The 72,089-nt window shown below is 38.2% G+C and overlaps 1 pseudogene; it reads right to left on the reverse strand.

Moving 5' to 3' along the window:
• Window positions 1-20,416: 20,416 nt before the first annotated feature.
• Window positions 20,417-20,669, reverse strand: LOC122739237 (annotated as a pseudogene).
• Between the last annotated feature and the right edge of the window lie 51,420 nt (window positions 20,670-72,089).

The following is a 72,089-nucleotide window of genomic DNA, read 5'->3' on the forward strand; positions in this document are numbered from 1 at the left end:
CAAAATCTTATAAAAAAGGAATGTTCAAAACTATCTTTACAGATATTGGGGAAAATAAAATACTATTTACAAAAAAAGAAAAGAGAGAGGGGCAGCTAGATGGTGCAGTGGATAGAGTACCAGCCCTGGAGTCAAGAGGACCTGAGTTCAAATCCTGCCTCAAACACTTAACACTTACTAGCTGTGTGACCCTGGGCAAGTCAACTTAACCCCAATTGCCTCACCAAAAAAAAAAGAAAGAAAGAAAATTTTTAAAAAGAAAAGAAAGACAAAATCAAAAAAGATAAAAAAGAATCTAGCATGTAACCTTATGGCATTGCTTACCATCTATAGCACAAGGCCAAAATTAGGGTCACTGAAAATCTATAGCAAGGTCTTGAAGAAATCTCTTGAAAAGCTCAAACAGAAACAGAATCTATCCGATTTGCATACTTGCTACTGGGTTTAAGGAATGAGTGAAAAGTTCTGGGGCCATCATCTTTCTCCTCCACCCTTTTCAGTCACTTCCCTCTCTTTGTTTTCTTTTCTCTTTCCCACCCCATGAATTCGAGTGCCCACTAAGGCCCAAAACAAGTGGTGTTGCAGAGTTATTCTCAAATTATGATAGTAAAATATGACCACATGTAAGCAAGAAAGGTCTGTTTCTGTTAAGTCATGTACCTATGCTGAAAATACTCAGCAACAGGATGGGACTGCTAAAGCCCATGTTGACCCAATACAAAAGATTTCTTGAATCCTGTTTTAGAAAGATATTTGATAAAAATTATTCAAGAAAAAAGGCTTTCTCTTTAGCCCTGACTTAATCAGAAAATTAAATTCACCATTCCCTAAGCATTCCTGTTGATCAAGATTTTACTGTAGTATAATTTACTGCCCATTCCAAAAATGAAGAAATAAATGAGATTTAAAATTACCAAAAAAAATCAATTAACAAAAACAAAGGCTTTGACTCTTTGTGGAGTCAGTAAGACCCAATGGGTCCCATTATAATTTGGGAGGTTTAAACCAGGAAAAGAGCAGGCTGTGAATTTAAGATACACTATGTGTGGCCATGAGCCCCTTCAGATGCACCAAGGGGGATAATGTCAATATCGTATCTGATTGGTCTTAACAGTCACACTAATAAATGCTTGACTTTTGCAAAAGTGGCAATGTTGGAAATAAGTGGAAGCTGCCAACAATGTTATTTTGCTTGATTGCACCATAATTGCTTTTATGTCATTGATATCAAGCTGTGTGTGATTAGAGGCTATTTCAATTCTAATGACAAATACTGTGTTTTGTTTTTATACGACTAAAATAACGTTGCACAGAAGTAGCTTACTCATGTCTCACAATAATGCCCTAATCTGTCAGTTCACAGTAATGGAGATTTTGTTTCTCATTGTTATAGTATTTGTAAGCACAGCTAACAATAATAATAATAATAATAATAACAATAACTGACAGTTCTAGAGCACTTTAAAGTTTTCAAAGTGCTTTACACATTTTATCTCATTTGAACCTAGCGACAGTCCTGTGAGACAAGTATTAGATTTTTTTGTTGTTTAAATATCCCCATTTTAGAAAAGAAAAAATAGACTCAAAGGCTAAGTGATCATATAGCTAGTAAATACTGGATGCAAGATTTGAACTTGTCTTCCTAATTCCAAATACAGCACTCTGACAACTATATCATGCTGTCTTTATATGGGATATGGATATTTTAAGTTCTCAGCAATCATCATATCTCTAAATTTGAGGGGGTGACTGGGAAGGGAGTTGCACTTGTTGACAGTACTGCATATATGTATATATAGAATTTGAGTCAAAGTAATAGAACTGAATAAACAAATGCTTGGTTCTAGGGTTAGCTAGGTGGTCCATTAGATAGACAGAGAGGCCTAGAGTCAGGAAGACCTGAGTTCGAATTTGTCCTCAGACACTTCCTAATTGTGTGACTCTGGGCAAGTCACTTAATCTCTCTTTGCATCAGTTTCCTCATCTGTAAAATGGAGATAATAATAGCACCTGCTTCTCAAGCTTGCTGTCAGGTTCAAATGAAATAATAATTTTAAAGCACTTAGTCCCAGTGTCTGACACATAGTAAGTGCTATATAAATGTTAGCTATCATCATTATTATTAGATAGTTTTAGGTCTATCAAGTTTTTAGGTCTACAAAGTTTTAGGTCTACCAAACAAATAGTTTTAGGTCCGCCAAGAAACATCAGTGGGCCAGCTAGGTGGTGCAGTGGATAGAGCACTGGGACTAAAGTCAGGAAAACTCATCTTTCTGAATTAAAATGTGGCCTCAGATACTGACTAGCTATGTGACCCTAGACAAGTCACTTAACCTCTGTTTGCCTTAATCTACTAGAGAAGGACAATCAGAATTAACTACCAAACATCTAAAATGAAATATTAAGGAACTCAGATTTTTAAATCATCTTGACCAGGTCCCAAGGCCTCAGAGAGCATCTAGAGTTAGATGGGTCGGTTACTTTTTTGGTAATTTGCCCTCTGTCACTTAATCCCACCTGGTACAGTAGCTTTTCTCTAGGTGCAACCTAAGCTCTCCTTCTGTCCTCGTTATTTTTGCTATCAATCAAACAATAAACATTTATTAAGTGTCTACCGAGCACCAGGCTCTTTGCTAAGTTCTAGGGTTAAAAAAAAGGCAAAAAAACAGTCCCTGTCCTCAAAGAGCCCACTACCTAATGGGGAAGACAACATGCAAACAAACTTAACAAACAAGCTATATACATCATATATAGGAAATAATTAATAAAGGGAAGGCACTAGACTTAAGAAGGGTTGGGAAAGGCTTCTTTTAAATGATTGATTGTAGTTGCGACTTAAAGGAAGTCAGGAAAGGCAATAGACAGAGTTAAAAGTGTAGAGCATTCCAGACATCAGGAGCCAGCCAGAGAGAATGCCCAGAGTTGAGAGATAGAATGTCTTGTTCATAGAATACCCAGAAGGCCAATGTCACAGGATTGAAGAGTACATGACTAGGAGTAATGTGTAAGAAGATTGGAAATGTAGAAGGTTCCTAGGTTATGAAGGGCTTTGAAGACCAAATAGAGGATTTTGTATTTGACCCTGGAGACAATAGGAAATGACTGAACTTTATTCAGTGTAAGAGTGACAGGACAGACCTAAGCTTCAGGAAAATCACTTTGGTGGCTGAATAGAGGATGAATTGGAGTGGGGAAGAGATTTGGGGTAAGCAGACCTACCAGCAGACTATGATAATAGTCTAGGCATGAGGTGATGAGGGCCTACACTAGAATGGTGGCAGTGTCAGAGGAGATAATGCAAAGGTGAACTCGATAAGCTTTGGCAACAGATTGAGAGATGGTGAGGAATCAAGGATGACTCATAAGTTTTGTGTTTTTTAAATTAAGTACTATTGCTATATCAGTTTGGGGAAGCATATTTTAATTTATTAATATTATATACCAGTAGGGGCAGCTAGGTGGAGCAGGGGATAAAGTACTGGCCCTGGATTCAGGAGGACCTGAGTTCAAATCCAGCATCAAACACTTGACACTTACTAGCTGCGTGACCCTGGGAAAGTCACTTATCCCTCATTGCCCCACAAAATACACACACACACAATATAACACTAAAGGATTGACCATGAGTCTTCCTAACTCCTCATGGTCTCAGTCCCTGTGGTAGAGAAAACAGGAAGAGAGCTTCAACATGACAATTAGAGAGAGCAGGAGAAAAGCCCCAAAAGGCCCATACTGTCTCCCAGAGAGACAGCACATGTGGTCTCAAGGAAACACAAGAGAGTTCAGAAGACCTACCAGCCAGAGAGCCAAGCCCATGCCAAGAGAGGCGATAGAGGTAGGTCATTATACATTGATCAAAGCTTATTGGTTAGCACAATTCCATTCCATTGGTTGACATGATTTGAAGGTGGTCCAAATTAAAATGAACTCTACAGATGACACCAGGGAAAAGACCTTTGCTTAAGGCAAAGTCCATTATCTAGGTGTGATTTGTTCCCATCAGTCCTTCACAGAGCTAGACAAAAGAGTCTATCTCCATTTCTTTTGTTGCCTTGGGTTTGTCCCAAATAAGATTTGATGAAGTTTCTCAAGAACTGAACTTTCTGCAGGGGGTAGGGAGAGAGAGAGAGAGAAAGTACTGAGAAACTGATCTCTAGGTCCCCCTAAGAAATCCATTATTAATAATTATTTTCTCATAGTTTCTAGCCTGAGGAACTGGGAGGATGCTGTTGCCCTTTCTAGTAATAAGGAAAGTAGAAAGGATAAAAGTTTAGGGGCAAAGATATTGAGTTCTGTTTGGGACATGTTTAAAATGTCTATTGGACATCCTTTTTGAGATGTCTGAAAAGCAGTTGGAGATAATGGACTGCAGGTCAACAGAGAGGTGTGAGGCAGGATGGGTAGAGCTGAGAAACATTAGCACAGAGATGATAATTAAATCCATGGGAACTGATGAGATCACTAAATGATATGATATATAGAGAGAAGAAATGGGAGCCTAAGACAGCCCTGAGGGACCCCTCTGGTTATAGGGCATGATCTGGATGAAGATCCACCAAAGGAGACAAAGAAAACAGTCAGATAGTTAGGATGAGAACCAGGAGAGAGTAGTATTCCAAAAACCTAAAGAGAAGAGAGGATCAAGGAGGATAGAGTGATCAAGAGTGTCAAAGACTACAGAAAAGTCAAGAAGAATGAGGATTGAGAAAAGACCATTGGATTTGGCAACTAAGAGATCAGTGGTAACTTTGGAGAGAACAGTTGTGGTGGAATGAGCCAGATTATAAGGGGTTAAGGAGACAGCGAAGGGAGAGAAAGCAGAGGCGCCTATCGTAGATGGCCTTTTCAAGGCGTTAAGCTACAAAGCACAGAGGAGATGTAGGAAGACAGTCAGCAGGGATGAAAGAATCAAATGGGTTGGGGGTTTTTTCCAGATAAGTGAGGCATGGGCATGTTTGTAGGGAAGGAGCCAGGAGAGGGGGAGAGATTGAAAATAAGTGACAGAATAGGGATGACAGAGGGGCAGTCTGCTAGGAGAGGCAGATGGCATGGGATTGCTAGAGCAGGTAGAAGGATTAGCCTTGGTAAGGAGTAAGGCTCGCATCACGTGAGACAAGTGTGAAGGAGGCGGCAATGGCAGAAGGCACCTGAGCTATGAGAGATGAGGAAGAAGGGAGAAGAGAGAGCTCATGGTGAATGGGCTCAGTTTTTTCTGTTTTTTCCATTTCTTGTTGTTGTTGGGGTTTTTTGTTTGGTTTTTTTGCGGGGCAATGGGGGTTAAGTGACTTGCCCAGGGTCACACAGCTAGTAAGTGTCAAGTGTCTGAGGCCAGATTTGAACTCAGGTATTCCTGAATCCAGGGTCGGTGCTTTATCCACTGCGCCACCTAGCCGCCCCCTCCATTTCTTTTCTAATCAATAGATCAGAGATTTAAAGCTGGAAGGCACCTTGCAACACCCTCATTTAACAGATGAAATAGAATGGAACTACATCTAGGAAGGGCTTACCATGTACCACTATGTGAAAAATAAACAAGGTCAAGCAACAATAAATGACTTGCCCACGGTCACACAACTAGTAAATCTCAAAGGCAAGGTTTTAAACCAGGCATGGGTCTCCAGGGAGATTCTGTCCCCTTTAAATAGGACTGAATGTCTTAGGACGATTATCAAAGACAGAGGATCTTCTGTTGCCAAAAACACGATACCAGAATCCCATACCTTCAGGCCTATTTCCAATCACTTTGCCATAAAGAAGGGAAGACCTATATAGGCAGTGAGTTGGGTCTCACAGCTAGGGAGCCACACTACATAACACAAGAGTGGCTAAGGCAGGAGCCCCAGAACACACAAATGTGAGATTTTTTTTTTAAATAATTGAGCTTCATGAATCCTTAATACTTGTTTTGGTGCAGTGAGTTTTCCTCTATTCTCTACATCCTTGATTCTCGATCTCTAAACCAATGGAGAGACTGAGGCAAATAATAATCACTGATCAAAGGCACAAAATGCCATTGACAATGCTGTCCTATAATTCAGTTCCATCCAGAAAGCATTTAAGTGCCTATCAAGGCCCTGGAAATGCAAAGGAACATGAAGACAGTGCCTGCCCTCAAGGAGCTTCTCCTGACAGCCCATCCCTGCAGTCTGCAATCCCTCTTTGAGGTGCTATGGTATGTGGGACTTTCATTTTATCCCATGTGTCTGGCTACTTCTTGATCTTCCTGAATGGTTAAGTGTGATGTCTGGTCATAAACTAGAGCATATGGCATTCTGTAGTAGCATGTTACACAAACTGTTAGCCCTTTAATGGCTTTTTTCTGCTACTGGGGCATATTGGGTGTTAAGGGAAGACTAGCACCTCCAGGGTGAGGGCTTGCCAACTCCTTTTTAGGGCCGCTTATCCACCTTTGGTGTCTGAATGATTGCTGGTCTTTCTTTTACTCCTTTAGAGAGTTGATGTTGCTTTTGGTTTACAATTTTAAAAAAATTACTTTTTTTAAAAAAGAATTATAATTTTAGAAGGTATTGGAAGTTCTACTAGTTTCCACTTCAACTGGACAATCAAAATGGATCCAAGACATTGGTAGGGGAGCTGATTGCAATTGTCCCAATGACTCACTGAATATATTCCTTTAATATACTTGGTAGTTTATGTGTCCACTACAGGAGGGAAGCTGGGGCCCAGTAGCCCTGTGGTGAAGTGGACTCTCACAATTATTCCCTTTTGTATGACCCTACTATAAACTCCCAGCCTAACAATGGAATACAGGGTCTCCCTTCATTTGGGGTCTCCCCAGAATCAGTGTTATTTCTAATCCAGTGTCTAGAAGACCCTTAAATGCCTGCTTTTTTTCCTTTCTTTCCTTTTTTTTTTTCAGGGTAATGAGGGTTAAGTGACTTGCCCGGGGTCATACAGCTAGAAAGTGTCAAGTGTCTGAATCCAGATTTGAACTCAGGTCCTCCTGAATCCAGGACCAGTGCTTTATCCACTGCACCACCTAGCTGCCCCGCCCCCCTGATTTTTTTTTTCTTGCTCTAGCATATGGTAATGTGGGATCCTGACTCAGGGTCTCTGCAATGATAAGGCAAAAAAAGTACTCCTCTTACTAGGCCCCAGCTTTATTCTGAATATGCTGTCTTAAACTGGCAAAGATCAGTTTAACTAAAGAGTTGACAATATCAAACCAGTTGAATGGAGGTCTTCTGCCTTGACCCCCTCCCCCATAATCCCTCCCCCCATGAGCTTTGGGCTGGGAATATTCTAGAGAACTTTGGGGAAACTCAATTTTTCTAGATATATGCATCACTTTATGCCTCTTAAAAATAACATTTTAGGAAACAAAAGCATTTTCCCCTAATGTTAGAACAATATATATTTAATAACTGGGGTTGGCCCTGGTCTGCCTGTTTGGGTATAAGTACAACTGGCATGCCTAGGATGGTTGTATATTTTACATCCAGTCCAGGAAGGACAATCCAAGAAAAGTACATCACAGGTAAGCTTTCACAGTTGGAGATGGAAATTGAAATGACATGTCTTATATGAAAGAGACAAAGAATGAATGGAGAAGCAGAGGTTGAAAGAAGCTTGGAAGCAACCTGAGATTTTGAGTCAGTCTTTGTTTATTTTCCCTTTGTATTTGACAAATCAGAACAGTCAATTATTTATCATAACTTCTCCCTAGTTCTTTGTTATTGTCTATCCTTCTGCTAATAGAAACAGCAACAAAAAACATCAACCAGGAAGTTGTAAATAGAACACAAAGAATGCATTATTAAAATTATGTTACTCATCTGGTAGATACAATGGAGTTTGTAGTTTATGACAGCATGAACTACTGCTTTATCTTTTCTGACCACACATTAACCAAGAAGTTAACTATGTAGCTGACTGAATTGTTTTTTCCCTTCTTGGAAATTAAAAGCTTGATGTATTTTAAACATATGAAACAGAACAAAATAAATCCACAGGATCATTGGGAATATAACAGGAAAAGGGGACTTCTGTTACTGTGAGCAAGTTATGCCAGTTTCCTCATCTGTAAAATTAAAGTTTTGGGAAAGATGGCCTCTGATGTACTTTCCTGTCCCAAATTTATAAACCTGTGATGTTATATGTTCAACAGGATCTCTGGACACAAAACTTTGCTATATAAATTGATTATAATTATACTGTTAGGGGCAGCTAGGTGGCGCAGTGGATAAAGCACCGGCCCTGGATTCAGGAGGACCTGAGTTCAAATCCAGCCTCAGACACTTGACACTTACTAGCTGTGTGACCCTGGGCAAGTCACTTAATCCCCACTACCCTGCAAAAAAACAAAAAACAAAGAAAAAAAATTATTATACTGTTAAAATATTGTGGTTATTTAATCACATCCAATTCTTCCTGACCCTCTTTGGGGTTTTCTTGGCAAAGATACTGGAGTAGCTTGCAATTTCCTTCTCCAGCTCATTTTACAAATGAGGAAACTGAAACAAACAGGGTTAAGTGACTTGCCCAGGTTCACCTAGCTAGTTGGCTGAGGCTGAATTTGAACTCAGGGAGCAGAGTCTTCCTGAGTCCAGGCCCAGCACTCTCTACTGCTCCACCTAGATGCCCATATGTTACCACATAAGCCACAATTATTTCCGTGACAAATTATATTTTGGTTAAAAAATGGCATCATTATTTTTAGAAAATATTTATCAAAAGCATTGCAGTATAAGATGACCAGATTCACCTAGACATATATAATTGTAATAGGGATAGAGGTGGAGAATGAAGCAATAATTTCATCGGCATAAGTAAAACCAAGATGAGGAAACTCCCTTTATCAATTTAGGTGGACAACTCTGAAACTTACAAAGATGCTCAAAACACTCAGGGTTTAAGTGATTTATCCAATCATATACTAATAATAACAATAAAAATAAATTATATAATGTTTTAAGGTTTGCAAAGTGCTTCACAAATATCTCATTTTATCTTTGCAAAAAAACCCATGAGGTAACTGTTGTTATTATCCTCATGTAAGGGAAACTGAAGCAGAGGTTAAATGACTCACCCAGGATCACTCAGCTAGGAAGGATCTGAGGCCATATTTAAATTCAGGTCTTTCTGGTACCAAGTCCAACACTCTATCTACCATGCCACCTAACAGCATCCAGCATGTGTCAGTTATAATAATATATATCAATAAAAATACAAAAAATAAGGAATAAAATATTATATAAATCTTTATCATCTAACAAGTCAGAAGGAAATAAGTTAGTGAATGAGCAATCTTTCTCTTCTATATCCCTTTCCAAGTCTATCTAAAGCTCTTCCTCCTGGAGCTTTGTTATCTTTCTTTTTTCTATATAATTATCCCTTCCACATCACAGCGGTTGAGTGCGTGATGCCCCCATGATCTGCAAAATCTGTGGAAAAATTTTTGGCTCTCCCTTCATACCAGAGAAAAAGTCTGAATTTTTTTCTTTTGTTGGGTATTTACAGTACCTTATTGTAAAATTTGGGTATATTATGGGTATTAAAAGATAAAATATGTTGATGTTATATAATACTATGCATTTTTATGTTTCTAAACTGTTTCTTATGTTTTTATATGGCTTTTTTTAAGCTGGCTTTTATATGTCATCTGTGGTTTCTACACAACTCCCCAAAAAATCCCATTTAAAGAAAAATTTGGAACAAAAAATCTTATAAAAATGTTGAAAACTATCTTTACATGTAACTGGAAAATAATAAAATACTTTTATGATTAAAAAAATAAAATCTCATCATCCAAAAAAAACTTTGCAACATTAAAAAAAAACATTTAATTTCTTATGCCAACCTGCAATATATTAAAACTATGATGGGAAAAGTCACAATGTGGAAGGGATAACTGTACATAATTGTAATTAATCAGTGTGTGCAATTCTCATTCTGTTGATCTCTCTTTGCACAACTTCATAGGGGTTTCTCCATATAGCTTTATATTATTCATATTTATTCCTTTGGCATACCTGAAATATTCTGTTACCTTAATCTACCACAATTTAATTAGCCATCCTCCAATCATTAGAAATATAAGTTGCAGGGCAGCTAGGTGGCACAGTGGATAGAGCACCGGCCCTGGAGTCAGGAGTACCTGAGTTCAAATCCGGCCTCAGACACTTAACACACACTTACTAGTTGTGTGACCCTGGGCAAGTCACTTAACCCCAATTGCCTCACTAAAAAAAAAAAATAAAGAAATATAAGTTGTATCCAAATGTAGTAGTATGTAATAGAAACAACTCCCTGTGCAAGTTACTGTGCTTTCTTCTTTTCATAATTTTAGGAAGGCCTAGCAATAGAAATCAATGGATCAAAAGCATTACCAGCTTAGTGATTTTTAGTGTATATTATCATATCACCCTCTAAATATTTGTACCAGTTCCAATAATAATATATCAAAGTGCCTGTTTCAAGGGAGTTCTGCCAACATTGAATCCATATTAGATTTGTTGTATTTCATTGATTTATTGATCAGTTCCCAGAAAACCCAAAGTGAGAAATCTCCTGCAACTGTTCAATGCCCAGAACTGTGTGGAATATATCACAATGCAGTTCCTGTCCTTGAAGAGTTGAGTCATTTCATTGGAGAGAGAAGAATAAAACCTCAGGAAACAACCACAGATTAATACTAGACAGATCTTTGTTGTTCAGTCATTTTAGTTGTGTCTGACATGACTCCATTTTGGGTTTTCTTTGCAAAGATACTGGAGCAGTTTGCCATTTCCTTTTCCAACTCATTTTACAGATGAGGAAACTGGAGCAAACCTGGTTAAGTGACTTGCTCAGGGTCACCTAACTAGTAAGAGTCCGAAGCCAGATTTAAACTCAGCAAGATGTCTTCTTAACTTAAGCCCCACAACTCTATCCACTGAGCTACTATAAAAGAAGCCCTAAAAAAGAGAGATCACAGTGGTCTGCAGTGAACTGGAAAAACTTCATCAAGACCATATGACTTCTGATGGACTTTGGAAAATAAGAAAGAATTCTCACTGACTGGGACATTTTTCTTCCTTCTCTCAAGGCATCAAAAGCCCTTGTTTCTGGTAATATCCCTAGTACTCCCATGGAGAGGCTTTATAATTCGTGTGTGTGTGTGTGTGTGTGTGTATGTGGATATGGAAATGATATGTATATGTATATTGTATATATTACATGTATGTATGTGTATATGTATAAGTGTGTATATATGGATATGGATGTGGATATGGATATAGATATATATGAGTTATATGGATTGAATGTTTTAAAAGCACTTTCTCTAAAAGATGAGAGGGAGTGTTGGATAGGGGACAGAAGGCCAGCAGGAAGACCTGAGTCCAAGTCCCACCTTTGACACATGACTGGAAAAGTTATTTTATTTTTCAGTGTACCCAGGCAACACCCTAGGACTATAAATTGAAAAATAGTTGTAGATCTGTATTAGGGGAGGGAGCTTCCTCACTGGGAGTTCCCTACAGTAACATAATGACAGGTTTTGACATCTCCACAACAGCCCTGTGAGTCATGTAGCATAAACCATATCACCCTTTTTAAATGAGGAAATTGAGGTTCAGAGAGGCTTAGGAACTAGAGTCCAGATTCAAACCCAGATATCCTGGCTCTAGCCCAGGACCCTTCTTGGGTGGTCTTGCAGACACTCAGGACCACCCAGATGCCCAGCAGGAGGACCTAGTTCAGGTAACTATGATTGCTAAGCTAAGTGGTGCTGCAACAACTCATCTTAAGCACAATCCTATTCTTCTCCCTATTTATTTGGGAATGACAGGAGAGGGGTTAGAGGGAGATGTGAAAGGACAAAGACCCTGGTGTTCCTGGGGAGGTGGTACTCAACCTCACATTTTTTTTCCTACCTACCAAGAGCGGTGTCAGTTATGGGTAAATTGAGAGAGGACACCCTAGCTTGGACTTACTTTGAACAGATGGAGAAATTCGGCACTTCTAAGAATCTTAATCATTGAGAAACGTGCAGAGTAGCCTGGAGGTAGTTACTCCTGTGGGTTAACTCCCTAATGAACTGCATTCATTAGATCTGGTGCTTATGGCCATCTTGGTTGGAAAAAAAGCAAATATTATCTGGTATTCAAATAGGACCTTATTAAGGAATTAAGTCATGATGTCCCTTTCTGTATTTCCAGCAAGCCTTCATAGAGAGAGGCATAAAGACACTGTGAGATAGTAGAAAGGAGGAAGAGAATAAACATTTATATTGTACCTGCTACATGTCAGGCACTGTACTTTATAAAAATCTCATTTGATCTCCACCACAACCCTCTGAGGTAAGTGCTGTTATGATTCCCATTTTTCAGTTGAGGAAACTGAAGCAAACAGAGGTTAAAGTGACTTACCCAGGATCACACGGCAAATGTGAGTCCAGATTTGAACTCCAATCTTTCCTGACTCCAAACCCCCCACTCTATACACTACACTACCCATCTACCTAAAGAATACTGTCTCTAGAGTCAGAGGACCTGGGTTCAAATCCCAGATCTGTCACTTCCTACCTGTAGAACCTCAGAGAAATCATTTAATCTCTCTCATCCTCAGTTTCTTCATCTGTAAAATGAGGAGACTGGAATAGATAACCTTTCCAGCACCTTTCAGATCTACCTTAGTTTTATCTCCTGTGTCTTCCATCATCAACTCTGTCTGGCTGTTTCCTTAAGGATATAATCTATGCTCTCAATGTCAGATGTGCTACATTGGAACTATTGCCTGTAATGGGCCAGAAATTACCTAGGCTTTTCATTTGAGCTCCACAATGCTATCCTCTGGTTTTTTTCTGAGCAGGAGAAATTACATGGAAATAGATCAAGACTTGTTGGCCACCAAAACTATGTAAAAGAGCATCAAAATTACAATCAGAATGCACATAGGGTAATGAGGAAGAATCAGTCCTTTTTTGAACAATAATAATAACTCACATTTTTATGACATTTTAAAGTTCACAAAGCACTTTCCTCATAAGAACACTATGAAATAAGTACTTTAATACCCAGTGCATTTGTGGCCTCACTAATGTGGCCACTCCCTCTAATGCAGCAGATTGTGACACCATCATAGCTTCTTGTTACATACAACTCTTGTCCATATCTTCCTTTAATGCATCCAGAGGCATGCTGGAGGCTTTCATTGAGATCTCTTGATATTATATAGGTTCTAATATAGCATTCAGGCTGCCTATCTGTTATACTTGCTCTGGTTATATTACTGGCTCACTTCCTTTTCTGGTCATAAATATCTTTGATGACATCTTTACTTCTGCTTAAATCTTACATTTATCAGTAATAACATGAAGCACTTGGTTCTTTCTATGGGAATTTTAAGGTAGATCTTATCTAGGAGAATCTACACTGGTCTTTGGTTTGTTACAAAGGTGCGATGCCTTCTGTAAAGGTTCAGTTACAGGGCAGATGAAAAATATCAGTAGTTACTAGCAGCCAACTCCAGGACAGATGGGTTACCCCAGTATTACAGCAAGCCACCCAATTAACTATCCCCATATTAAATTTGGCCCCTACACTATTTATAACCACCTTGCGCTTTGCCTTGCCCTTTGGGTAACCCATAACTTTTATTTCTTGGAGATTACAGTATGCCATGATTTGCATCATAAAAAAAAATTTTTAAATATCATTTTCAAAGATTCACCTGGCCTGTAAGGGTTGTCTAAAACTGCAGTTCTCCTACTAATCAGTGAAAATCAAAGAATACTTGCCTCAAGGAATTTAATTGATTCTGGGGGTTGTGTATAAACACAAAGAGAGTTACATCTGACATCTTTAAACCACCAAGCTATCCTTCAAGGATGTCTGGTTTGCTGTTCAAAAGTCGGGGCCACTATCTCAATCTGCCTTCAAATAATGAGCACTTCTTAGTCTCATAAGAGAAGAAAGGGGGTCATCAAGCCCCCACTACCAAACTTCTATCGAATCATGATGTTCCCTGTGCCTCAATTCTGTAACCAATCATGCTGCCTTCAATTCCATGATGTCATTTACCCTGCTCTATTCATTGTTCTGTACTCACCAAAACCTAGATGAGGGGAACTGTTCTTTTGCTTGGGGTCTTTGGTATAGATGATCACAATCCACTGACCCACTTATTGACAGGCAGCATGTCCCTGCTAATAAATGTTATCTAACTTGAGGAATTTTCTCAGTTTACCCTTCTGTTAAATTTCAATCGGGACAATATATAAGACTCTAAGATATTTGGTTTAGCTAAACAAAGTCAGCTAGAAAGTTAAGCATTATCTTTTCTTCCTATTTTTTCCTGGATTGTTTTTTCTTTTGCTTCCCTGGCAATCATGTAATGATGATGATACCTAGCCCCGTTGTCATTTCCTCCCACACCATAGCTCCATCAGTCAGCTCCAAGAGTGGGAGATTATCTACACTCAGAGGCTGAGCATGTTCCATTTCTAGCATATTGTCATTTTATGCATTTGACTAACATGTTTCATGATGTGTGACTTGTGTCAAAAAGAAAAGACTTTGAAACATCTGCCAAAGGCATATACCTTTGTAAAATACGAAAAGCCCAGATACTTGATGATTGATTCATCCTGAGTTTATAACTATTCTTAGACATATTAATTTCATCAAGTTTTTTCCATGTTATTTTCAAATGCCAATAATATTTTTATGTTACCTGGTTTCCCATTCCACAAAATATTTTGCATCCAATAAATTTTTAAAATACTGACTGCCCCATTTTTCCAAAATTCTCTGACAACATCCTTTGTAGCATGTCTCCTACATAACTTCTCATTTATAATATGTTGTAGCCTGTTCATGCCCACTATGTGTCTCTAAATTGCCCTTTGAGTTATCATCATCTTAAATTCTTTAGAGACTAAAGTATTCCATGACCTGAAGCCATATACTGGCATTAGAAAGGCATTGTTGTTGTTTAAAAAGCTGGGGTTTTGTTTCAAGGTCAAGCTTGGCACCATTAAATCACTGTGTGGGTTCTCAAAAGCAGTCCTAGCCTGCTTTCCTCCTCCTGTTTAATTCTAGGCCCAACTCACTGTCCATTTGCATCATCTGTCTCAGATATAAGGATGATGGATGAGTTCTATAGATTATCCATTTAAATGCATATCATAGTCTGAGCAATAGGAAATTTTCATCCAGTTCTTTTTTTTTCCTACATGCATAGCTAAACCAACCTCTTTTGAGTGATTACAGATCTCATTTAAAAGGCTCCCCAGTGTCCTGGGCATTGATGTAACCAGCACAATGTCATACATAAATAAGAGCCTCTGGAAGATCTCATCCTCTTTAGAAAATTGCTCTTTGATTTGGACTCTGTGTTGGAAATCCTCCACAACATGAAGCAAACACTTTTTGATGAGTATGCATTTCCCTGTCTTTGTCTCATTTGATAATAGGCAGAGGGTCACAAAACAAAGTTATTTCTGTTTTTAAATCTTCCAAGGAATCATGCATGATTTGGACTTATACATAGAAAAAAGTTTAAAAAGGTGGCATTTTGTTTCACAAAATCGAGGGTTTTTTATAGATCTCACTAGCACAGTGTTCTCTGTACCTTTTGGTCAATTATGTGCCTATAACAATGTGGTCACCTAGGAAATATTGCTTGTGGAAGTCTGCCTGATCTATTTCGATACTCTCTTCAAGGAGACCCTTAATCATTGTATAGATTATTCTAATAAAAGTTTTATATCAGTAAAGCATCATATCTACACGATCTCATTCAAGTTAACCAATAACTCCTGGACTTTCTAAATCTGTGACCTCATTCATGTTTGGTGTCCCATCTTCTCATCATCTAAGACCCTTTTTCATGTCATCTGGCAAATCATCACTGAAAGGTCCAGGGGGTGGGGAAGGGGTTCCTTCTTAGTCTTTGATATTATCTGAATAAAAACAGAATACATAAGTGATCCATCTATTGTTCCCTGCTCTCGCTCCTTGATCAATGTACCGCATGTTACAACTGTACATTTTTTTTATATCTATGCTACACCTCTTATTCAGTTGTATGCTGCAAACAGGGTGCAGCCTATTTATACCCAGTATGTATCTTTCTCCCCTACCCTTTGGGTAACCTGTAATTTTGGTTCTTCGGAAGTTATAGTATTCCATGATGTCTAGCCACATAATACCACAGAAAGAATATTGGTATCAGAAGGGGGTGTGGTTCATTTGTTTTAAAGAGCTGCATAGGGTCATTACAAACAGTGCACAGTCGCAAATGTGCTCAATAAAAGATAGCTTATCTTCTCATTCAATTCTGGACCCATTTCACTGTTCACCTGCAATTTCTGACCAAATCATATGTACTAATGAACAGGCTCCATGGGTTATCTTTCCAACTGTATATTAGAATCAGGATAATAGGAATTCTTCATCTACTTATGTTTTTTTTTCTTTTGTGGATAGTTGGGTCATTCATTTGCATGATTTTAGATGTCATTTAGGAGGCTCTATGGTGTTCTAGGGTTTAATATAATGTTCAATGCCATCTGTAAACATGAGCATTCAGAGGACCTCACCATTTATAGGAAATTCCATTTTCATTTGTAAACTGAGTTCCATATCTTTCATGACAGTAGCAAAAATGGGGAGGGGGAGGAAAGAGGGGGTCGAAGAAAATGATTACAAATACGAATATGCATTTTTCCAGACCTCTAATTTCATTAGCATAGGGGATTCCTGGTGAGGAAGCTTCATCTATCAAAGCAGAATAGCAGCTTTTAGTGTAATATATAGAGTTGCCTCAGAGTATCCAGGAGTTAAATGACTTGCTCAGAATCATACAGCAAATATGTCAAAGGCAAGATTTAGATCCATGTCTTCCTAACTCCAAGGCTTGCCTTCCTGCCACTAAGTAATGTGGCTTCACTAGATTTAGATTAATTTTTTTAAAAGATCTTGATTTCCATAGATTGCCATTGTAGGTAGAATTTCATAACCACAAAAGCAAGAAAATTTAATTATACATAGTGTTCTACTATTTTGCATAATGAACCTTGACAAGTACTGCAGGACTTACTCTATTTGGGGGTTTTGTAAGTATTATATAGAATCAGATTATTTCTATATTGTCATGACTAAATGAATTATTTGGAAAAAAATCTTAAAGACTCTTTTCATTTATAAGAATGAGAACTTCATTTAATTAATCAAAGCATTAAAAATATAGTGACTAGCCTTTAAAATGTCATTATGATCAATAGTATCATTGAGCAAACATGAATTATATTTTTCATGCAATTATGAATGTCAGATTCTTACTAGAATGTTCATTATTATTACTTTTTGCAATAAGTCATTCATTCAACAATTGTTTATTGACAACTTTAAAAACAAGACAGTCTGTCTTCAAGGAGCTTTTATTCCATTGGGGGAAGAGGGAAAATATATACGCATATAGATAAACACAAATATATATGTAAAAGTTGACTGTAAAATAAACTAAATGTATAAAAGATCATTAAACCAGAATTCATGCACTATAACCCAAATCTACTGTTGAGGATTTTACTAGGAAACTCAGTGAACCTTTGTTCTGTCAATCTACTCACATTTCTTTACTATCTGCAACCATGGATATGACCATTGCTTCAGAGAGTGATGCTGGCAGAAAAGATTGGAGCTGTCCAACTAGAACCAATCTGGGCAGGCTAAGAAGCAGAGGGGGGCCTCATCTCCACCTATAAGAAGCTACAGACTGTGTGAACTCATTAGATTCACACACTCATCATCATTCCTAGTATTAAATTATTCCTCTTTATTGCTGGACCCCATCTCTTCTTTTGCTCTTTAATCTATGTTTAAGTATATTTACATATAACCTATATTTAACCTATATTGCTCTTTAACCTATATTTAGCTGATATCCTGACATCAGTTCTGATTTCTGACCTGGACATTGGTGTCTTCCTCTGTAACCCTTTCCCATCTGGCCCTCACATAGCTGACAAATAATTTCAGTGTTTTTAGGACTAATATAATGCATTTAAATATTCCTTTGGAGGAAAGAGTGTGCTTTCCAATCACAACCTTCTTAGTTCTTCTTAAATGCTTCTTTCCTTCTTTCTTCTTCTTTTTCTTTCTGCCTTCCTTCCTGCCTTTCCTGGGAGACTTCAGCCTAAATCAAGGAAGCCTCTTGGCTCTGGCCCATGGCAAGGCACCAGCCCCGCCCTGCCCCGCCCTGCCCTGGGTATCAGCTAGGAAAGGCAGTTCACCAGTGAGAATTCATATAAAAAGTTATTGCCGGGGCAGCTAGGTGGCGCAGTGGATAGAGCACCGGCCCTGGATTCAGGAGGACCTGAGTTCAAATCCGACCTCAGACACTTAACACTTACTAGCTGTGTGACCCTGGGCAAGTCACTTAACCCCAATTGCCTCACTAAAAAAATAAATAAATAAATAAAAAGTTATTGCCTTTGTGGATGAATTTTTTTTATCAAATTACTGACACACTAGAAAACATGACTTGTACCCAAAATTTGGCTGAAACGTTTTCACTTTTAATCAGCTGAAGCAAATGCAGAACTAGGCAAAGGTATAACAAAGTCATCCTCTTATTATAACACTGGCAAGATCATGTCACCAATTTAATACTTTCTATTTCCATAAACTAGTGATTAACAAGGATTAAATGAAAGAATATCAAGTCTAATAGCTAGTCTCTTTTTTGAGTCTGCCGAGAAATTCTCTCAGCCCTTTTACGGTATGGGTCAGGGGGGGAGCAAACACAGGCAAAACTGTGAAATAGCTCAAGCTTATCTTTGGTCCCTTTATCATCTTCCATTTCAGTATCAGTATCCCAGCTGAAGCAGGTGCTATGGAGTACATAGAGTTTGATCAGAGATCAAAAACAACAAGGTTATCCACTGCATCCCAGGTCATCACTAGTCATCTCGATTTTTGTCTTGCCACTGAACTTTGATGACTCTGAAAGAAAGATTAAGGCTGGTGACTTTGTGCCGCTCTGCCTCACTTAAATCCAATTCACTCATAACTTAAGACATTACCAATTACGTCACTGGTCTTCTTTGAAAATAAAGGATGGGGCAGGTAGGTGGCGAAGTGGATAGAGCACCAGCTCTGCAGTCAGGAGGGCCTGAGTTCAAATCCGGCCTCAGACATTTAACACTTACTAGCTGTGTGACCCTGGGCAAGTCACTTAACCCCAATTGCCTCACCAAAAAAAAAATAATAATAATAAAGGATGAAAAACAGCAGTCCCTTCTTAGAACCCTCTCTCAGAATCTTCAGTGGCTGACCTAGAACCATCACAACACCCTCACCCTGACCAGAGCTGTGCCCTAACTCTGAATCTCTCTACCCTCTTTTCTTCTCTCTCTCTCTCATCCAAACATTTATTGTATGTTTTGTTCTTCAAGGAAGATACTCACAACTAGTCATCCTTAAAAAGGATAAAGCCAGGTATCTCTGTCTTATTTGTCTTTGTATCCTCCCACTAGCACCCACTACAGTGTTCTGCACTTAAGAAGTATTTAATAGGGGGCAGCTAGGTGGCACAGTGGATAAAGCACTGGCCCTGGATTCAGGAGTACCTGAGTTCAAATCCGGCCTCAGACACTTGACACTTACTAGCTGTGTGACCCTGGGCAATTCACTTAACCCCCATTGCCCTGCAAAAAAAAAAAAAAGAAGTATTTAATAAATATTTGTTGAATTGATTTAGAACAGTAGAATCTCTAAGTCCAAAGGGACCTGGAAGGTTATCTAGTCCAGCCCATACCTAAAGCAGCAATCCCTTCTATAACACTCAATAGGTGATGATGCAGCATCCCCTTAAAGATGTCCAGTGATAAGAAACTCACTTCCTCAAATTAAAACAACTCTGAGGTTCCATCTCACACCTATCAGATTGTCTCACATGACAGAAAAGAAAAATGACAAATGCCAGAGGGGGTGTGGAAAAGCAAGGACACTAAGGCACTATGAATTGTGAATTGTGAATTGTCTATCATTATGGAGAACACTTTGGAACTATACCCAAAGAGCTATAAAACTGTGCATACCTTTTGACCCACCAATACCATTTCTAGGTTTATATCCCAAAGAAATGAAAAAATGAAAAGGACCCATGCGTACAAAAATATGTATAACAATTCTTTTTGTGGTGGCAAAGAATTAGACATTGAGAGGATACCCATCAATTGGGGAATGGCTGTACAAGTTGTGATATATGATTGTGATGGAATACTATTATGTTATGAAATTATAAGCAGGATGTAAATCAGCTACTCTGATTGATACAGTGATCCAAGACAATTCCAAAACACTCATGATGGAAAATGCCATCCACCAGAAGGAGAACGAATGAGCTCTTTCTTTTTTGAGACAAGGACACTTATTTGGGGGAAAGGGGAAAACAGATGGAAGATTCACAGACTCTTCAACCACTGGAGGGAGGGCCCCTGAGGATTCTGAGGGTGGCTGGGGATGTCAGGCATGTTGCCATCCTCTCGAATAGGAACAGGGCAGTTGTAAGGTGTAGCTTGGTTGATTATACCTGCATACTTGGTATAGGGACTTAAGGGAGGTCAGAGCAGAGCTATGACCTATGGTGAAGGACACTGTCAGAACCGGCTCCTTAGCCCAGGCCTCCTTCAGGAACTGGCCTAGTCTGCCCTACATGTTGGCCACTTTCTATTGAAATCTTAAATATAAATTGAAGCATATTGCTTCACTTTATTTTTCTTGCTTTTTTTGCAACATGGCTAATATGGAAATCTGTTTTGCATGATTTTACATGTATAATTGATATCATATTGCCTCCCTTCTCAATAGATAAGGAAGGGACAGACAGGAGAGAGGGAATTTAAAATTTAAATATTTTTAAAAGAATGTTTAAAATAAATAAATAATGTGTTGTGTTGTTTTTTTTTTTAAAAAGAAACTCACAGGGCCACTAGCCCTGGATTCAGGAGGACCTGAGTTCAAATCCAGCCTCAGACACTTGACACTAGCTGTGTGACCCTGGGCAAGTCACTTAACCCTCATTGCCCTGCAAAAAAAAAAAGAAAGAAAGAAACTCACTGCCACATGCAACAGAGGGTCTAGTATACTTTTGGACAGCTCTAATTGTTTCAAATATTTTCTTCATATCAAGCTAGAATTACTACCTCAAATTCCATATAATGATACTAAATTTGTTCTCTGGGGTAAAAAGAACAAATCTAATCCATCTTTCACATGACAATCCTTCAAATCAAATGCTTGTAGACAGATCTCATATCTCCTCTATGTCTTTTCTTAAGATTAGAAATTTCTAGTTTCTGGGGTAACTAGGTGGCTCAGTGGATAGAGCACCAGCCCTGGAGTCAGGAGTACCTGAGTTCAAATCCGGCCTCAGACACTTAACACTTACTAGCTGTGTGACCCTGGGCAAGTCACTTAACCCCAATTGCCTCACTAAAAAAATAAATAAATAAAATAAAAAGAAATTTCCAGTTTCTTTGATGTATCTTTATTTGGCATGGTTTTTAGTCTCTTCATCATCTGGATCATCTTCCTTTTTACATGCTCCAGCTTCCCAAACTGTGGCACTTACACATGAATCAAATAATCTGGATGTGATGTGAACATGACACAGAACTCTCACTTTCTTCATTTTGAACATTATGCTTTGGTTATGTAACTAATGGTCACATTACTTTCTTTGATTGCTTTATCACATCATTGATTCACATTCAGATTATGATCCACTGAGACCATTAGCCTTTTTTCACTCTAACTGTTGTCTAGTCACATCTGCCCCCATACTTTACTTGCATCCTTCATTTATGGAACCCAAGCATAATACTTTATTTTTGTTCTTCTTATATTTAGTGTATTTGTCAAAATGCCTTTGGATCCTGATTCTGTCATCTAACATTTTAACTCTCCAAGCTTTTTGTCATTTGCAAATTTTATATGCATGGTATCTTTATTTTACCCAAGTCATTTATTTTAAGAAACTATAGAACAGAACAGGGCCAAGTATGAATGATGAACTACACTATAGTTCTCCCTTCAGACTGACAATGATCCACTTATTATTTATTTACCTTTGGGTCTTGCAATTTATTTAGTTAGCTACAAATCCAGTCCAAATTTCTCCATTTTACTCATTGTGAGTTTATAAAATGTTTTGCTAAAATGTGGATATACTTATGGATATACTATATCTGGGGTGTTCCAGTCTAGAATACCTGTCAAAAAAGCATCAAAGGTTAATATGGAATGTCCTGATACTATGGATCATGACTTCCAAAACTATTCACTAACTATGCCCTTAATCATAAATTCTAGATTTTTTCAGGTATCATAGTGCAGGCAATTGGATTATAGTTTCATGAATCAACCAACTTCCCCTTTTCCAATTCAATTAAACCAATATTTTTTTCAAAGTAGGATCATGTTTATGTATGTTTTCTTTTTTCTCTTTTTAGAATTTTATTTTCCCAAATTTAATGTAAATACAAATTTTGACATCGATTTTTTTAACGACTTCTCGTTCCAAATTCTCTTCCTCCCTCCCTCCCCCCCGCCCCCACCCAGAACTTAAGCAATTCAATATAAGCTATACATGAGTGGTCATGTGAAACATTTCCACATTAGCAAGGTTGTGAAAGAAAACAGACAAAAGCAAAACTTTAGATAAAGGAAATAACAAAAAAAATATGCATCAACCTGTATTCAGACACTATCAGTTCTCTCTCTGTAGATGGACTGCATTTTTCATAAGACCTTCAGAGCTGTCTTGGATCATTGCATTGCTGAAAATAACCAAGTCATTCACAGCAGATCATCTTACAGTACTGCTGTAATTTTATATACAGTACATTTTACATTGTATCAGCTCATGTAGGTATTTTTGGGTTTTTCTGATAGCATCCTGTTCATCATTCTTTTCATAGTAAACTACATGTATATAGTACATTATTTGGGGGGGGGGGCAATGAGGATTAAGTGACTTGGCCAAGGTCACACAACTAGTAAGTGTCAAGTGTCTGAGGCCAGATTTGAACTCAGGTTCTCCTGAATCCAGGGTCAGTGTTTCATCTACTGTGCCACCTAGCTGCTCCCTATATAGTACTTTAAAGAGATTTCCTTACAATAAACCCATGAGGTTAATTCATGCATCGACAGTAATAGATAACATTTATATAGCACCATATACCTGACAAAGAATTTTCTTCAAAATAGCCCAGCAAAGTAAATATCAAACGTTTTATCAATCAACATCAATCAATGATCATCATCATCCATCAATCCCCATCTTCATCAATTAATCCTCATCAATCAGTCCTCCTCGTCAATCAGTCCTCATCAATCAATTCTCTTCTTCATCCAATCATCATCAATCCATGAAATCATCATCTTACATTACTCTTGCCTCTGCTTCAAAATTTTTTTCACAGTTACTATTGTTAACTGTTTCCCTCCATCCTATTCCCTTCCCTATAATATTTACTCTATTCTCTATCTTCTTTCACCCTATCTCTCCTCAAAAGTGTTTTGCTTCTGACTGCACCCTTCCCCAATGTGCCCTCCCTTCTTTCACCCCTCCCTCCTTATCCCCTTCCCCTCCTACTTTCCTGTAGGGTTAGATAGATTATTCCACCCAATTGAGTGTGTATGTTATTCCCTCCTAGAAGGAAATCTTATGAGATTACAGTCTTTAAACCAATTCTGATGAATGTAAGGCTCGTTCACTGCCCCACTCCTCCCCATTCTCTTCCCCTCACTACATAAGCCCTTTCCTGCTTCTTTCATGTGGGATTTTTCCCCATTCTACCTCTCCCCTCCCCCCTTTTTTCCCTCCCCGAGTGCAATCCTCTCCCCCCTCAATTTTACCCTAAAGATGTCATCATGGGGCAGCTAGGTGACACAGTGGACAAAGCACCCACCCTGGTCCCAGGAAGACCCAAGCCCAAATTTGGCCTCAGACACAAGACACTCACCAGCTGCATGACCCTGGGCATGCCACCCAACTCCAACCACCCCACACAAAAAAATTGTAAACAAAAAATTAATGCTTTATAGATATCATCCCTTCATAATCAATTCCCCCCATGCCCTCTGTCTAAATTAATTCCTATCATCTGCCCTAATACTGAGAAAGTTCTTATGAGTTAGACATATCACCTTCCCACATAGGAATGTAAACAGTTTAATTTTTTAACATCCTCCTTGATTTCTTTTTCCTGTTTACTTTTTTATGCTTCTCTAGAGTCTTGTATTTGACAGTCAAATTTTCTATTCAGTTCAGGTATTTTCATCATGAATACCTGAAAGTCTTCCTTTTCATTGAAGTCCCATTTTTCTCCTGGAAGATTATACTCAATTTTCTGGGTAGGTGATTCTTGGTTTTAATGCCAATTCCTTTGCCCTCTGGAATATCATTTCCCATGCCCTCTGATCCTTTAATGTAGAAGCTGATAGATCTTGTGTTATCCTGACTGTGGCTCCACAGTACTTGAATTGTTTCTTTTTGGCTACTTGCAATATTTTCTCCTTGACCTGGGAGCTCTGGAATCTGGCTATAATATTCCTGGAAGTTTTCCTTTTGGGATCTCTTTCAGGAGGTGATCAGTAGATTCTTTCAATTTCTATCTTACCTTCTGTTCCTAGAATATCAGGGGAAATTTCCCTGACAATCCCTTGGAAGATGATGTCTAAGCTCTTGTTTTGATCATGGTTTTCAGATAGTCCATTACTTTTCAAATTATCTCTCCTGGAACTATTTTCCAGGTCAGTTGTTTTTCCAAGAAGATATTTCACATTGCCCTCTATTTTTTTTATTCATTTGGGTTTGCTTTGTTGTGCCTTGGTTTCTCATAAAATCACTAGCTTCAATCCTAATTCTTAAGCAATTATTTTCTTCAGAGAGCTTTTCCATTTGACTTTTCAAGCTGTTGACCTTTTACTCATGACTTTCCTGCATCATTTTCATTTCTATTTCCATTTTTTCCTCTACCTCTCTTACTTTATCTTCAAAGTCCTTTTGAGTGCCTCTATGGCCTGAGACCAATTCATATTTTTCTTGGAAGCTTTAGATACAGGAGCCCTGAGGTTGCACCTTGATCTTCCTTGTCACCTTGTCTATGGTCTGCATCTTTCTCTGTCTGCTCATCTTTATGGCCTATTTCTTGACTTTTAACTCCTTCTTAAAGTGGGGCACTGCTTCCAGGCTGCACTGTCCCAAGCTTCAGGGGGTCCAAGGTGGTACAATTTAAGGAGTGGCAGATTTCAGAAAAACCTGGACTTACATAAATTGATGCTGAGTGAAATGAGCAGAACCAGGAAAACATTGTACACAGTATCAATGACATTGTGTGATGATCAACTGTGATAGACATGGCTCTTCTCAGAAATACAATGATCCAAGATAATTCCAAAGAACTCATAATGGAAAATACTCTCCACATCCAGAAAAAAAAGAACTGTGGAATCAGGATGCATATTGAGCCATACTATTTCTACTTTTTTGTGTTTTTTTTTCTTTTTTGAGGTTTTTCCCTTTTGTTCTTATTCTTCTTTCACAACATGACTAATGCAGAAATATGTTCAATGTGATTGTACATATATAACCTATATAAGATTGATTTCTGTCTTGGAGAAGGGGGAGGGAAGGGAGGAAGGGAGAAAAATTTGGAACTAGAAGTCTTATAAAAACAAATGCTGGGGGGGGGGGCAGCTAGGTGGCACAGTGGATAGAGCACCGGCCCTGGAGTCAGGAAGACTTGATTTCAAATCCAGCCTCAGACACTTAACACTTACTGGCTGTGTGACCCTGGACAAGTAACTTAACCCCAATTGCCTCACCAAAAAAACCCAAACAAAACAACAACAACAAAAAAAACCAAATGCTGGGGGTAGCTAGGTGGCACAGTGGATAAAGATTCAGGAGGACCTGAGTTCAAATCCGGCCTCAGACACTTGACACTTACTAGCTGTGTGACCTTGGGCAAGTCACTTAACCCTTATAGCCCTACCAAAAACCAAAAACAAAACAAAAACAAATGCTGAAAACTTTCTTTACATATAACTGGAAAATAATAAAATACTTTTATGATTTAAAAAAAAAGATCATTTCTGTTTGTGTTGCCCAATTTTTGTTCTGAAGACCACTCTCATTCTTTGTATTATTTTTTACAAAAAAATAATTTTTTTAATAAACAAAATCAATTTTCTCTCCCTTCTATCTCTTTCATTGAAGAAGAAAAAGAAAAAAGAAAGCCTTTGAAATATTTTATTTTAGGGGGCAGCTACGTGGCTCAGTGGATAAAACACTGGCCCTGGATTCAGGAGGACATGAGTTCAAATCCAGCCTCAGACACTTGACACTCACTAGCTGTGTGACCCTGGGCAAGTCATTTAACTCTCATCACCCCACCCAAGAAAGAAAGGAAGGAAGGAAGCAAGCAAGCAAGCAAGCAAACAAGCAAGCAAGCAAGCAATATTCATAGTCAAGCAAAACAAATTCCTGCACTGGCCACATCTAAACAATACATGTCTCTTTCTGCACCCTAACCCCGTCACCTTTCTGTCAGGAGATAGATAGTATGCTTCATCATCATCTCATTTCTTCTGAGTAAATTTCCCCTATGGAACTTTTGTCCACAGGATCTTCCTAATCCCTTCTCTGAATCCCAAAATCAGTATGTTCTCCTCCAAAATTATGGTGTGAGAGCCCAGTCCAAAGACAAGGATTTTTTGTTTATTAAAAATAGTTATTTCCAGATAACTGTACTAAACTACTTATTCAAATCAACTTTCTTCAACAATAAAACATTTCACCATCCCATTCACTCAAATCGATATGTATGAAAAGAAAAATGTCTATGTTAAGCAGGAACACTGAATTCAGTTAAAATCAAATTGTAAATTATAAAGAACAAACATGTTTCAAAAGGAGTGATATGAGAATACATTCTTATCTCCACCCCTTTGCCTAGCAGGAAGGCCCACAAGAGTTGCACATCACACATACTTTCAGACTTTTTTAATGTATTGATTAGTTAGGCTGGTTTTTTCCTTGTTGTTTTTTGTCTTTTTAAAAAAATACTATGGTATTTATTATATGGGATGACTTCCTAGGAAAGGAAGGAAGAGAAACACTGTGGAAAACTATGCTAATATTAAAAAATACATCAATAAAAACTTATTTTTTAATTATATTGCAAATAGAGAGATCTAATTACCAAGTACTTAAGAACCCATCATCTACTTAAGATTCCTCAACTAATAACTACTAAAGCCCACAATGATTGTTATGATGAGGTCATCCTAGCAGGTCTATCCCTACTTCAGTCAAGGTCAGGGCTCTCCTGCTGACTGTGACCAATGCCTGTCAGGCAGGGCCCACTTGATACTCAGCAGGCTTTTGAATACAGGGCAGAAGGAATATTCAACACAGTATGATTAAGTTATTTGAATATATATCCTCATGAAGTTCGAAGTGATAGAATTTGACCTGTATTTCTGACACACAAATCCATGAAGACAAATGGCACATATTAAGTTTTCATTTTATACCAAGAAATTGACATGGGACAACAGAGATTTTGCTTTAAACCTAACAAGTTAATGTATCCTGTGTCAGAACTCCCAGGTTCCTCAATCCTAGTGCTAAATGAGGCCCTCTGAGATACCCTAGGGTGATTCCAGAACCTCATTTGCAGTATCTAATTCCTGAAAGTCTGGTATGTATGGTTAGCTGAGTCTTTGATTCCTTCAAAGTTAACAGATAAGGGACAAGTCAAGAGGGAAGTTAGTAGGATGAAAAAGAAAATAAGGAAGAATGAGGAAGGAGAGTAGTTTAAAAAGTTATGAAATTCAATAAAACAGGAATTTATTCATAATCCACTATATGCTCCCCCAAATGTCCTAGACACTATGGAAAAATCAATCAATCAATAGATAAATAAATAAATAAGTAGATGAGTGAATAGATGCATAAATAAGTAAATGAATGAATGAACAAATAAATCAATAAATAAGAACATGAATGAATGAATGAATGAATGAATGAATGAATGAATGAATGAATGGAAATAAAGTCTGTGATCTGACTGCCTACTTTAAAGTAGTCTTAGGGACGCTAAGTGGCACAGTAGATAGAGTTCTGGGCCTGGAGTCAAGAAGACTCCTCTTCCTGAGTTCAGATCTGCTCTCAGACACTTACTAGCTGGGTGACCCTGGGCAAGTCACTTAACCCTGTTTGCCTCAGTTTCCTCATCTGTAAAATGGACCATTCCAGTATCTTTGACAAGAAAATCCCAAATGGGGTCAAGAAGAATCAGACATGACTTAAAAAAACTGAAAATATATTCTGGCAAAAGAACACTGTATAAGAGACAGAAAAACTGGCTTCTGGCTCCAATTGTTTTTACCTTACCCTGTGAACTTGGACAAGTGGCTTCACCTCCCTCATCTGCAAAAGGAGGAAAGACATTAAATGATCTCTAAGGTCTAGGTGGGCATTAATCACCTCCCTGAAAATAGTCTGCATCCAGAAGTTTATTGGTTGATTCTTTGGAATGGATTTTTGCATAGAAATGCTATTATTAATGATGATAATCAAGTACATAGCTTGATATAACCCATAAGAGAGCTAAAATTGTTTTAAAACCAGTTATAAGCTCTGATCTCTGTGCTTTAAACCAAATACTACCCTGTGTGATAAAATAATGGAATTTGGCAGATGCCCAGGGGTCCCACCTGATTGATTTAGTATTGTTTGAGAAGCTAAGTACCTACTTGGGATGATTAGATATATGCCATACCTGGCCTGCCCTGAATGACATCTACTGCTGACATCAGCAGGGGGACCACTATCGACCATCCAGATTGAAGGACCTCCCCTTTGGGGAGTGGAGAAAAAAGGTAAAAAGGGGAACACTCACTCTGAGCACTCTCTTTCCTGTTGATGAGCTTCCGAGAGCGGACTGTAGAAGGGCTGCACAGCTGACTCCCATAGAAACTACGGACCCCAGGTGGTGAGTTAATAGAAATGAGGCCAGCTCTTTGAATTAGCTGAGCTGGAAACAAGTTTGGGGATTGAGTCAGTCTTTGCTAGAGCCAGGGAGCTTATCCATTTTTCTCTTCCCCTATTCCCTTGTCTCTGGCTTTATTAACTTCACCTTTGTTATATATCTTATTCCCATTAATAAAATCTGATTTGTTTGTGGAAAAGAGGATGTTAATCTCCTTTCTTATTGGCCTGGGAGAAATAACTAAAAAGGGCAGTTTGGGAAGGGGGGAAACTTTGGACCTAGAGGTCCCTCATTATTTTCTGAACCCCAATATTACAGCGATCCACCCAATTAACTCTCCTCATATTAAATTTGGCCCCTATGCCTGAGACCCTCCAAGTGGAGTGGGAAAATGAGAGTGCTATTGCACCTGGACACTCACCCTCAAAACATAATGGTAGAAGTTTTAATAGAAGGGCTTGGTGAAGGAGATTGACCAAGATCTTCACCTATTAGTGGGGTTAGAGGCTAGGAACTGGACCAAGGCCTTGGGCATTTACATGACTGATTGTGTGCCTCACTGATTTCCATGAAACATAGCATGCAACTTAAATCATAGACATCATTAAATATGTTGGATTGGAGGGCCTGGATTCAAATAGAGAAATCTAGAGAACTGAGTCAAGAGTGAAGGAAAGTATGGTTAGGTCACCTCCTGAAATAGTGGTCCAGGTAGGTAGTGCCCAGTCTGGACAGTGGCTCCTCAAGGTGGAAGTCTCTCCTGGGTGAAAGGCAGTTTGTGACCTGGAGGAAAAGAAACCAAGAGAATATTCATATTCTTTCATTATTTTCCTTTAAATAGAATGTAGTCTCCTTGTTTATAAGATCTTTTAATGATGTTTGTTTTTACTGTTGCATTGTCTGACATCATGACTGCAACCTCTGCTTTTTTTTTTAATTCATCTGAGGCAAAAATAAGTTCTATTTTATTCCCTCATTTTAACTCTGGGTGAAACTTTATGATTCACCAGTGTTTTCTATCAACAACATATTGTTGAATTCTGCTTTCTAATCCATTCTGCTACCTTTCTGTTTTTTATCCTATTGACAACCCACAGTTATGATTGTTCATTTTATTTTTCTTCTATCATTTCCTCCATCTCTTTAATTATTTAAAAATTTTCTTGTTGCCTCCTTCCCCAATCTTGACAAAGAAAAAGGTGAAGAATGAAATTGTCAACACAAGTAATCTATACTTGAAGGGGCCCCATACCAGTCCTCTGCTCCTCTTCTTTATCCAGCCCAGATCCCAATCCCTGGTTCTTATATTTTCTTTCCTTGTAATCTCCCCTTATGATCCACCATTCAAACCTGAAGTTTGTTTACAACTCTACACACCCTCTTAAATCCCCTTCTCAACTTTTTTTTTCAGGACAATGAGGGTTAAGTGACTTGCCCAGGGTCACACAGCTAGTAAGTGTCAAGTGTCTGAGTCTGGATTTGAACTCAGGATTTCCTAAATCCAGGGCCAGTGCTTTATCCACTGTGCCACCTAGCTGCCCCCTTCCTTCTCAACTTTTCTAATCCCTGCCCATTTCACTGTTGAATATACTGCATTTAATTTCTACACAAAACTTTTTTTTATAAATGTGTAATGTTTTTAAACCTCCTTTTGCCAAGTTCAGAAAAGAGTAAGGTTCAGGAGATCCCCATGTCTCCCAACAGTTCTTCTGTTTCTGTATACTCTTCTTCTGAGTTACCCCAAATATAAGAAATAATAAAATCTGCCCCTTTCTTCATTTCTTCTCTAATGTTTTCCTTTTTCCCTCTCTTCTCCTTCCTATCTTAAAACTATCAAAGCAGAAAAAACACCCTTTCCAAGCCTGATGTTTTTCTTGCTACCCCTGTGATCTACTTTTCTCTTCTCCCTCTCTTGGAATGTAGTACTTTATCATTGTTTATCCTCTTCCAGTTGCACAATTGTATTTACTTTTCTAAGTTTCTCATCTTCTGGGATTGTATTTCAAATATTCTGCCCATCTATGGTCTTTTCACCAGGAATGTTTGGAAGTCTATTATTGCATTGATTCCCCAGAAGACTATACTTAAATCTGCAGGGTAAGTTATTGGGGGTGGGGGATAGCTAGGTGGCACAGTAGATAGAGCTCCAGTCCCGGAGTCAGGAAGACCTACGTTCAAATTTGGCCTCAGATACTTAGTAGCTTTGTGACCCTGAGCAAGTCCCTTAACCCTGTTTGCCTCAGTTTCCTCCATCTGTAAAATGAGCTGGAGAAGTAAATGACAAACAACTTTAGTATCTTTGCCAAGAAAACCCCAAATGGAGTCACAGAGAGTCAGAAACAACTGAAGTTATTCTTCATTGTAAACTCTTTTTCCCTTTTGCAATACCAAATACCAAGATTTCATCTCATTATATAGTAGCTGTAGCATGGTCTTGATTTCAATGCTACTTATCTAACTGTTCCTTTCAGTCTCCTTTGATGACTCATCATTCATGTTCCACCCATTATACATAGATGTAGCTCAGGTTTCTGTCCTAGATCTTACTGTCTTCCCTATATTTACTTTTAGTGATCTCAGAGCTCCTGTGGATTCAGTTAACATCTCTACATAGATGACACGCAAATCTAGATCCTCCCCTCTCTCCTGAGCTCTAGGACTCCATCACCAAATGCTTGAGAGACATCTCTATCCACTGGCATTTCAAAGTTAACAAGTAGAACTTATTTCAAAATGGAACTCATCATCTTTCCTTCTCCCCAAAATCCACGTCTTTTCATCGTTTCCCTATTCCTATCAAGGGTACCACCATTCTATCAGTCACCCAGATATAACACTTCAAAATCATTCTCTACTCTTCCTTCTCCCTCATCCTCCATATCCAACAAGTTATTGGGTCTTATCAATGCTACTTCCACATCTCTTGCATCTGTTTCTTTCTCTCTAGTCACATGGCCATTACCTTAGTTCATGACTTAATTACCTTTCATCCGGACTACTGCATTAACTTCTTAACTATATTCCTTGCATCTAGTCCTTTACCACTCCAATTATCCTCTAAACAACTTCCACAGAAATATTCTAAAACATGGGCTAGACCAGGTCACTCATTGGGTCAAGAAGTTTTTTTTAGTGGCTCCTTATCACCTTTAAGATAAAATATAAATTCCATTGTCCCATTTAAAGTTCTTCGCAATCTTATTCTGATCAACTTTTCCAGACATATTCTATTTCTCACCCTCACTCTATGTTTCATCCTGATTTGTGTACAGTATCCATTATTCCCTAAACTCAACATTCCATCCTGCATCTCTGTACCTTTACTATAGGGTATTGTCCCATGCCTAGAATACTCTCTCTACTCACTTCTGCCCTTTGGGATTCTTGGCTTCCCTTAAGGCTCAGCCCAAATATAAGAGACCATAAAATATCCATAAGGGACCTCTCTTGATCCTTCCCAGTTATCACTGCTCTCTTCTCCTACCAAAAAACAACCCATATTATTTTGTACTTAATTTGTATAAATTTTTTTTTTTAGCGAGGCAATTGGGGTTAAGTGACTTGCCGAGGGTCACACAGCTAGTAAGTGTTAAGTGTCTGAGGCCAGATTTGAACTCAGGTACTCCTGACTCCAGGGCCGGTGTTCTATCCACTGTGCCACCTAGCTGCCCCTAATTTGTATAAATTTATATCTTTTTGTTATTCAGTCATTTTTTCAGTCATGTCTGACTCTTCATGACCCTATTTGGAATTTTCTTGGCAGAAATACTAAGGTGGTTTGACATTTCCTTTTCCAGGTCATTTGACAGATGGGGAAACTGAGGCAAAGTTAAGTGACTTGCCTTGGGTCATACAGCCAGATTTGAACTCATAAGATGAGTCTTCCTGACTCCAGACCCAGCACTCTATCCACTATGCCACTTAACAGCCCCCAAAAATGTATAGCTAAAAATTTATATCTACTTGTCTGCATATATTTTATACATAATACAGTGTAGAATGTAAGCTCTTAGAAGGTAGGGACTGTTTCATTTTTGTCTTTGCATTTCATTATCAAAGGGCAACATAAACAGAGAGTTCACATTGGAGTCACAATGACCTGGGTTCAAATCTTGCCTCTGAAATGTATTGGTTGTGTAACCCTGGGTGAATCACTTAATGTCTCAGTGTTTCAGGCAACTCTCTAACACTGTGATTTGCAAAGTGATAACTGCCTCAGTTGGCAGGATACATTATTCAAGTCCTGGGGGCTTCTCCCCCTTCTCCACCATTCCTTCCTTTTCACTGCTGAGTTAACAGTTAACTGGTAGAGCATGTTCCTCTCAGATAAGAACAAACTACATAATTCAAGCCCTAAAAGCTTATTCCCACTCCCCAAAATTTCCCTCCCTTTCCCTGCTGAGTCAACAGAGGTTTTCTAAAGTTAGAGAACAAAGGATTGTAAATTCTCAGGGTCTGGCTGTCCCACAGGATAGGGGCAGCAGTGGCGCCACATCTGGGGGAGGTGGTCTATATGTTTAGAAGTGTCAGTGAAGAATGTGAACCCAGATGGGGGAGGGACCTTGCATTAGATCTAGGATAAAAAGAAGGGGACTTGACTGGAACAAACTGCAGTACCCAAAGGGATATTTGCCCGTCCTTGCAAGGTTGAGAATAAATGGCCTTCCTGCTTTGCACCAGACCATGGGTCCTGTCTCAGTTTATCTGTTTCTTACACAAAGCAAGCACCCATCTGCACTAGGAGAGGCTGTTCTTCAACAAGAGCTCCTTATACCAATAAAATCACAGGTCTGATTTTCTAAAAAGCTCCATTGCCTGACCCATAGTAGGTGCTTGTTGAACTAAATTAAAATTGAGGCAAAAAGCTCTCCTACTCTAACATAAATTCATAGGAAAAGCTGGCGCAAGTTGGCAGCAACAATCAAGCTTCTGACACGTGGGTCAGAAAATGGAGCTGTTAGCATTTGGAACCATTCTACTTGAAATGAGTCATTTTCATTTCCCCTCATAATCCCCTTCCTTAATTCTGGAAAAACTCCAGCAAAAAAAAAAAGACATGAAAAATGACAAAGTCAGGATAACCATTTGAAAGCAACAATTTGTTCCAACCTGGAAAATGATCATAATCAAGGTGACTTACCTTAACACAACTTGAATACCAAATCATTTGCTACCTGAAAGGAGCCAGCATTTTATTTATTATGAAGTATTTAGAGAAGTCAAATGTAAATGCGATGCATTTGAATCAAAAGAAATTAAGCCGATCAATGTTTCCCTGGCACAGAAGCAATTACACTTAAGAAAGTTTTAAAAGATGGTTACCAGGCAACTACATTCCTCCTCCGTACATTGTCTACTCATAATCTCCAGTAAATTAGAGAAGATGACAGCCTGTCACTATAGAATAGGGACATACAGAATTGTAGCATTGTTATTCTATGTTCCTCCTACAGGAGAAAAATCAATTATATCCTTCATACACTGATTAGGTTAAATAACTGCAATAAGTGTGAAATGTTAGGGCATCTTGGTATGAACATGTAAAAAGTCCAGAGAGTTTCACAAGAATGACCATTCTAGGTAGATCTGTTCCTCCCCTACCATCACTGTACATTTGAGCTTTCCATTTATAGTGGGAGCTCTCCCCTACACTGCATTTTACCTGCAGGATTTTAGTTGAGCTCTCCTGAATTCACTCTCTCCCTGTATGAATAGAAAACATTATTGCTATTATTCACACCTGGAAAAGCTTTCATCTCTCAAATAAAAATGATGATACTCTTGGTCAGCCAGGCTTTTCCCAATGACCTCTTAATATTCCTCAGTGACCTCCAAAATATCCTGTATGAAGAGAGGACTGGCTAGCAAGACTAGAATAAATCCAACCTATTGTATTTGAAGCTCCTTGAGGGCAGGGACCGTGTCATTTTTCATCTTTGTATCCCTGGCATCCAGCACAGTGCCTTGCAGGCAGTAGGTATTTGATGACTGTTTGTTAAATTAAATTACTTGCACCTAAGTGGAAAACAAAAACAAAAACATTTCCAGAGTCTTGGATAATTAACTCCTTCCTGAAGAAGATTAGGGCAATAAATCATTTTCCTGAGTCAGGAACATACTAGACAGCTGATCTGGATTTTGTATTTTCAATGAAAATATACAAACAGAATCCCCCCTGAAGCAATGCTCAATCTAGATTTTAAAACAATATTTCTCAGTGTGTTTAAATTTAGACCTCAGCTAACAATGTCATTTATTCATGTAATAAGCATTCATTAAGAGCCTACTCTATGCACTTTGCTACCTATTAGAAAGGAAGCAGCTAGGTGGCACAGGAGATAGGGGCAGCTAGGTGGTGCAGCAGATAGAGCACCAGCCCTGGAATCAGGAGTACCTGAGTTCAAATCCGGCCTCAGACACTTGACACTTACTAGCTGTGTGACCCTGGGCAAGTCACTCAACCCCAATTACTTCACCAAAAAAAAAAAGAAAGAAAAAAAGGAAGACAAGCAAATAGAGAGACAGGAAGACAGTGGGACTGAAAGATAGACAGACCAACAGATCAATAGATATAGATGGATAGATGATATAGATTGATATGATAGGATAGAGACAAATGGATGGATAGATGGATGGATGGATGGATGGATGGAATGGCTAGTAACAGAATAGAGGGAGGTAAATAGATGAAAGATGATAGATATAGAGAGATAGGTAGATAGAAAGGATAGAAAATAGAGATGATAGAAATATAGAGATGCATAGATAAATAAATAGAGATAGAAATAGAGATAAGGAGGTAGATAAGGATAGGAATAGAGATAGGTAGATAAAGATTATAGAAATAGAGAGATGGAGAGAGAGATGGAGAGATAGAACATTTATTAAATGCTTACTATGTTCTAGGCACTGTGTAGTCCCTAGCCTCAAGGAGCTTATATTCTCTGACATTGTACAGTGAGATGGCACCTAAAGGGGAAGTGTTGTGAGAGACAGGGGGAAAATACATCAGAATGATCTGGAAATGGTGCTCGGAAGTAAAACAGAGGTGTGGTTCTGGACAAGATAAGGTGAAGTTTGGAGCCTGCAGTCCCAAGGACAGAGTCCAAGATGCTGATGAAGAAAAAAATGATGACAGGAATGCAGGTAGTACGATTTGGAAATAGTGGCCAGGATACAAATGGAGAGAGTAAAATAGTCCTTGCTTCCAATGATAAAAGAGCATTTATATAGTACTTTAAAGTTTGCGAAGCACTTTACACATATTATCTGATTTAATCCTCACAAGAATCCTGTAAGGTAGGTACTATTATTATTTCCATTTTATGGATGAGGAGACTGAGACTGAGAAAGCTTAAGTGAATTACCAGGGTCACACAATTAATAAGTGCCTGAGGCTGGATTTGAACTTTCATCTTCCTGGCTGTTCAGTCCTCTGGCTACAACAAGACCTCTTTAGGAAACATATTCTATTGAAGGGGAACTTCATGAATACAGATATGTAAATGCAAAATAATATGAAAAGTAATTTGTGCGGATAAAGTACAAACAACTGGGGGAATCAGAAAAGGCCTTATGAAAGAAGTAATACTTAAGCTGGTGGTTGAAGAAAGCTCAGGATCCTAAAAGGGGGAGTTGAGGAGCAACTGTATTTCAGACAATTAGGACCCATGCAAAGGTGCTGTGGTAAAACATGGAAACGCATGTATAGGGGTTAGCAAGTAAACCATCATGACTGGAATGTAGACTATATGAAGGGGACAAATATGCCACAGACCTGAACAGTCAACTGGATGATCTTATTTATATGGGGTTTGGGGCCATGCTTCTGCTGTATTATTTTTCTTTGAACTACTTTGCACTGTTTTGTGAGAAATCACTGCACATAATCATCTACCACCCTTCATACCCAATTTGCTGGGTAAGTAGTATGACTGGAAAGGTAGTTCAGCCAGTCATGTAAGCAGACTGGGATAGCTAAAGGGTGACTGGAACACTCCACCACTATCCACACAAAGTAAGAGATGTTGAGGAAGGCTTTTAGCAAATTGGGAGTGAAGGGTGGTCTTGGAAGTGAAGGGTGTGGGTTCTATTAGAAGACCTCTGGGGGCATCTAGGTGGTGCAGTGAATAAAGCACCAGCCCTGGATTCAGAAGGACCTGAGTTCACATCGGACCTCAGACACTTGACAATTACTAGCTGTGTGACCCTGGGCAAGTCACTTAACCCTCATTGTCCTCGAAAGAAAGAAAGAAAGAAAGAAAGAAAGAAAGAAAGAAAGAAAGAAAGAAAGAAAGAAAGAAAGAAAGAAAGAAAGAAAGAAAGAAGGAAAGAAGGAAAGAAGGAAAGAAGGAAAGAAGGAAAGAAGGAAAGAAGGAAAGAAGGAAAGAAGGAAAGAAGGAAAGAAGGAAAGAAGGAAAGAAGGAAAGAAGGAAAGAAGGAAGAAAGAAAGAAAGAAAGAAAGAAAGAAAGAAAGAAAGAAAGAAAGAAAGAAAGAAAGAAAGAAAGAAAGAAAGAAAGAAAGAAAGAAAGAAAGAAAGAAAGAAAGAAAAAGAACAAAGAAAAAAAGAAGAAGGCCTCTCAGGTCCCTTTGAATGCTGTGATTCTATAATTCTGAGTCCTTCTATTCCTTTACTTTTAGTTCTTGCTCTTCTTTCTTCCTTTCCAAGACCTCCCCAATTTTCTCTCATTCAGTCCAATCTTTGACTACAAATCTACCTCACAATTTATTTTTGTTGTTTTTATTGCTACAACATTTCCCAAAAGTATTTTCAGATGAAACTGGAAGGAAGATAACTCATTGAATTAGAATATATTGGGTACTGTATGATCCTGGGCAAGTCACTTAACCTTCATTGCCCCGCAAAAAAAAAAAAAGAAGAAGAATATATTGGGGAGATGGAGATGGAGATGGACAATAAACTGCATGGAGAACTAAAGGGAAAGAAGGGAGAAGACTAGATCATTTTTCAGAAATTGAATAATATTTTCAGTGATCCAAGTATACTCATTGTTGCAAGAATCAATTTTAAAATTTTTTTAAATTTTAAATTTTTATTTTCAGTTCCAATTTCTCTCTTTCTTATCCCCACCCATTGAGAAGGAAAGAAATATAATACCTATTATACATATGAAATCATGCAAAACATTTCCACAGTCTTATCAATAGTCATATGAAAAAAATGCACTCAGTACATCCATGCACTGTTATGGAGCTATGATCTGGTCTAACCATTCTGAAGAACAATTTGGAACTATGCCCAAAAAAATACAACATGGGGCACATTTTCTGAAAACTGTCATTCATATCTTCTGACTATCAATTGAGAATGTCTCTTATTTTTATAAATCTGGCTCAAATTCCTATATATTTGAAAATGAGACCTTTATCAGAAAAACTTACTGTAAAATTTTTTCCCATTTGCAAGCTTGCCTTCTAATTTTGACTTATTTTCTTCTAATTTTGCATAAGTTTTGTTTATGTAAAATCTTTTTTTTATTTTATGTAATCAAATTATACAGTTTACTTCCCATGATGCTCTTTATCTCTTTAATCATGAACCCTTCCCTTGCCCATAGATTTGATAGGTATTTTCCCATGTTCCCCCAATTTGCTTAAGATTTCATCTTTTATGTTTAAATCATGTACCCAGTTCAAACTTATTTTGGTATACATTGTGAAACATTAGTCTAAGCCTAGTTTCTGCCAGATTGCTTTCCAGTTTTCCCAGCAATTTTTTGTCATATGGTGAATTCTTGTCCCAATAACGGAGATCTTTGGGTTTATTAACATTCTTCTCCTTTTCTACCCCCAAACATAAATGAGAAAAGCAGAAGAAGGCTAAACACAAATATTGTCCATTTTGTATTTTTCTTTAGTTCATGGGTAGTCATAGCTTTAAAAAAAAAATTTTTACCACCTCCTGCCTAAACTACTGGTAATGAGCATTTGTGGATTCAGCCAGGCTGGTCCTCAGAGAAGTTCATACTCAAAACCCTTCACTCACATGAAAAAAAAAAATTGGTAATACATACACTATTATGTATTACGTATGTACTGTCATGTACATTTCCTATGTGTCTTTACATTGTTCCATTGTTCTTCAGGTCATCTATAAATCTGTTTATTGTAAGCTAATCACAGTCTACAATTTTCAGCATTATTATTAAAGATTTGAATAGTTGAATGGATTTGTGATCTCATTAATTTGGGAATACCTTCCAAATCATAACATAGAATATTAGTTTTTATAAAGATGTATCAAAAAAAAGATGTATCACAAGTTTTCCTTTGACACAAAAGTCTAATTAATATATGGGTCTAATTAATTTGGTGCTGTTGGCTTCATCACATGCCCAAAGACAACTTTTTGTTTGGGTTTTTTTTGTTTGTTTTTTGGGTTTTTTAGTGAGGCAATTGGGGTTAAGTGACTTGCCCAGGGTCACACAGCTAGTAAGTGTTAAGTGTCTGAGGCCAGATTTGAACTCAGGTACTCCTGAATCCAGGGCCGGTGCTCTATCCACTGCGCTACCTAGCTGCCCCCAAAGACAACTTTAAAAAACAATTTCATAGCACACTTAGCACTGTACCATACTCATAATAAATCATACTATATTCATGATGAATCTAAACAAAAAGGCTATTATGAAAATAATTCTAGCTTATGTGCCAAAATCTACTTCAGATGATAAAGCAGTAAAGAAATTCTGTGAAGAATTTGACAATATCCTCCAAGTAAATAGAATTTGTGCTTTGATTCTTCAATGCAAATATAGGTAGAAGAGAGAATGATGAAAAGTATATTAGAAAATATGGTTCAAGTTTAAGAAACAAAAGAAGCCAATGTCTTGCCATCTATAAAGAAAGCCCATGCCAAAAAATCATGAAAAGTTTCTTCATGAAAAGAGTTGGAAGATACTAGACATACTAAGGACTAAACAACTTCACCAAAGAATTAAACTGGCTCTTTTAGCAAGAAGGAAACAAGGAATCAGCCATTTGAAAGAAGTTGAACCATGGACTAGTTAAAGCAAATGTTCAAATCAAAGTCAAATGAAAAGGTGAGAAAAAGATAATTGCATACAATTACAACTACTTTAAACTGACCTACTTAAATAATCTAATGATGCCAACAAAGGGAAAAAGGACAAAGAAAAAGATAACAACTTTGATTTTCACCATTTCTTAGAAAAGTTTAATGCATGTCAAAGCAGTCCACGAGAAGGTCAAAAGAGCCCAGGAACCACATTAGCCAGTAAACACTCAACATCTTAGCCAAATGTAAAGACTTTGCTTTATAATAAAATTTGTAAAACACTATGGAAAACAATTATGGAAAATTATATGCAATTTCACCTCATTAATCAGCTCAATGCTGAAGTGAAAACAAACTTGTTAAAGAGCTTGGCATATCACCCAGATCAGAGTTAATGGAATCCAGATCTCCCATGAACATTCCCAGAAGAGCTCTACAAATACATGAGAAGGAATAATGATAAAGAAGGCCAAAGGAAAATAGCTCTAAGTTCCTCTATCCAGTCCAGAAATACATAAAAAGACTGCCAGGATCCTGAGGAAGCTCTGAGCACAGACAAGCCAAGGTATGCAGAAGGCACAGCCCACAAGTAGTACATACCTAGAACAAGAAGCAAACAGATGGAAAACAGAATAGATTTTTACTCTTTCTATGATAATCTATTCTTTTTTATTATTATAATAAACATTTTTAAAGCTGAATTCACAACTTCTTTTTATCCAAGGGAATGGATGTTCCCCAAAGCTCTTTGCAAGGAAAGGTAGTCATTCATTTCTTTCTTTTTCCTTTCTTTCTTTTTTTTTTGCAGAACAATGAGAAATAAGTGACTTGCCCAGGGTCACACAGCTAGTAAGTGTCACGTGTCTGAGGCTGGATTTGAACTCAGGTCCCCCTAAATCCAGAGCCAGTGCTTTATCCACTGTGACACCTACCTGCACCTCCTTTAATAAACATTTTTATATAAAGTTTTGAGTTCCAAATTCTATACCTCCTTCCCTCCCTCCCCTGTCCCCTCCTTGAGGTGGTAAGCAATCAGATATAGGTTATACATGTGTAATGTAAAACATTACTACATTAATCTTTTTGTATAAGAAAACTTGAATAAAAGAAAAAATGAAAGAAAGTCAAAATAGCATGCTTCATTCTATGTTCAATCAATATTAGTTCTTTCTTTGGAGATAGATATTATGCTTCATTGAGTCCTTTAGGATTGTTTTGGATCACTGTATTGTTGAGAATAGCTAAGTCATTCGCAGTTCATCAAACAATATTGCTGACATTGTGCACAACGTTCTCTTGGTTCTGTTTACTTCACTATACATCAGTTCATATAAGTCTTTCCCCGGCAGCTAGGTGGCGCAGTGGATAGAGCACTGGCCCTGCAGTCAGGAGGACCTGAGTCCAAATTCAGATTCAGACACTTAACACTTTCTAGCTGTGTGACCCTAGGCAAGTCACTTAACCCCAATTGCCTCACCAAAAAACAAAAACATATAAGTCTTTCCAGGCCTTTCTGAAATCATCCTGCTTGTCATTTCTTATAGCACAATAATATTCCATCACAATCATATACCACAGCCTGTTAAGCCATTCCCCAATTGATGGGTGTTCCTTTGATTTCCAATTCTTAGCCACCACAAAAAAGAGCTGCTATAAATATTTGTGTACAAATAGATCTTTTTCTCCTTTGGGGGATGTCTTTGGGATATAAACCAAGCAGTGGTATTTCTGGATCAAAGGGTATATACAGTTCTTTAGCCCTTTGACCATAGTTTCCAGAATGGTTGGATCAGTTCACAACTCTACCAACAGTGGATTAGCGTCCCAGTTTTCCCATATCCCCTCCAACATCCAACATTTTCCATTCTTTTTATATTAGCCACTCTTATATGCATGAGGTGATACCTCAGAGTTGTTTAATTTGCGTTTCTTTGATGAATAGTGATTTAGAGCATTTTTTCATATGACTATAGATAGTTTTGATCTCTTTGTCTAAAAACTGCCTGTTCATATCCTTTGACCATTTATCAGTTGGGGAATGACTTATATTTTTATAAATTTGACTCAGTTCTCCATATATTTGAGAAATGAGTCCTTTATCAGATATATTTGTTTCAAAAATTCCTTCCCAGTTTTCTGTTTCCCTTATAATCTTGGCTACATTAGTTTTGTTTGTGTAAAAGCTTTTTAATTAAAATGATCTATTTTATATTTTGTTTTACTCTATGTCTTCTTTGGTCATAAATTCTCCCCTGTCCATAAGTCTGACAGAGAAACTATGGCATGCTCTCTTAATTTGCTTATGGTATCACCCTTTATGTGTAATTCATGTACCCATTTTGACCTTATTTTGGTATACAGTGTGAGATATTGGTCTATACCTAGTTTCTGCCATGATGGTCTATTCTTGTCCTCAGTGACAATAAGACTACCTCACTTGAACTCTAACACTTAGTCCTTATTGTGCTAAATGAGGAAATATAAATGCCACTAAAGAAAATTAAATTGGGGGAGGAGTTTAAACCAGATCAAGCACAATTTGAGCAAATCAATTCAGAAGCATCAGTCTTTAAAGCACTGAGAGCATTTTAGCAGACATGGAGAGGAAACTTGGGGAGAGAAAACTATCTGAAAGAATAAAGAATGACAATATCAAAAAGAAAAGGTGATCAAGAGGATATCAATAAATACCAAATTACTTATCTTAACAAGATCTTTATGATAATAAGATAATTATCTACAGGAACATCAAAGTGATAAAAATACTGAGAAAGGAACAAGCAAGTTTTTGCAAATGATTCTACAACTCAACTTTATTATCATTTAATTAATTGAAAGCTTCAAAGAAGTTACTTTATTTATTTTTGCATGATTATAAAAAAGCATTTTTTAATATAGCAAAGCATAGCCTTTTAAGCTCCCCTCCAATAAGGAGTCTTTCATATGTATACATTAAAATCACACAAGGTTCTTTTATAAATGTATACTTGCCTCATCATATAGCTTCCCTTTCTCTCCTGCCCCATGCCACAGGCACTTTAGGTCAGGTACCAGGAAAGGAGATTGTCACAGAAAGTGATGTGATGCAACTGTGATGGGGGATCCTAAAGTCAAGGTCAAAGTTATAGGGGGATATCAAGGCACCGAGATGGTATCAGGTTTCTCTTTGCCAGGGCCAGTCATTGAGTCTGTTTACCCAACTCTGTGATGAGCTAATCAAGCTTGGAGGTAGTCAAAGGCTTCTTCTGAGAATCAAATGAGATATTTATAAAGTACTTAGTATACTACCTGGCCTATAATAGGCACTTAATAAATGCTTGTTTCCTCCCTTCAAAGGATCGCAGCCATAGGTGAGACAATTTAGACCAAGAAAACAGACAATTTATTAATCTCCAATTCACACCAAATGAGTTCCATGCTGAGTTGAAATCCCAGTTCCAAAGTTTCTGCAACTCCATCTGATGATTGATTTCCTGCTGAATGTGAGAAGCAAACCTACTATGGGAATGACCAAGTAAAATTTATATAACAATTGTTTAAAATCTACATAACAAATTCACAATCATACATAATCTTTTTGGTGTTTTTCTTTGTATATCATTCATGTATGTTAGTGCTTCTTAAGTTCATAATTTTTTTAACAAAATTAAAAACAAACTACTTTTTACACACCTTTGCCTACTCGAGGTAGAACTCAAATTGAACATTTCCTAGAATGTATGGGTTCAGATTAATCCTATATTTTAGATTGTAAGGTCTAAAACAACACAAGACATGCAGTTGCTTGTTTGTTATGCAATAATATACAGCTGTGTGCTGTCTATTTGCTTTTCAATTCTGTGCTAGGAACAAAAACAACTATGCAATATCCAAGCATGTTTCTCTGCTTCTGTGGAAAACCAACTCCATCTTCCTAAAGTCACATGACTAGGACTTACTGAATTCCAACATGTTCAAGAAGGTCAGTAACGAGGGCATCAGAGTTAATTTTTCAATGAATAAATCTACAAATTGACAATATTTGACATCACTTCAGAGCTTAGAAAGTCCCTAACCCTCTTATAATCAGCCTGTTCAGCACTTACTCTGCAATGCCACACAACAGAAAATGAACAAACCACTAGGATTAGTATAGTAAGGACCCAGACCCAGATCTATTTTGCTGAACAAATTCAGGTGAGTGGCTGCCAATGCCATCTGAGTGCTTTAAAATGCAGCTATTAAAATGTCTCTGTTCTGTGCCTTTCTGATTAATAATGCTAAGCAAGGCATAGAATAGGAGAATACAAACAGGAGAGAAATTCCCTAGGTATGGTGACATCTTCAAGCTATTCCTATTTAGGGATGATGTTGTGCTCCTTTCCTCAAGCCCCATAACATTACAAGACTTCCTCAATGATATAAATGACTACTTCAAAGAAATTTGCCTAACAACTTATACATGAAAAACCAAATGGATTTTTTTAAAAACTATTGTCCAAACTATGCCATGCAGTTGGATAGCTGGTTGAATTAATAAAGCAATATGTTTATCTTGAACAAGCATTGTAGATAGACAATAATTTGAGCTCAGAATTTAATAGGAGAAAAAGAACAAGTTAAAAAAAAAAGAAGTTGAACTTCATTCAGGAAATTAAGTAGTACTTTTAAATATCCCAAGCTACATCCTGGAATGCACACACACAAATATATACACCAGAAAAAAAATTCGATGTAAATGTTCTCCCAGTGATGCTATATGGTTATGCATCTTTAATAGAACAATCTCTGAAGAATCAAAGTTATAGATATTCAAAAGGGTAATGGAGGCATATAGTAAGTACATACAAACTACAAGAGATTTCCATCACTGACCTATGCAAAATAAATGGAGTGGAGAATAATATTCTGGGGGAAAAATAATGACTAAAAAAGGAAGTGAGACAATAATATAGTAAGATTGATGGATACCCAACACAGTGGGCCACACTTGTAATCCAAGCAACTGGAAGCTGAGACTGGTGGATCTCTTAAGCTCAGGATTCTGATCTTCAGTAGGCTAAGCCAATTGGGTGTGCACATTAAGTCTAGCAGCAGTCTGGTAAACCCTGAGGAATGAAGATTAAAGGCAAGGAAGACAGTATCACCAAGTTGCCTAAAGGATGAGCAAACTGGCCCAGGTTAGGAATGGAACCAGTCAAAACTCCCATGTGGATTAGTAATGGAGAATTCTTTTCTTTTTTCTTTTTTTTTTTTTTTTAGTGAGGCAATTGGGGTTAAATGACTTGCCCAGGGGTCACACAGCTAGTGTTAAGTGTCTGAGGCTGGATTTGAACTCAGGTACTCCTGACTCCAAGGCCAGTGATCTATCCACTGCACCACCTTGCTGCCCCTGGAGAATTCTTGAGAGACTTTAGTTGTCATCCTGCAAGATCTAAAATAGAGGACCTATATTTCCAGAATTGAGAAATTAGAAATTACAATTGACAGGTACAGGTAACACTGACTATCCTCTTCTCACTCTGATAAATGACTGAAATACATACATCTTTATAGTATATGATAGTCTGTGAAAAAATTGTAGATCCAGAATATAGACGGTTATTGAAGCCATACTAGAGGTGTTGATATTGAGAAGGATATAAGAAAAATCTTAGGGGAAAAGAGGTCTCTCCAACTTATTTAATGCATTAAGGTCATGCTTGGGCAGGTCGGTGGCACAGTGGATAGAGTGATTGGCCTGCAATGAGAAGATTCTATCTTTTTGAATCCAAATCCTGCCTCAGACACTAGCTATGTGATTATGGGCAAGTCACTTCACCCTGTTTGCCTCAGTTTCTTCATCTGTCAAATGAACTGAAGAAGGAAATGACAAACCACTCCAGTATCTTTGCCAAGAAAATCCCGAATGGGGTCACAAAGAGTCAGACATAACTGAATAACAACAGAGGTAATGCTAAGACCTAACCAATTAATTAATGAGATTGAACATTTCTATTAACTTGTGAAGAAATATCAGAACATACCCTCTGATTTCTTTAGTACCTAGGATGAGCATAAGGTAACAAGTCAAGAAATAAATAGTCTGAGGGATGTCAATATGCATCTTTTATCATTTGCCTTGTTTTTGTAATGTAGATGGTTAGATAAACCAATCTTCTTCACTGTACTATGAATTTTACTGATGCTTTGTAGAGGCAGCCAGTGGCTCAGTGTATAGAGCACTGGACCTGGAGTCAGGAAGACCTGAGTTCAAATTTGAGTTCAGACACCTCCTAGCTATGTGACCCTGAAAAAGTCACTTTAATTCTAAATTGACTAACAAATTGGATTTACTGGAGAAGGAAATGGCAAACCAACCCAGGATCTTTGCCAAGAAAACCTCAAATGGTGTCACAACATGACTGAAATGACTGAACTACAATGCTTTGTAATATTCCTAGGTTCAATGTAGTTAATATAATTTTATCGGTGAATAGGAATAGTTGAAGAACCTCATCATCAATAAAGTCATCGTTTGATTGGAACTTATACAGGATATCTTCTGCGACAATGGTAAATATCTTTATTAAACATATTTTTCTGTTTAACACCTTGTTTGAAATCAAAATAACAAGAGATACTTTATAGCTATGATTCGTAGAATACTACAATTCCATAAGAATTAATATGACAGATAAGCAATAGAAAGATGCATGATGGGCTTAAGTAAGCTCCAGCATATTACCAAAAGTAACTTCTATTCATGAAGTCATATAAAAGATATTATTCAACTAAATGTGTGATTAGAAAAGTAGTTGCACTTTTCATGTACTGGGACAGCCTAAGTAGCAGTCCATTGGTATCCCTGAAATATTAAAGGAAAAGTAAGAAGCTTTCAGCCCCTGGCTATCAGATGTTCTATGGTTGGGAGTTATCACTATTTTTTGTTATAGATCACTTTGAAAGTCTGGTAGAACCAATGAATCCCTTCTCAGAATAATGTTTTTAAATATATAAATTGAAATATGTGAGATTAAAATGGAAACCAATCATATTGAAATACAGCTGTAAAAATATCTATGCTGTGCTGACATGTTAAGATTCAAGAAAGAGCAGTCCCAATCCTTGGCTGAACTTGCAAACTGACTATCTCCTCCATTATATAGCTCACGACTTTATGACCCATTTACCCTATCGAGTAAATTTACCCTTTTTCACTATGGAGATGCAAATATGATTTTAATTTTGCTTTACTGAGTGGAATTTTTGATGTGAGAATTTTCATATGAAAGGACTTTCTGTTCCAGACTCCAATGTAAACCCACCTAGCTTGTATTAGATTGAACTAATTTGTCTCCCAGAAGCTCGAGCTATAACAAGTTGTGTAGGAGGACTGAATTGAACAATAGCAATGGAGCAGTGTGGGAGCCCTTTAGAGAAAGCTCCTCCTCCCTCCCACTTTTCATGGAAGCCAACTCTCACCTATGCTTTATACTGCTGAGTTTAGGCATAAGGAACATAGACAGAGGTACAGCTGGAAATTACAAGAACCCTGTGGTCTTCTTGCCCATGTCTCTTAGCTGGACATGTGAATAGCAATTTTTATACCTGGAATAAGTGGTGGTTGAGTTGGGGAGGGTTGAGATTGTTTCACCTGGGGTACAGTCAGGGGAAAGAAGCGTGCCTCAAGATACAAAAGGTTTCTAAGGTGCTAGAGAGAAGCATATAATTTAAGGATGAGGGTGCCATCTTCAGAAGGAGGAGAAGAAAGGAAATGTGCCCCAGGAAAATGTCACCTCTGCCAAGGAGGCAGGCTAGTAAGAGTAGGAAACTCACTCCAGAGATCTTGCCATTGTTTCCATCCTGGGGAAAAGTTGTGATAGCCTCATGCTAGTTATTATAACTCAGCTGTTGGCTACAGGCTGATCTCTTGCCAACTTTTCTCTCCCTGTTCTGTGGTTTCCATAGAGCCAATTATTCAAGCTTATTGGAGTTCTTTTCATTAATACTAAGGGAGAAAATAGTTTGGGTCCTCCCTACCTTTTTATCACTCCACGCACTGCATTTTCATGTAACCCTAAGAGACAAGTTTTTACACAAGGATTTTTATTTCATAAGGTAGACCCTGTTATGTGGTAACTTCCCTAAGAAAATCTGTTACCAATGATGTTGTGTGACTCTTTTAGTACCATATCTGTAAAAGAGTCATGGAATTACAAAACTTTGGTGGGGGAAGGAAATTTCATTGTTCAACTTATTCCCAAAAGGAACTCCCATTGTAACATACCCAATGAGTTGTCATCCAACCTTTGCTTGGAGACTTCCAAGGAAGAGGTAGGTACCAATAACCTTTCAAGACAGTGCATACCTCTTTGTGTTGTAAAGTTGCTATCTGTAAGGGGCTAAAATTCTAGCTAGACTGTCTAAAAATCTATTGAGTGGTCACCATAAATTACAAGCTTTAGCAAGATTTTAGACTTTTAAGTATTTATTAAGGAGCATAAGAATTTGGTGAGGAGAGAGAAAGAGGCCAAGATTCCTTCATCTATCCATCTCAGGGAGCCAGCATCTCAGCTCCACTCAAACCAAAGTCCTGGGCAAAAGAGAGCTTGCTCGCCCCTTCCTCCTCCCAGAAGCCTCCCGGAAAAATGGAAACAGGGCTGTCCACACACACAGGTCCAAGCTAATTGGCTGGTAGCTCAGATTGACAAGTCCCACCGGTGGTTCTATAGATGTAACTTCTGGACACTAAAGTCACATGGCTTGTAAATCACATGCCTTCTTCTCATAGCGGAGCTTCCCTACAGTATCTCTCCAGTAGGAGGTGCAATTCCAATTCTCACAGTGTAGAGAGACCAATAATAAGAAAAGAAAATTGCAAATCCATATTTTAAATGCAAAAAAAAGAAAAAAAATGAATTTTTATACTAACAGGAAGAAGCCAAATTTTCAGACTTTTTAGGCTTTTCACCACTTGCTCTTATAGTAACACTTACCCCATGGACATTTGGACTTACAACAATTCCCCAAATTATTCCATAATGAAATATGCAGTAGATTTGGGAGGCGGGTGTCTTAACCTGTTATTTTACTTGGGGGTAGACACTCATGATGTAGAAACTTCTTCTACCAATGTGAATCAGCAACTTCTTTGTAATTTATAATCATAAAGAGTTGCCAAGAACAGTGAGAATTTGAGTGATTATTTCAGCAAATCAGTCAATAAACATTTATTAAGTGCCTGCTATATGCCAGGCTGAGAATATGAAGAAAAGCAAAAGACAGTTCCCACTCTCAATAAGCTAACACTTTGTCTGAAAAGACAATGTGCAAACAACCATACACAAACCAAATCTGTACCATACCAAGATACATAGCATTACATTGTGTAAGGGCCTAAAATTCTAGCTATGATGTTTAAAATCTAATGAGTGGTCGCCTTAAATTAGAAAATTTATTGCACCAATCTTTGGGCATTAAGTATTTATTAAAGCATATTAGGGGTTAGTTAGAAATTACAATTGACAGGTACAGGTAACACTGTACCTGTAAAGAGAAACACATGGATAAACAATTAGATCTGCCTGCTCTCTCTCTCTCCTGCCTATCTCTCTCCCTCCAAGCTGAAGTCTCCAACCCCCAAAAGACCAGCTCCTTTGCTTCTCCCAGAAGCCTCTTGTGAAACAGGAAACAGGGACAGCCACACACACACACACACACACACACACACACACACACACACAGCTCCACGCTAATTGGCTGGTAGCTCTGATTGACAGGTCCCACAGGTGGTTCTATAGATGTACCTTCCAGACACCAGGCAACTTCCGGACACTGGTTAACTTCTGGACGCTAAAGTCACATGGTTTCTAAATCACATGCTTTCTCCTCATGGCAGAGCTTCCCTACAATATCTTTCCCAGGAAGGGGTGTCATTCCAATTCTCACAATTGGAAATAATGAACAAAGAGAAGACAACAGCATGAGGGACTTCTTGGAGAGGGTACCCATCTTAAGCCAGGACTTGTTCCTGGTCACACAGCCTATATGTGTCAGAGGCAGGACTTTAATCAAATATGACTTGAAAGAGCTTCTAGTAAATTCGTATTGCCAAAACCCATATGGACTAAGCACTTCATATACTTCCCTACCCAATGCAGTGCATTTCCCAAATACCAACAAACTAATTTCGTTTATATCTGGGGTAATAGTTGTTGCTTTGAATAAATGTGTTCAGTTATTTTTTTAGTCATGTCTAACTCTTTGTAACCCCATTTGGGTTTGTTGTTGTTTTGTGGGGGATTTTGGCAGAGATACTGGAGTGGTTTGCCATTTCCTTCTCCAGCTCATTTTCCAAATGAGAAAACTGAGGCAGGCAGGGTTACAAGATTTGCCCAGTGTCACATAGCTAGTAAATGTATAAAGTTGGATTTGAACTCAGAAAGAAGAGTCTTCTTGACTCCAAGCTTTGAATAAGAATTTTTTCATACATAAATAGAGGCTAATAGAGGTCTTGATTCAACCTGAAGACCTCCTCACCATTTTTAATCTATTCAACTTTAAAGTTCCATGAGGGTGGGAAATGTCTTACTCTTCTCCTAGCACAAAACCTTGTGCTATAAGGTTCACACAGTGCTTTACACACCTTATCTTATTCGATTCCCATATAACAGGGCTCATCCTATGGAGTGGGGATAGGTCTGGGCCCTGACCCCTTCCATAGAGTATATGTGTCCTCCAGAATGACCAGGGCACATGTTCATTATCCCAAGGACAAGTGTCCCAGCCAAAATGAATTACCAGTGATAACAACGGTGTGAGTTAAATGTTACAGGTATCATCCCCATTTTTGTTGTTTTTCAGTCATTTCCAATACTTCATGATACCATTTGGGATTTTCTTCACAAAGATCCTACAATGGCTTACCATTTCCTTCTCCAGCTCATTTTACAGATGAGGAAACTGAGGCAAGCAGGGTTAAGTGATTTACCTAGGGTCACAAGCCAGTAATTGTCTGAGACCAGATTTAAACTCAGAAAGATGAGTTTTCCTGACTTTAGGACCAGCATGCTATCCACTAAGCCACTTAGTTGCTCCTACCCCCTTTTTAACAAAGGATCAAACACAGGCTGAGATGTTGATCAGCTATCTGAAGTAGCATTAGGAACCCAGGTCTTCCTTACTCCACACCCAGCACTCTATTACTGGAACCCAGCTGCCTCTTACACCAAGGCACCTTCATGAAAGAAGCTAAGGGGTGGGCATGAATAATTTTTCACATAAATTATTATGGAATAAATGTTGATTGGATCATCGATCTGTACCTTGAAGGAATCACATAGGCTATCCAAAACAAACCCCTCTTTTACAGATGAGGAAGCTAAAGGTCAAGGAGATTAATTGGCCTTAAGTAGTTAAGTGTCAGAGTTGAATTTTTAACCCATGTCCTCTGTCCCTAGAGCCAATGAGCTTTCTGCTTTACTACAAAGCAAGCCCCCCAAAACAAAACAAACTAAAACAAAACAAGAGTAAAATCCCTAGGTCTGGACTCCAGTTGCAACATCTCATTCACTGAATCCCTATGTCTCATCCTTCTTTTCTTGGCAACCTAGGTTCTCTCTGCAGACAGAAAGGTCCTCACCATCTCCAAGACAAAATAATTTCCTAGCCCAATGCACTGAGGCACAACTAGATGCATAGGTCTGAGATGGAGAGAAAGCTCTAAATTAATACAGGATTTCAGAATGGAGCACAGGTTGAATCCATAGAAAAGAATAAGTATCAGTGTTGGAGGAAAACTGATGACAGAAAACAGTTTGTCAGGAAGCAGCTGTTTACCAGGAAGTAGATAAAATTTAAAACTACTCAAACAGATAAACTTAAAATAAGCTTCTGGACAACCATTTCCCTAGTTGTGCTGAGGAGAGAACCCAGAGCCAAGGGCAGCAAAAGAAATCAAGAGTGGGATCTGTGCCATACGAATACAAAGACCCCAGAGCCATAAATAAAATGAGAACAGAATATTGCCAATCTCAACTGTTTTATTTAGAGAGACAATGATTTCTTTTAATTGTTTAGTTTAATGATCCCCTTCTCCTTTTAGAACAGATCCAGCAACCTCTATATAACAGACAGACAACAGCATTTATTAAGTGCTTACTATGTGCTGAGCGCTGAAATACAAATACAAGCAAAAGGAAAGGTAGTCCCTGACCTCACAGAAACTACTTTCTAATGGAGAAATAATGCACACAAAACAGAGCTGATTGGCTGAAGGGAAGAGGGAGAGAGAATGTACCAGCACAGGTATGATGGCAAATTCTGGACGATTAGAAGCACAGCTAGGAGGGAACTGAAGCTTAACCAACCTGGACCAGTCCTCATAATGCTGTGTGTGTGTGTGTGTGTGTGTGTGTGTGTGTGTGTGAGTTTGTATACGAACACACACACATATACTCATATATACACATATATGTCCACTCTCTCCACTAAGGTCCAGCTGCCTCACACCATATTTATGTTTGCTTGTTTATGTGTGTATGTTTAGGTATACATATATGTATGTATGTTCACACATAAATAAATATACACTTATACCCATATGCATATATACACATATATGTGTGTGTATTATATATGCTTATCATATTTCTATTTTTCAAAAAAAATCAACCAACATTGATTAAAGCACTTACTATGTGGCAGGCACTGTGCTAGGCATTGAAGAAACAAAAGCAAAGAATGAAACAATCCCAACAATCAAGGAAGGAAGCTTGGTGGCCATATAGCCCAATTTTTTTTAAGAATTAGAATTTTATTTGCTTATTTATACACACTTATCTGGCTCTTGTACTCACACACACACACACACACGTACATTTTTTTTTTTTACAAAATCAAAGCCATCAAAATGAATATGCATAATCCAGCAAAACAAATCCCCATGCTGGCCACATACAAAAGTATGTGTCTCATTCTGAATCCTTAATCTAATACTTCCCTGGCAGGGAGTGGGTAGCATGCTTCATCTTCAGTTCTCTGGCACTGTAATTTATCATTACATTGATCAGAATTCCAAAGCCTTTTAAAATTATTCTTCTTTATAATGCTGCTATATTGTATAAATTGTTCTCCTAGTTCTTTTCTCTTCATTCTGTGTCAATTCATAAAAGTTTTATCTGAAACTGTCCATTTCATCATGTCTTATGGTGCAATAATCACATTGGTATTTGTTCAGCTATTCCACAAAAGGTTAGTGCCCCCTCAATTTCCAGCTTGAGGCTACTTTGAAAAGAACTGTCTGAACCAGAATTCCTTTTATGACATCCCTCATGAATATCTATCCTTTCTCCACTTTAAGACCTCAGGTGATAGGCAGTACACTACCTGATGATCAATCATTAACCTTTTTTTTTTTTTTGCAGAACAATTCAGATTAAGTGACTTGCCCAAGGTCACACAGCTAGTAAGTGTCAAGTGTCTGAGGCCAAATTTGAACTCAGGTCCTCCTGAATCCAGGGCTGGTGCTTTATCCACTGCACCACCTAGCTGCCCCCAATCATTAACTTCTATTAAGCACCCACCATATGCCGCACTTGGAATACAAAAAAGGCAAAAGATAGTCTCTGCCTTCAATGAATTTACAATCTAATGGGGGAGACAACATGAAAATGAATAAATACAAAGCAAGCTATATACGGGATAAATCGAAAATAACAGAAGGAAAGCAGTAGAATTAAGAGGGGTTGGGAAAAGCTTCCTGTAGAAGATGTGATTTTGATGGAACTTCTTGTTGTTTGTCCTTGAAGAGGACCATGACAGATATCATGACTTGCAATGAATTGGATTTAAATGAGGGAGGGCTGTACAAAGTCACTAGCCTCACTTTCTCCTCCCAGAGCCATCTGGGTCTACTGGCAAATATGTTATCAGGACAACTGGAGATGGCCCCAAATGTTTAAGGCAATTGGTGTTAAGTAACTTGCCCAGGGTCACACAGTTAGTAAGTGTCTGAGATGGGGTTTGAACTCAGATGCTCCCAACTTCAGGGTCCGTGCTCTATCTACTGCACCACCTAGATACAACTTAAAAGAAAACCAGGGAAGTCAGTAGTTGAGGAAGGAGCACTTCAGGCTGAAACAGGCCATCCCACTTGTGGACATGTAGTAAACCCACTCAAGTCCACATTAATTCTTGTAAGACTGCCCATGTGATCTGTCTTTCCATTAGCCCAGTCACTTAAGAGGACCCTCAACAGTAGCATTAATGAGCTGTTCAAGCAGCATTCCACCTATAATGACATTTGCTTGTGAAAACTCATAGTGAAATCAGCTATCATTTTCTGATTGACTGGAATTTTCAGAATTGCCTCAAATAGTTTGAAACCTTTCCTGGGGTGATGGCTATGAAGTATGCCAGTGGGGCACTACGAAAAGGTGGTAGAAAAATATTCAAGCACTTTAAGTAGCTTGCAGAGTGCTAAGAGAAAACAGCTGGAACTGAATTAATTCAGTGTGCTTACAGAGAATGTGCCCTCTCTAATTCTCAGTCTTTAACAAAAAACACTAAAATGCCCTAACAAAAAGTATTTAGCATTATTGAATAAAACCATTGGACTAGGTGGTGTCCAAGATGTTTCCCCATCTCCAAAGTCCTATAATTCTGTGTGTTTATAAATGTACGGAAGTGTGTCTTATAGATTTAATTAGGTCAGCTACACACACACACACACACACACACACACACACACACACACGTGGGTGCGCACGCACATGAGCATGCGCGCACCTACACACTTCTTTGTCTAGTGGAGTGTGTTACTGTGCTGATGAGCCAGACTGCCAAGGACACACATATACAAACACATGTATATGCACACACACATATATACATATATATATATATATATATACACACATATATACATACACACGTATATATGTGTGTATAATTAGGTGTATGTGTATTGGCTCCTCTCTCTGTACTTGGCTACACTTCCCAGTCACTTTCTCATCTCCTCCCATCTGAGAGGAACTTTCTTCCTCAACCAAACCCAGAGAGAAATATAGTACAGAGACCCTTTTTCAGTATTAGTTCAACTTTTAAAGCTCACCTCTGCCTTGTCCCTTCCAGTCTTTGCTGACTCATTCATTGCCTAGGGCGTCTCAATTAATATACAGATTCTGTCTACCCTGGGAAGTTGTATAAATGAATGAATCACTTTCTTTTTTTTCAGCATATATACTCTTCTCTACCTGTATGTTTCATTGTCATCACTTGACATCTTCTGCTCAGGTCATAGGGGCTACAACAGGGACTAAGGCCAAGAAGGGGGAGAAATGGGGTAACTGTGTATTCAATAGTTTTCAGGGGAATTCTATTTGGCTCTGAGCAGATAATCTATCCTAGGCATGTTTTTATTAAGCATGGCAGGTGATAGAAGAACTGAATACAGAGATGTAGTAGAGGATCCAGGGCTCTCAAGAAGGAGCCTGAAGAGCCTAGGACTCCATGGTTTTGGGGAAGTATGTATCAAATACCTGTGTTACAGGCACTGTGCTAAGCATTCTATAAATATTATTTCATCTGATCCTTACAACTTTGTGAGGTAGGTACTATTATTATCCCCATTATACAGTTGTGGAAACTGAAGCAGACAGGTTAAGTGAGTTGTCTAGGATCACACAGCTAGTAAATGTCTGAGAGCAGATTTGAACTCAAATCTTCTCGACTCCTGGTCCATCATTCTATCCACTGTACCACCTAGGGGCTTCTGTTGGAGAGTGTCCAAATAAAGAAATAGTAGCAAACTTTACCTTCTTGATAATTTTTCCTAGAATCAGCCATAGAAGTCCAAAGTGCACGTTGGTTGGGATAAAGGGAGAGACACATTTTGAACTAGTTGATAACCACATGGGGAGAAATGCAGCTTCAAAGTACAATTCCCTGATTCTCCAGCCATAGAGGACAATTCAATTAAACATCTCTTAAGCACCTACTGTGTAATGGTATAGAAGCTATGTTAAATTTAGATAAAGTCCCTGTACTCATGGACCTTATTGTCTAATAGAGGGGTAAAGCAACACATAGACAATTATAATATAAAATGGAACAAGACAAGTACATTAAGAGAGGTATACTACTGAATGCTATGTGTAAGCCCCAAGGGATAGATAGTCATTACCACCTGGAGAATCAGGAAAGTATTTAAGTTTCCTATACTTATAGAAGCCAGAAAGGACATAGAGGTAGATATTGTCCTCCCCAATAAAGTTAATAATCTGGTACAATGATATTTGATATAATACATGTAACCAGAAACCAAAAGAAAGAATAGATATTAATGAGCTTTAGGGAAACTTTAAAAGCAAAACAAGTGAAAACCTATTTTATTTCCACAGTGTAATTCGGAGCAATTAACACTCTTAATTAACTGCTGTCATTTGGATTTTTATTACTAAAAATATTTTTGAGGCAAATCATACAAGTTTCTCAAATTCTAAAGAAAAACAAAAGAGGTAAAAACACAACCTTCCATTAAGGAGGCTTCCCTTTCCCTCTTATTTCATGGTGTTTGACACATTCCAGAAAGGTGCTATTGGAGTGGAGAAGCCCTGATTTTGATTACTTCTTCCTACTCATAAACGAGTTATTTAACTGCTCAGTGACACCTTTCTCCCTCCCCCCCCCAAATACCCTAATACTAAAAATCCCAAGAGAGTTACCCATTCATATCAAGGGAGGAAGTTTCTATACTGGGAGCTCTTTACACCAAGGCCCTTGGGCCCAAAAAAACAAAAAAAGAGGCTCAACTTGCTCCAGTTATGTGAAGTCCAAGGTCCCTTCCAACTCTAAAATCCTTTCCCAGTTTTATTTCAAATGACTTATTTCATGCACTTGACACTCTAGTCAAACTGGACTGTTCCAAGTTCATACAGGTACTAAATGTGAACTCTGCTTAGGACTAAAAGTCATATTTGACCATTCTATGAGAGAGAGGCTCCTGCTAGAGAGTAGGCCCAAATCTTCATGGTGGTCACAGAATCCACAGCCTCCCTTAGGGAAGCTTTGTGATAACCATAGGCTGCTTCAGATCAACAGACCCCACATCCCTATCCCACTGCAACTAAGCTATAACCACTCCAGAGTCCAGAGATAAAGGGTTAAAGCAAAAGAACATAAATTACCTCACTCCACTTCTCTTGGATTTAGATAGTTGAGCTTTTTCAGACTCAATACTTCCTAGATATAATGACTAAAAAAGTACAAATCTGTTTTTATTTCCATTTTTAAAATGAGAAAACTGGAGAGCAGAAAACTGCCCCACCCAGGGTCATTTGATAATGTGGTTATAAAGTGAAAGTTTTTAACAGTCGGTTAGCGATAACGGAAAGACGCCAGTTTTGGGGGGCTTTTTTTCAGGGCAATGAGGGTTAAGTGACTTACTCAAGGTCACACAGCTAGTATGAAGTGACTGAGGCTGGATTTGAACTCAGGTCCTCCTGAATCCAGGGCTGGTGCTTTATCCACTGCACCACCATCATATAAGGAATAGAATTTGGGTCTCCTCATTTCCATTGCTTTCACCAATAAGACTGCTAGACTAGACCAAGCAAACCATCCAGTTTTCCAATCAAGAGCCTAATGGCTCATTTATTAAATCTCTTGACTAATCAATCCATAAGCATTTAATAAGAACCTACTATGTGCCAGGTACTAGGGAGTTATAAAAAATTGAAACAGTCCCTACATTCTATTAGGAGAAGCATGTATACATATGGGAATTTGTAAAATAAGTGTGTTACTTTGGTGGTAGGGTAGAAAAGCAATCAGGAAAAGCCTTATATAGGAGGTGCCACCTGATAGGAACTTTTTGAAAAGCTAGAGATTCCGAACTATAGAGGTTAAGACAAAGTACATTCAAAGGAAAGGAGATAGCCTGTGCAAAGACATCAAGATGAGAGATGGAATATCATGTGTGAAGAAGAACAAAGGCAGCTTTTCTAAACCTAGACAGACATGAAGAGGAGTAATATATAATAATCCTGGAAAGATATGTTGAAGTCATTCTCTGAAGTGCTTGAAATGCCAAACAAATGAATTTGCATGTTGTCCAAAAAGTAATAAGGGGCTACTGCAACTTCTGGAGCAGAGGAATATGTCATTTAAATTATTGGGGACTAGGTTGGGTTTCTAAAATATTGCTACCTATAAATTAAATGCTATTGCACCAGTTAGGCAGTAAGCATTTATTATTCATTAATATCACATATTAATAAAATATTGACCACATGTCTCCCTGACTTCCCCATTAGTCAGGGGCTTACAGGCCTAAACAATTATATACCCAGTGTGAAGAATAAAAGATTCCCAGAAAGAAGAGCCAAGAGACAAGAGAGAGACCCTCTTGAACCCAGGGATTTTATCCTCTTCCTGGTAGCGACAGGTCACCACACATTTATCGAAGCTAATTGGTTAGCGTCATTCAGCTCCATTGATTGATGTGACTTAAGGGGTGGTCTAGAGATCAAATCCCAACCATCTAGGTGTGCTTCTTCCCCTAGCTAATCAGAAGGATCCATTTACATTCCTTTTGTTAAGCTGAAGGCTCATCCCAGGCTGGTTTCTAGTGAGAGGGAGAAAGTAGCTAACACTAACACATCTGGGTTTCTCCTAGAAATTCATTACTAATAATTATTTTCTCACAGGAATGATACGGTCAGACCTGTACTTTGGGAGTATTGCTTTAGGAGATGGATCGTATGGATTGGAGAGGGATGATATTTGAGTCAAGGAGAACAATTAAGAAGCTATGGAAATAGTCTATCTTAAAACGAGATCATCAGCAGAAATGATCATTAAACCCATGGGAATTGATGAAGTCACTAAGAGAGAGAATATAAAGAGCAAAATGTCCAGCACAGAATTTTAGAACACAATCCCCATGTCATCATCATCATCCTATGAATGATGATTTAGTGAACGATAAGTGGTCAGACAAGTAGGAGGACAAAAGAAGAAAAAGAGCAATATAAAAAAAAAAACCCTAAGAGGAAAAAGGGAAGTCAGCAGTGCCAAATGCTGCAGAGAGGTTGAAAAGCATGAATATTGAGAAAAGGCCATGAGATTTGTCTATTAAGAGATCCATTTGGAAAGAACAGTTTCAGTTGAATGGTGAGGTTGGAAGCTAGATTGCAAAAGGTTGAGAAGTGGGGAAAATGGGGGAAAAGTGGAGGTGCTATGATTGATATTTTTCCCAGGACTTTTGACTATAAAGAAGAGAGACAAAGGATGATAGAATGAGGAAATAATGTGGTCAAATAAGCATATTAAAAAAAAAACAAGAGAAGTTGGAGAATGAGATAAGCCTTGTTTTTGAGCATCAGTAGAGGAAGAGAGGTTAAAGATGACATGGGGTGGGGGGAGGGAGGATTGCAGAGGCAATCTATAAGGAGAAGGAGAAGGGGATCCGATGGAGAACAGGTAAAGTGTTTGGTCTTGGAGAGAAAGGGGGCAACCTCTTCATGAGAGATCAGAAGAAAAGAGAAGAATATAGGGGATGTTGTCAAGGATGTAAGACAAAGAAAGAAGAGGGAGCTCGTGAAAAGGGCTTCTATTTTCCCAATAAAGTTCTCAGCTGAGGGGAATTGTGTGAAGAGACACATGGAGGACTTGAGAAGTAAAAAAAGGAGATTTTGGGGGCAGCTAGGTGGCACAGTGGATAAAGCCTCGTTGTCCGGCAGATAGATAGATAGATAGATAGATAGATAGATAGATAGATAGATAGATAGATAGATAGATAGATAGATAGATAGATAGATAGATGAATAACTGAATAAATAAGTAGATGAATAAATAAATGAGTAAGTAAATAAATAAATGAATGAATGAATGAATAGATAAATAAATAAATAAAATTTTTTAAAAGAGATTTTGATGGCACGTAAGCTTTAAAAAAATTTTCTACACTGGGTCTTTCTCTCTTTTTTGTGGGACAATGAGGATTAAGTGACTTAACTAGGGTCACACAACTAGTGTCAAGTGTCTGAGACCAGATTTGAACTCAGGTCCTCCTGAATCCAGGGCTGGTGCTTTATCTACTGTGCCACCTAACTGTCCCCTACACTGACTCTTAAAAACCTTTTCTACCTTAGATCTTTAAAACTTTTCCCTCAGGGCAGCTAGATGGCACAGTGGATAGAGCACTGGTCCTGGAGTCAGGAGGACCTGAGTTTCAATCCAGCCTCAGACACTTAACACACTTAACACTTACTAGCTGTGTGACCCTGGGCAAGTCACTTAACCCCAATTGCCTCAAAAAAAAAAAAACAACCAATAACAACCTTTTCCCTCAGTCAGCAGCTCTGCTGTAATGTAAATAACATTTTGGTAGGGGAGGACACTGGGGTCCAGACCTATGATTTCATTAATAAGAAAATCACATTTGACTACTCACTTGTCCCCAGTTGTTTCTATCTCAAATTCCAGGCAAACTGTGAGCAAAAGAAAAGCCCGACAGTTACATATATATGTGCACATATACACACATGTCTGTAGTTATTATTATTGGATATATTTTGACAGTGCCAGCAGGTTGAGGGTCCTCATGGATTGACAGAACTTGAGCTGCCCCTATAAGGAAACCAAATCTTCAGCTATTATAGCAATTAATCAAAACAAGCAAGGAACCTTCACTCTACAATGCCATCCTTTCTTGATTAGGTTAAAAAGACTCACAAAGAGCTAGGAATATGCTTAATGACAGTGATTTGGAAACTATCTGTAGTAATCTGTTCGATTTACATGCTTCTTCCTCTACTCCCACTTTAATGTAGCCCCCAACATTTCATGCTATACTGCAACTAAAGAGCTGATCTCTGGAATGCCAGACTTCAGGAAAAGTGATCACAGCACCAGAGAAAGTATTATGAGTACTTTTACAGTAGCCGAGAAAGGGCAATAGTCTCTACTGGCCCCACAGAAACTGTCTATCAGCATTATTCTCGGTCAAAATGCAGACACAAACAAAAGTTAGAGGGGATGTTCCATTTTTGTCTTTATATTCCACCTGCCATATTGTAGGCAATTATAAATTTTCTGATTGATTGAATAGTATTTTAAAATTCACTCAGTAAGTATTTATTGAGTACCTATCATGTACAAAGGCAACTAGGTGGCACAATGAATAGAGCACCAAACCTAGCATTAAGAAGACTCATCTTCCTGAGTTCAAATCCAGCCTCAGACACTAAATGTGTGAGCCTGGGCAAGTCACTTAACCCTGTTTGCCTCAGTTTCCTCATCTCTACAATGAGCTGGAGAAGGAAATGGCAAACCATTCCAGTAACTCTGCCAAGAAAACCCCAAATGGGGTCATGAAGAGTCAGACACAACTGAACAACAACAACTATATGCAAGGTACTATATAGGATCACACACCTAAATGAGACCTTAGATGTCACTTAGTATAACCCCTCATTTTATAAATGGGGAAAATGAGGCCTAACAAGGCTTAGTGACTTCAGATCATAGGATTCAATCAAGTAGGAACCTCAAAGGACATGTAGTTCAACTCCCACACTTTACAGATGAGACCCAGAGAGATGAAGTTACCTGTCCATGGTCACAGAGGTAGAAAGTGGTTTGGGAATTTATTACCCCTGATCTTTATATGTCTTCATATAAGATATATGAATTAGGGAATAGCTATCCATTTAGTTAGGAGAAAATCGAATAGGAAACTCCTGGTCCCTTGATTTTACACACACACACACAGAGAGTTGATGAAATTTTAAAAAGTAAGGGGCAGGGAACAGAGACAAAAAGGAAGGAAGATCTTAAAAGAAGTGCAAGAATTTACTAGCTATGGTACACTGAGTCAAACTCCCTGAAGTTGTTCCCCTCCATAGTTAACCCCTAATACCTGTGACTCATTCTCTTCTTGATTGCCAGAACTAACATTGATCAGAGTCATTTCATGTCTTGTCCACCCTGTAGGGAGTGTGTTCTGCTTTATAAAGAGCCCAGAGTTGTATGGCTGATATGATCTTTTCCTGGACAATGGATAGCTGTATACTTTAAAGTTTGTGAAGCATTTATTTATATAGATATAGATATAGATACATATACATACATATATATATAAAATTTCAATTTATCCTTACAACAAGACTATAAAGTAGGTTCTAATATTATGCCCATTTTACAGATAAACTGAGGCTAAAACCATTAAATGAATTGCCAAGGATCATACAGCTAGTAAGTATCTGAAGTAAGATTTGAAACTCAGGCCTTCCTGACTCTAAGTCCAATACTATCCATTTTGCTGCGTAGCTAAGCAAAAGGCTTGTTGTTTCTGGAGCAGCATCTTAGTGGTAATAGGCTGCTTCTAGAAGCACACACAAGTCTACCCATTTGGAAATCCAAGGCCTTACGTGGTAGCAAAGACATTACTTGTGAAGTATTTCTCAAGAATTCTCCACTTTGGGGGAGGGGCGGGGGGGGGGGGCGGCTAGGTGACACTTACTAGCTGTGTGACCCTGGGCAAGTCACTTAACTCCCATTGCCCCATAAAAAAAAAAACAAAAAAAAAAAAAAACGAATTCTCCACTTTGGTTCCCTCAACTTGCTCCTCTCCATATAAGTAATCTCTCCTATAAGGCTTATTTCTGGGAAGTTTGTCCTTATAAGTTCTCTTATCTTTGAACTCTTAAAGCTCCTATTGCTTTTCCCACTCATTTGGCACTCTCTTAGATGCCAGCTTCTCTTGTTATTTAATTTCTCAGGCCTATATGTGCTATCTCCTAGATGAGGCTGTATATTCCTCAAGGTCAGGAAACTTGTCTCATGCATTTGTTTATTGCTCCCAGAACCTAAAGCAGTATTGCAATTTGTAAATGGGGCTCAATTTATATCTGGCAAATGAAGGGGTAAATGAATGAATGGGACATGTCTTCTGGAATGGAAGTCCTGAGGGGAAAAGATTGATACCACAATTCTGGGTAAATAGAAGATTACAATTTTAATTAATTTTTGAAAAGAGAAAAAGAAATTAGTTAGAAAACCTATTTTTAAAAGGATGCTTTAGATTTAATTGTATTTCAATGTACCATTGCTATGCTTGTTTTTAATTATCCCTCTTGCTTTTATTTTGCTGATTCAGAATCTGGTAATAAGGTGAAGTTTCTTAGCAACTGTGCTATTGTTCCTCTAAGGAGGTATAAAAATCTCAGATACTTGTAGAAGAAAGAAAACAGCTGGATGACAAGAGATAGCTAAGTCAGTGAGTGATTTCAAGAACTTAAATTAATTATACAAACAAAATATCGTAGATAATAATTGTTGTCAAGGATGGCTGGCTTCCTCCTTTTATTCCCATCTGTTCTTAAATAAAAGGTGGGATCTTGTATTGTGTCTTAGACAGACCCTGAGAGTCAAAGTTCATCCTAGGCTCACACCTACTGATTCCTATATTAAGACAAGAATGTTCCGTGAGAACCTCCAGTCTGCAACAGCATCTTTGGACCAGTTCATGCCCACAATAAAACCCTCCTGTGGCAAGATTACATGTAGTAAGACAACCCTCCCCCAAACAATGGTAATATCCCCTGACTAGGAATGGGAATTGACAAATCATATTATGAAGGAAGAAGGAGGCAGATCCTCATTGCTTCAATTACCTTGGTACTGCCAAAAACCCTATCTACAAGTAAAATCCAGGAAGATAAATAATATCAGAAAGGTAGGAGGCTGAATTGTGGAAGGGATGCTTACCAATGATTGCATGGTTTCTCTGGGATTCTTTTCCCCAACTACATTGAAGTAGCTCAGCAAAAACTTTATCAAAGGGGGTTGGGGGAGGTATATTTCATGGTAACCCATGAAATAAAAGAAAATGCCAAATGGTCCTAGTCAAGTGTGGTTCCCTTCTGTTTCTTTAGTGTTGGTGTCAGAGTAACAGAAAGCATGGCAGAGCATTCTAAGAATCACAATTTTTTAGACAAACTCTAAACATTAACTGTCGGTTCACTAAATGTGAGTGCCTTGTCTGGTGATCAACCAGAGGACTATGACTAGCATGGTGGAATCATGTTAATCTTGGCATTCTCTATATGGATGAAACCAGAGGACAATAGGAAACTACACCTAAATGGAGGGATAGTTCACAGGTTTTCTTTGTAGTGACAAATGGACTTGCCACATTTGATTTTAAGTGTATCCAAAGTCAAGAGATACCACTGCATGCGACTCATTAATATTGTATGCTCATGTTTACTATTTACAAAGAGACCACCATGAAAAGAATAGTCCTTTTTATACCAACATCTGTTACAGGGGACAAGGTGGCAGAGAAATTCTTTTAAAAACTTGATGAGGCCACCCAAATTTTATTAAAATTACTTTTATATAGGGGTAGCTAGGTGGCGCAGTGGATAAAGCACCGGCCCTGGAGTCAGGAGGACCTGAGTTCAAATCTGGCCTCAGACACTTGATACTTACTAGCTGTGTGACCTGGGGCAAGTCAACCCCAATTGCCTCACAAAAAAAAAAAAAGAAGAAGAAGTAAAATAACTTTTATATTTGGTAAGTTCAAGGCAGATATGGGCATGGGGAGGAAAGTTTAAAATATTTTGAAAAACAAGATTCAAGAGTAAGAAACAAGAAACATAGACAAACCTTAGTTTCTTTATGAAATGAGGATACCTCAGAGGGTTATGTAAAGATCAAATGAGATACATGTGAAGTGTTCTGAAAAGCAAACAGTGATTAGCAATTATTATTAAGCCAAAATCTCCTGCCTATATGACATGAATACTTTCTTCAAAAATATTTGGGAGGTACTACATATGATGAACTGCAAACAACATTGCAAAGTAAAACCAATTGTAATCAATAGGAAATTATGGTTACAGACGTGGAAGTCACTTCCAATTCAGCTGTCTGGGTACAGTCATATCATCAATTCAATAGAACAAGGACAAAAATCATTACCAAATTAGAAGGAAAAAATTAAAATGAGAAATCATAGTACCCACTTGAGGAAAAACCAACCTGCCATTTAAATAAACCATTGACCCTGAAAAATAGAGATTGGATAAAAGAATAGATATCTACATAGACTACCATTTCATAAGGAAGTTTGGGAGTGGTTTGTTGTTTTTTTTTCAAGGAGATCTGTGATTTCATCAGCATAGAGAACTCCCAGTGAGGAAACTCTCTCCAACAATGCACATCAGCAAATGTTCTACAACTTCTAATTTAAGAAAGTTATGAGAGGTTCTCAGAGACTAAATCACTTGCCCAGAATCACATAGCAGGTATGTGTCAGAGACGTAACCACCTTTAGAAAACTGCACATGACTAATATGGATATATGGTTTGCATAATTGCAACCTATATCAAATTGCTTACTGTCTCAGGGAGGAGTGAGGGGAGAGAAAGAGAATTTGGAACTCAAAATTTTAAAAACTAATGTTAAAAATTGTTTCTACATGTAATTGGAAAAAAATAAAATATTATCTTAAAAAGGAAAATTGTGCAGTGACTCAAAGCTTCTCCTTAGAACAGTGCCCTATCTTTTTATATCAATATTCTTTAGTTGAGAAGTAGCATGACAGAAGGGATAAATGCTAGGCTTAGTCAAGAAGACCTGGAGTCAAATTCTTCCTTTGATCCTTCCTACGGGGTGAAAGTTACCTGATCTCTATGAGCCTTGGGTCACAAAAGGCATAGACCAGTCACTCAATCAACATGCTTTTAATAAGCAGTTATGTGCTAGGCTCTGTAATAAAGAGGGAGGTGCTATTATTATTCCCATTTTACAGATAAGGAAACTGAGGCTAAAAACAAAACTGTTAAATAAAATTGCCAAGGATCATACAGTTAATGTCTAAAGTAGGTCTAACACTCTATCCATTGTGTCACCAAGATGAGCACAAGGCTTGTTTCTGAAGCAGCATCTTACTGGTAATGGACCACTTCATACAGCACACACAGGCCTACCCTGAAGAACAGACTTTGTCTTCAAAGAACTTGCATTCTAATGAAGGGCAGAACATATGCATAGACATATAGTCAGTCAGTTAATCAACATTTATTAAGCACCTACTGTGTGTCAGGCACTGTGCTAAGCACTGAAATATACAGAATAAAAAGATGCAAGGTGAGCTTGGAGGGGAAGGTATCATAGGAATAATAGCTAACATTTATATAGTTCTTACTATATGCCAAGCACTGTCCTCAGAAATTTGTAATATTATTTCATTTGATCCTCATGACAACGTTCGAAGGTAGATGCTATAATTATCCCCACTTTAAAGATGAGGAAACTGAAGCAAACAGATGTTAAGTGACATCACACAGCCTGTAAGTGTCTCAGTCAGATTTTAACTCAGGTCTTGCTGACTCTAGGACCAGTTCTCTATCCACTGTGCCATCTAACTTCCTGTGCTGGAGGACCAAGAAAAACTCCTCAATGCAGGAGGTAGCATTTGAGCTGAGTCTTAAAGGAAGCCAGGAATTCTAAGAGATATTCAAGATATGGGGGTTACTCAGTGCAAAAAAACAAACAAACAAATAGAAGATGGAGATGACAGATGTTTGAAAAAAAGCAAGCCGGTGTAACTGGACCACAGAATGCATAGAAGAAAGTAATGTATAGGAAGACTGGAAAGACAAAAAGAGCCCAGATTGTGAAGGATTTTAAATACCAAAAAGAAGAGTTTCTATTTGATCCTAGAGGTAATAGGGAACCATTTAATTTTATAGAGTAGAGGGGGAAGGTAAAAATACTTGTGAACCTGAGCTTTAGGAAAATTACTTTGGCAGTGTTGTAAAAGATATATTGGATTATAAAGAGACTTGAAACAGGGAGACCATTAGGAAGTTATTACAATTGTTTAGGCAAGAAGTGAAGGGCCTAAACTAGAGTAGTAAATGTGAAAGGAGAAAGAAGGGGATATATACAAGAGATGTAGAAGACATTTACAAAAAGACTTGACAAAGTGATTTGATATATGAGGTGAGAGAGAGAAGAGTTGAGTACGACCCTAGGGTCATGAACCTACATGACTAAAAGGATAGTGGTGTCCTCAGCAGAAATAGGGAAGTTTAAAAAGGGACCTTGGGGAAAAAAATGAGTTCTGTTTTGGACATGTTGAGTTTGAGATATCCGTGGGACATTAAGCTTAAAACACCCAATAGGCAGTTGATGCTGTGGGACTGGAGCTCAGGAAAGAGACTAGGAGACACTAGGAGACTAGAAAGCCTGGATATATGGATGTGGGAGTCATCTGCACTGAAGTGATCATTGAACCTATCAACCTATGAGGGTTGATGAGATCATCAAATGAGAGAATATAAAGAGAGACAAGAAGAGGGGCCCAAGCTTAGAGAGACATCAACAGTTAGTGAGTATATCATGAATGAAGATCTAATAAAGAAGACTGAGGAATGATCAGAGAGATAGGACAACCAAAAGAGAGGAGTGTCATGAAAACATAGAGAGAAGAGAATATCCAGGAAGAGGAGAGAGTCACCCGTGTTAGATGCTAAGAAGAGGCCATTCAATTTGATACATAGGGAATCAATGGTAATTTTGGAGAGAGCTGTTAAGTTGAATGATGAGGTCAGAAGCCAGAGTGAAGAGGGCTGGGAAGAGAGGGAGAGGAAAGGAAGTAAGGACACTTAGCGAAGTTTAAGAAGTTACAGTAGACAAGTGGAGATCTTCATTGGAAAAGAGTTTCCAAAACTCACAGTTAGAGACCCTTTACCACATGTTCTTCTGGCATTGCCATATATACAGCTGTAAGCCACGGAATATCAGTTTCCAAAGAATTAAAGTTGAAACCCAAAGGGAAAGGGAGCAGGTCATAACATATTCCCAATGAATAATTGTGCAAAGAAAAGTCATATCAAGGATATCATCAGAGAAACAAAGGACTGGGAAAGGGTATGGCCAGTTCATAGAGCAAAGGATATCCTACGGACGGCCATTGTGCTCCATTGTTATGAACGTGATGTCTAGAGAGTTAGAAGACCTACAGCACGTTAGATGAATCCTCTATGGAAGACTTCCAGGAGGACAATAGACAAGAGTCTCACAGGTGGAGAATGTGGATGGGTTGCAATCTCTACTGTTGGATAAGATCATAAATCCACTGAAGTAAGAAATTAGGCATTTACTTTCTGACAATGATTGATGGTTACCTTTCAAACCAAGTTTCCAAGTACTGCCTTGGGAATATTAATGTGAATTTACTATAGGCTCTCTCCTGTCAGGGCTGCAAAGAGCACCAAAGCAGACTAGGTACAACCAAGTACCATTCATCAGTGAGGGTATGCAGACCACCCTCAAGAAAAGTGCCAAACTGCCTGGAGATAGCTGGCTTACAATGCAGGCCATTCTGCTCAATGATTAAAATAATAACAAACTTTTAATAGTTCTTTAAGATGTGAAAGTATTTATATATGTGGTGAGTATTTTTTGATCCTTACAAAAACCCTTTGAGGTAGGTGCTATTAACCCCATTTTACAGGTAAGGAACTGAAGCTGAAGATGTTAAGTGACTTGGTCACATAGCTAAGCAATGGTCTGAGGTAAAATTTGAACTCAGGACTTTTAAGTCCAGTATCCTATCCAGTGTAACATTTATCTGCTGTAAAGTTGCTATCTGTAAGGGGCTAAAATTCTAGCTAGACTGTCTAAAAATCTAATGAGTGGTCACCATAAGCTTTAGCAAGAGTTTAGACTTTTAAGTATTTATTAAGGAGCATTAGAATTTGGTGAGTACAAAGAAAGAGACCAAAATTCCTTCATCTATCTATCTAAGGGAGCCAGCATCTCTGCTCCACTCCACATAAGGTCCTGGCGAAAAAGCTGAGTTCGCTCCTTCCTTCTCCCAGAAGCCTCCTCTCCAACAGGAAACAGGGCCGTCCTCACACACACAGCTCCAAGCTAATTGGCTGGTAGCTTTGATCAACAGTACCCATGAGCAAACATCACTTCCTGAATGCCAAGGTCACATAGTTATGTCTTCAGGCCAGAGCTCACAAAATGTTCCTCCCAGCAGGGGGCATTATTTCAACTCTCACACTGCTTAATGAATAAAATAGTCCTAAACAATAATATTAATAACATTTAAATAGCACCTACTTTGTTCCATATAATATGCTAAACACTTTACAAATATTTGATCATTTGATCATTCAAAACAACACTGGATTTTTGGGAGGATTTTGTCAAGTCATTGTCAGTCATGTCCAACTCTTGTGATGCTATTTGGGGTTTTCTTGGCAAAGTACTGCCATTTCCTTCTCCAGCTCATTTTACAGATGAGGAAACTGAGGCAAACAGTATTAAGTGATTTGCCTAAGGTGACACTGCTAGTAAGTATCTGAGGCCAGATTTGAACTTGAGATGAGTCTTCCTAAATCCAAGCCCAGTGCTCTATTCACTGAGCCACCTACCTGCCCAAACAACCCTGGGAGGTAGATACTATTATTATTTCCACTTTATAGATAAAGAAACAGGCAAACAAAGGCTAAATGACTTGCCTAGGGTCACAAAGCTAGTTATTGCCTGAGACCACATTTGAATTAAGGTGTCTCTGAACACATATATTCTCTTCTCGCTTCTTAATCATTCAATTATATTTACTTTATATAACTAAGATATTATCTTGGCTTCTCTGAGCTGTTTTTATAGACATTTATCACTGAGATTTTTCATCAATTAATCTTCGCAGTTTAGAAATTCATAAGTTGCTGATATAAAGAAAGAGCAAGGACAGATTTCTTCCCTTTCTAAGAAGATTCTTTCCCCTATTCACATTGGTTTATCACCCCTTTGGTTGAAAGCTGTTCTTATAAAGCTGAGGCTAAAAATACTAATAAACATCTCTAGGAGCACCAGCATGAGCCAGCCTGCGGGAAAATTCATTGTCTGGCCCTCACTTCCTTACCATCCTTTGAGTCCATAAATTGATGTCAAGAGCAATCCTATATATGTCAAGACTTAGCAGATTCCTATTCATTCTTCCTGGGGAGTTCAGTACAATCTATTTCATAAAACTTCTATGTTAGCATATGTTATTAAGCTAGTCCCCAAATCTTAGCCATAGAACTCTTTCACTAAAAAGATTTTCTCACTAAATAAAAGCTGTTAGAGACTTCAGATGTGGTAATAATACTTAGGATTTACATACCACTTTGTATTATCAAAGTACTGCAGCTTACAGACATTTTCACATTATCATTAGTATTAGTTATCATTCATTCTCTCTTAGTATTACTGATAGTACTTGATATGATATTATTGAAAGAGGATTATAGTACTGAAATATAGGATTCCACTACAAATTTGTTATCTAATCTCAATTGGATCTTCACTGAGGCAAGAAAAACATGCAAGGCAAATGTTCTGTTCTTCTTAATCAATTCACTATCTTACTCTCCACAGTAATTGTTTTAAACATTCTCATCTCTCCTCAAGCCTTCCACAGCTCTCCCTCCTACCTGCCCCCAATCCTCTCATATAAGGAATTCATCTCATACTTTACCAAAAAAAAAAAAACAACAACAACAAAAAAGCCATTTGCTGAGAGCTCCCCTTTCTCTCTTCCACATCATCTCATAAAGATTCAGATTATCTTCCTTTCTCTCTTCCTTAACTCTTGTTTTGGACAAATAGGTATCTCTTCTCCCTGTAAAAACCAACCCCCCTATTTTTGACCCTATTTTATCCTATATTCTCTAGCAGATTAACCCCATTATCTTCCTCTGTGTCTCTGTCTCTGTGTCTCTCTGTCATTCTGTCTCTTTCTCTCTAAGTTTCTGTCTCTCTTTCTCTGTCTTTCTCTCTTCTTCAGTCTTTTCCTATGTAATGAGATCCTTCCCTGCTGCCTATAAATACAGCCATGTCTCTGCTATCCTTAAAAAAAAAAATTCTCTCTGGATCCTGCCTTTCCCTCTAGCTATCATTCCATTTCTCTCCTCTCCTTCTTGGCTAAACTTGAGAAAGCCATCCACACTTGGTTCCTTGAATTCCTCTCATCTTGCTTCTAAACCCTCTGTTATCTGGCTTTTAGCTTCATCATTCAACTGAAATAGGGTTTCTAAGCTATCTATCTAGGCAAATGCTGAGTCTGATGGTCTTTCAAAAATCTTCATCCTCCTTAACCTCTCTGCAGTATCTGACACAGTTGACTTCCTTCTCCTCCCAGATACTTTTTCCTCTCTAGTTTTTATGAGATTGCATCTCCTGGTCCAAATGCTTTCTTAGTCGTCTCTTTTGCTGATCTTTCATCTAGATCATATTCTGGATGATCCCCAAAACTCTTACCTGCCCTCTTCTCTTTTTGATCTTACTTGATGATCTGACCAGGTCCTATGGGTTCTATTCTTAGCTCAGTGCATATGATTCTCAGATCTATGTGTATACCCCTAATCTCTCTCCTGAGCTGAAATTCAACATCACCAATTGCATTTAGGATATCTTGAGTTGTATTTCCCAAAAGCATCTCAAATTGAACATGTCCACCACAGAACTTGTTTTCTTGTGCTACAAACCCTCCCTTCTAACTTCCCTATTGCTGTCCAGTGCACCATCATACTCTTAGTCACCCAACCTTAGAGTCATCCTTGATTCCTTACTCTTACTCACCTCACATATCCAGTGTTGTTATTTCTACCTTCATACTATCTCTCATATATGTCACCTTCCCTCCAGTCACACAGTCACTGTCCTACTTCAGGCCTTTATCACTTCTCACCTGGACTACTATAATAGCCTTCTAATTAGTCATCCAGCCTCAAGTTTCTCACCACTTCAATCAAACCCCTACTCAGTTGCCAAAGCAATTTTTCTAAAAGGTGGGTCTGACCATGTCACTCTCCTCTTCAATGAGCTCCCATGGAATCAAATATAAACTCATTTCAAGCCTTTCATAATCTGGACCCTTCCCATCTTTCCCAATCTTCTTATACTTCACTCCCCTCCACACACTTTACAATCCTGCTACACTGACCTACTTGTCTGACCCTCTATTTCCCACCTATGTGTCTTTGCACTGACTTTC

The sequence above is a fragment of the Dromiciops gliroides genome, chromosome 1 (genome assembly GCF_019393635.1).
Source record: "Dromiciops gliroides isolate mDroGli1 chromosome 1, mDroGli1.pri, whole genome shotgun sequence".
Lineage (NCBI taxonomy): Eukaryota > Metazoa > Chordata > Mammalia > Microbiotheria > Microbiotheriidae > Dromiciops > Dromiciops gliroides.